General features: G+C 45.4%; 2 long non-coding RNA genes across 2 annotated transcripts; one reads left to right on the top strand and one right to left on the bottom strand.

The window, feature by feature from the left end:
* Nucleotides 1-33,071: 33,071 nt before the first annotated feature.
* Nucleotides 33,072-35,342, top strand: LOC307204603. Its single transcript, XR_013833750.1, has 3 exons — nt 33,072-33,235; nt 34,543-34,770; nt 34,801-35,342. It is a non-coding gene; the product is annotated as an uncharacterized lncRNA (long non-coding RNA).
* Nucleotides 35,343-41,284: 5,942 nt separating this feature from the next.
* LOC307205889 lies at nt 41,285-66,457 on the bottom strand. The gene is made up of 2 exons (XR_013834157.1): nt 66,269-66,457; nt 41,285-41,868 (listed from the first exon to the last, which is right to left on the bottom strand). It is a non-coding gene; the product is annotated as an uncharacterized lncRNA (long non-coding RNA).
* Between the last annotated feature and the right edge of the window lie 5,632 nt (nt 66,458-72,089).

The raw sequence follows: 72,089 nt of genomic DNA, 5'->3' as shown, positions 1-72,089 counted from the left end.
ATCCTCCAAAACCTTAGCTTTTACCAAGAGATCCTTAACTTTCCCTTTCAGTTCCCCTACCACTTCCTCTAATTTTTTGTCTAGAGTATCTTGTACCTCCATCAATTTTCTCTCAATATACTGTTCATTATTTTTAAATTCTTTTCTTATTTCGACCAACAAGCTGTCATAATCTCTAATATCTCTTGCCTCCTTCCCCTCTTCTTGTTTTGAAGGCCTCCTTTCCGCTGGTGTTGCCACCCCCTTCTTAGAACCGTTCGGCATTTGTATATTTAAGTTTAGTTCTTCCTAGTATACTGTATAATGTAATATACTATGTGGGTAAGATATAGAGGTAACAAGGTTAACAAGGTTAACGTCTCTCAGATATTGCAACAAGAGTCCAAAATTGACTAAATTGGTACAGCACAAAAATTAACCCTTAATTAAGATCAGATATTAATAATACAGTTTTAACTGTACCTAAATTCAGACACGTATTTAAATCCTCAGAGTCTTATAATTAAATGTAGTGAACCTCCTGAACCTCCAGAAACACTTCCAGATTCAGGGGGTTCTCAAACTCATGAGCAAGGTCCTGCGAAAACATATTCTTTAACTTTGCATCCCGGGGTGTATGTCTCTTTAAATCCCGAAGAATCAAGAGAATCACAGCTGTCTCTGAAGCTCAAGAACGTATCCGGTTGGGGATGAAGAAGGCGGGTCCCCTTTAACTCACTCAATATGGCAGTCCTTTCACAGTCTCACCACCTTTAAGCAAACTTTAAACAAACTTTAAACACAGTCTCACAGTCCCTGTCTTTAAACACAGAGCGCTGCTAAGGCACCTATATTCCACACTCCGTTTAAGTCCCAATTCTCCCCAATCCTGAGGTTTAAAAGCAAAAGTCCTCCACCGAAACCCGTGCTGGTTAAGGCGCTCTCTGTCCCGATGAAACAGAAAAGTCTTTTTCCCCTCTCCCTAGTCGATATAGCAGTTCAACTGTTACCTTGCCTCTGACACTTTATACTTTGTGTCTGAGGTCTTTCCACCACACACTCACTGGCAGCTTGTTTCCTCTTTTCCTCTTTTGTTTCCTCTCTGCCAGCGTCTCGCTATACTTTCTTTTCACCTTACCGCCAGGAATGGACTCCTCCTCCTTTTCACCAATTATTTCTTCTCCGCTGGGTTCTTATCAAAACGTTCCTTTAATCTTATCTAAGTAATTTCCAGTATTTCTTTATCCCCACTGCTTTTTCCACAGTGATTTATAGCTACTTCCCAGCTTCTCCGCTGTTGTTGGAGGTCCGCCGCTTTCCCTCGGAGTTTGAGGCTTCACAGCATGGAGTCTGTTGCCTCCCCTTTACACTGCAGCTCCAGCCTTGTTAAACGCCGGCAACACAGGCGAGCACAGGCAGCGTCGCAGGGTACCTTGTCCCGCAGGATTCCCTCCTGTGGTTTCAGGGTTCACGTAGCCTTCGCGACCCCTCTAAATCTCCATGCTGTTCGAGACTCCCCCAGAGGAGTTATCTCACACTCCTTTTCAGCGGCCGCGGCGTCCCGGAAGTCCCAAGTATCGTTCTCAGAGGAAAAGCATGCCTGCATTTTCAGAGCTGGATGTCTGATTCAGTGAGAGGGACAGGGTGTGAACTCTCTACCAGGCTAGCTCAAGGCTGAGCTTTTCCTGTACAAACTTTCTTAACACATTCTAATATAGACTCAGAGTAAACAGATTCCCAAACAACATCCTTTCACACATTATTTTTTTACGTTGCTTCACGTGTAGGCAATCTATCCCAGCATATACTATAATTCCCACTGCACCTGCTGAAGGTTCCCCCACCTTAAGGTAACCAGTAGGGCTGCCGTCATCCAGCATTTTGCTTTAACATGCAGCTCATGTCAGTCCTGAGGTTGATGAAAAGCATGTCCTGAAGCAGGACAGGTTATAATTCATATGACTCATCTACGGAACAAAGATAGCATCAGCTTCTCTCTCTCTCTCTCTCTGCATCTGTCAGGAGTGTATGCAGGAGCCAGGCCCTGTGACTGGTAGAGCCTCATAGGACTGGGGCCTTTCTGAGTTTGCCCTTTGACGTGCTTTCGAATTGCTAGGTTGGCAGGAGCAGGGACTGAGCAACAGGAGCTCACCCCGTTGCGGAGATTCGAACCGCTGACCTTCTGATCGGCAAGCTTTAGAGGCTCATTGGTTTAGACTATAGCGCCACCTGCGTCCCCATAGGAATGGTCAAATCTGTTTATTTCCGGTTCTCTCTTTTTTTTTTTTTTTAAAAAAAAAATATTTATTAAAGTTTTAAAGGTTACAAAAGGAAAAAAGAAAAAAAACCAAATTAAGCAAAAAAAGAAGACAATACATAATAATAGATAAAAACAGAAAAATACAGAAAAATACAATTAAGAAACAAATCAAACCTTCCCATAACTTATCTTTCATTTGCTTGTTTCCTTGACCTCCTTAAACCTCCCTTTTTTGTATTCTAGTTAAGTTATTTCAGCAAATCCTTTCCATCTTTGTTTTTATCCTAATACTTTATCTTAATATACTGTAATTTTACATTCTCTTCTTTCACCAATTAACAATCCATTTTTACTTAGTCCTTTATAACATTTCTGCTAAAACCACATAACTTCATTCCAGCATCCTTCTAACATTCCTTAATTTTACAATGTTTCTGTAAGTAAACTTTAAATTTCTTCCAATCTTCTTCCACCGACTCTTCTCCCTGGTCTCGGATTCTGCCAGTCATTTCCGCCAGTTCCATGTAGTCCATCACCTTCATCTGCCATTCTTCCCGGGTGGGTAGATCTTGTGTCTTCCAGTACTTTGCAATCAGTATTCTTGCTGCTGTTGTAGCATATATAAAAAAAGTTCTATCCTTCTTAGGCACCAATTGGCTGACCATGCCCGGGAGAAAGGCCCCTGGTTTCTTCAGGAAGGTATATTTAAATACCTTTTTCATTTCATTATAGATCATCTCCCAGAAAGTCTTAATCCTTGGGCATGTCCACCAAAGGTGAAAGAATGTACCTTCCGTCTCTTTGCATTTCCAACATTTATTATCGGGCAAATGATAAATTTTTGCAAGCTTGACTGGTGTCATGTGCCACCTGTATATCATTTTCATAATATTCTCTCTTAAGGCATTACATGCCGTGAACTTCATACCTGTGGTCCATAACTGTTCCCAGTCAGCCATCATAATGTTATGTCCAACATCTTGTGCCCATTTAATCATAGCAGATTTCACCGTTTCATCCTGAGTGTTCCATTTCAACAGCAAGTTATACATTCTTGACAAGTTCTTAATTTTGGGATCTAACAGTTCGGTTTCCAATTTTGATTTTTCCACCTGGAAGCCAATTTTCTTGTCCAAATTGTAAGCCTCCATTATTTGATAATAATGAAGCCAATCTCACACTTCATTTTTTAGTTTTTCAAAACTCTGCAGTTTTAATCTGTCTCCTCTTGTTCCAAAATATCCCAATATTTCGGCCATTTGGCCTCCATATTGAGCTTTTTCTGAGCCTTCGCTTCCATTGGTGATAGCCACCTTGGAGTTTTGTTTTCAAGCAAGTCCTTATATCTTATCCAGACATTAAACAGTGCTTTCCTGACAATATGGTTTTTAAACGCTTTATGTGCTTTGACCTTATCATACCACAAATATGCATGCCACCCAAATACATTATTAAAACCTTCTAAGTCCAGAATGTCCGTCTTTTCAAGAAGCAGCCATTCTTTCAGCCAGCAAAAAGCGGCTGATTCATAATAAAGCTTAAGGTCTGGCAGGGCAATTCCACCTCTTTCTTTAGCATCAGTTAATATCTTGAATTTTATTCGAGGCTTCTTGCCCTGCCAGACAAATCTAGAAATGTCTCTCTGCCACTTCTTGAAACAATCCATTTTATCCAAAATTTGCAATGTTTGAAACAAAAATATCATCCTTGGCAATACATTCATTTTTATCACAGCAATTCGGCCTAGCAATGATAACTTCAAATTTGACCATATTTCTAAATCCTTTTTCACTTCCATCCAGCATTTTTCATAATTGTCTTTAAATAAATTCACATTCTTGGCAGTCATATTAACCCCTAGGTATTTCACTTTCCTAACCAGTGTTAATCCTGTCTCCTTCTGAAACCTCTCTCTCTCAATCACTGTTAGGTTTTTCTCTAACACCTTCATTTTCATCTTATTCAACTTAAATCCCGCTACCTGACCAAATTCTTGAATCAGTTCCAATACTCTTTTGGTACTAGATTCTGGCTCCTGTAATGTCAATACCAGATCATCGGCAAATGCTTTCAATTTGCACTGTTTAGCTCCGACTTGTAAAACATTAACCAGTGGATCCCTTCTAATCATATTTAAAAGGACCTCCAGGACCGATATAAAAAGCAAAGGGGAGACTGGGCAACCTTAAATTCTTCCGTCACCACATTGTTGACAATTAATTTAGCCTTTTGTTCTGAATAGATTGCACCTATACCATTTCCAAAACCTTGGCCAATCCCCATCCCCTGTAAATTCTTCTCATTTCCGGTTCTCAAGTTGGTGTTGTGGATAGAGTGTCAGGCTGAGACCAGGGAGGGACCAGGGTTCAACTTCCCAATCGACCCCCTTGCTGGGTAGTTTTAGGGATTAAATGAGAAAGAGGAGAGCCATGTACCTCACCTTCAGCTCCTTGGAGAGGAAAGATGCAATAAGTATTGAAATTCCATGATTCAGCTGTTCTTGCTAGGCTGTTGCAGTACTCATGCTCCCCTCTGCTTTGTAGACTATGTTGCAACCGCCAAACTTCATTTACAGCAGCCACCCAAGAATGTAGGGATATGTACAATTTTATAACATGCAGAGAATAATATGAGCAGAGAAATGAGAGAGTGGAGCTGAGGGAATTCCCTGGTGGTGGGGGGAAGTGAGGGATGGAAGGGGGTGGGAAAAGGGGGGGAATAATGTATTTGATTATTGATTTGATAATTTGTTATGTTGAAATTGCTGAATAATTTTTTTTTTTTAAAGGACACAAGGAGGGGACCAGACCAGATTAAACTGTAATTAAAATATGCAATAAAACAATCCAATTAAACATTAAAAAGAAAGAATGTCAGATGTTTCCAGTTGCTAGTAGGCACCAGCCATCAAGGTCATTGAGCCTTCATCAAATAAAACTGCAAGGCCCTTCTGCGTGTCCAGAGAGGGTGATTGTGACATCACATGAAATTAAAGGGTCCTACAAGGGGAGAAGTGCCTCTAATTTGGAAATAATGGCAGACCCAGCGGCAAAGCAAGCTCGTTGTCACCTAGCAATTATAACCCCAAGATCAGAGTTTACAGCCAACAAATCTTGGCTGGTAAATAATTGCATAAACTCTAGAGAGCATTCCTGCGCTGGCTTCCTCACAGTATAAAAAGGGCTCCCATCAAGCAGTCCCTCCATCAGTTGCTTTCCCAGCATTCAACCACATCATCTCTCGTCTTCTGCTGCTCAGAGAACAGGTGAGCTGGAATTATTTCCTTTTAATTAAATATAAAAACAAGTTCAAATGGGTTCAGAAAAGTGCAAGGGGGATCACCAAGGTTCTGGAGAACCATGAGGAAAGGTTGAAGTGACTGGGTTTGTTTCACTGGAAGAGGAGAACAGGAGGGTGGTAGGTGGAACATGGTAACATCTGAAGGGTTGTCACATAGACAGCACTGAACATTTGTTCTCTGCTGGCCCACAAGATGGGTCTGGATGTCATGAGTTGTCCTACTCAGAGGTGACCCATTTAAACAATGGACACAGCTAACTACTCAGAAGGTAGTAGATTTTGCTTCACTGGAGGTCCATTGGTCTCAGTGGGCCTACTCAGAGAAGAAATTATTTTTATACAACCCTTGGATTCTAGCTATTGTTTAGACCAGTTTCAACTTCATTGCTTCTGCTCTGAAGTCAAAACTGAAGAGTCTTCCACCCAGGCTGAGTTCGTAGGTTCCCTTCATTCAGCCTCAAATCTAATGATGTGAGAACATTGTGCATCTAGTCTCTGTTGTGTTCCTTGCCTTTTGGTTAACCGGACTCCCTCGCTTGCTCTTTCAGACCCCGACTCATTGCAGAAAGATGACTTTCGGCTACGGACACTGCGGCTTCACTTGCGAATCGCAATGCCCCCCACACCACGTGTTCATCCAGCCTCCCCCCTTCTGCATCACTGTCCCGGGACCCATCATAAACTGTGCTGATGATTCATGCGCCGTGTCAACTGATGCACCTTGCTGTGGCTATGGAAGCTATGGGGCCTATGGCAGCTATGGTGGCTGGGGAGGCCATGGGGGCTGGGGTGGTTTTGGGGGCTGGGGTGGCCGTGGATGTTGTGGCGGCTATGGCGGCTATGGCAGCTGGGGCGGCCGTGGGGGCTGGGGTGGATACGGAGGCTGGGGTGGCCGTGGGTGCTGTTGGTAAGATCCTGCCCCGACCGAGGCCAGACGGAGCCCATAGAAACCCAAGAAATGACCCGGCAATGAATTTTTGACAAAGTTCTGCAGCTGAGCTTCTGAGCCTGGTTCTCAGAGACAATGAGCATGCATGATCTCCAAATGTGGTTGATCGTCGCTTCTCTGAGCACCTCTGAAATCCAGGTCTCCACACTCCATTACCCTCCATTTTTATTTTGAAAATTCTCTTTACTATGCTGTTCTTCAGATACAAACCATGGTTGCATCTAGATCTTCCTTTATGTCTCAACATGTTCTGACACTCTGCGCATATGCTTTCAATATCATTAAAAAAAAATGTGCTTCATATCACCTGTGTTCTGGTTTTGATTTTGATGGTGTATGGGGTAATTGCGAAATAGTAGCAAGAAGTGCTGCAAAGCAAACAAACCCACAACCACATTTATCAATAGAATTGTAAGATTTGGGAGGGATTGCATAGGCCATGTCATTGAGTCTTGTTCCTGTGACTAGTTCTTGTTCCTTTCCTTAAGGTGCCTTGTGTTGATTCCTTAGCATGCAAATAGGTCTGAGAGGTTGATGAGGGTTGATGGAATGGTTTATGATTTCAATATCATTTAAAACTGAGCTTTGTATTTATTACCTTAGTTAAAAAAACACCAAAACTGGTATAGGAGCTGCTATTAAGGTAGTAGCAATTTGCACTCCAAGATCACATATATTCTTATAATCACAGAACTGGAAATGATCTGAGAGTTCATCTCCACTGACTCCATAGACATGACTCTGTACAACATGCTAGTCCTTTCTTGTTTCCTTTAGTGTGCAACATGTGGGTTGCTGGGCATGCATTCCAATGGGGACAAATGTCAGGTTCTGCACTTAGGCAGGGAGAACCAGATGCACCAGATGGGGGACACCTGGCTTACCAGCAGGGCATGTGAAAAGGATCTAGGGGTCTGGGTGGACCACAAACTGAACATGAGCCAAAAGTGTCATGAAACAGCAAAACAACAACAACAACAACAACAACTAATGGTATTCTAGGCTGCATCAGCAGAACTATAGTGTCCGGATCAAGGGAAGTCATGGTACCACTCTATTCTGCCTTGGTCAGACGATATCTGGAATACTGTGTCCAGTTCTGGGTGTCACAATTTAAGAAGGACGTTGACAAGCTGGAAGGTGTGCAAAGGAGGGCAACCAAGATGATAAATGAAACCAAGCCTGATAAGGAATGGTTGAAGGAGCTAAGTATATTTAGCCTGGAAAAGAGGAGACTGAGAGGAAATATGAGAGCCATCTTCAAATATCTCAAGGTCTGTCCCATGGAAGAAGGAGAAAGCTTGTTTTCTCCTGCTCTGGAGGGCAGAACTTGAACCAGCCACTTCAAGTTACAAGGAAGAAGATTCTGACTAAACATCAGAAAGAACTTTCTGATGGTAAGATCTGTCTGACAGTGGAACTCGGGAGATTGTGGACTCTCCTTGCTTGGAAGTTTTTAAGCAGAAGTTAAATGGCTATTTGTCATGAACGCTTTAGCTGAGATTCCTGCATTGCAGGAGGTTGGAGTAGAAAATCCAGCTTTAAGATTCTACGATTCTATAATAAGTCTAAGAGGTCAGTGGGAATTTGTACAATGGCTGCTGGTGTCTTGATGGCACCGGTGGCTGCTAAAAAGTAGAGGGGAAGTAATATTTCTCTGTAATGGAAGTGCCAGTTGTGTTTGTCCTAATCTCCTCACTGTGAGACAGGGAGTGTGGGGCTGAAGGCTGGTGAAGAAACTCCTGAAGAAGTGATCAAAGTGGTTAAGATCTGGGACCACAGAAGTTGATCAAAAGAGAGATGTGAAGGTTCTTCACATGAAAACGTCCATTAGACAGAGTGAGGTGTGGTGGATATCCTCAATAAACATGTCAGTGTAATGTCTGAGGAGACTTTATTTGGTCAGAACAACAGTGGTTTCAGACAAACTCACAAAAGTGGAGTCTACAGGCCTATAAACTACACAGGTTTATATGAAGGCATTCTTCAGCTCAGCTTTGCACATGCATAGAAATTAAGTCACGTTCTCAGAGGAAAAGCATGCCTGCATTTTCAGAGCTGGATGTCTGATTCAGTGAGAGGGACAGGGTGTGAACTCTCTACCAGGCTAGCTCAAGGCTGAGCTTTTCCTGTACAAACTTTCTTAACACATTCTAATATAGACTCAGAGTAAGCAGATTCCCAAACAACATCCTTTCACACATTATTTTTTTACGTTGCTTCACGTGTAGGCAATCTATCCCAGCATATACTATAATTCCCACTGCACCTGCTGAAGGTTCCCCCACCTTAAGGTAACCAGTAGGGCTGCCGTCATCCAGCATTTTGCTTTAACATGCAGCTCATGTCAGTCCTGAGGTTGATGAAAAGCATGTCCTGAAGCAGGACAGGTTATTATTCATATGACTCATCAACAGAACAAAGATAGCATCAGCTTCTCTCTCTCTCTCTCTCTGCGTCTGTCAGGAGTGTATGCAGGAGCCAGGCCCTGTGACTGGTAGGGCCTCACAGGACTGGGGCCTTCCTGAGGTTGGCCTGGAAGGGCAAGGCGTGGCTGCACAGATGAGGCTTGACAGAAAACTTGTAGCACCTGGTGGCAAGGCCTGGGAGGGGTATATAAGACCAGCATTTCCCTCTGTGTCTTTGCCACAGCAACACACTACCCACTTAGCTGTGCTTTGGCTTCCTGACTCCTGATTTCCCGACCCTCAGACTCTTGGCTTCCTGACTCCTGATTTCCCGACCCTCAGACTCCTGGCTTCCTGGCTCCTGGTTTCCTGACCCTTGGACTCTTGGCTTCCAGACTCCTGGTTTTCTGATTCATGGACTCTTGGCTTGCTGACCCTGGACTGCTGATTCCTGCTTCCCGACCTCTACCCCAGTCCCGACGTACCAAGCTGGGACTCCAACTGCCTGTAACCTGGACCATGACAGCATCTCTTAAGAAGAATCAGGGGCGGCCCATCCCATTTCACCACCTGAGAGGAAAGAGGAAGGTGCCACTCTGTGCATGTGTCATGCACCAGCCACCAACCCGCCTTGCCCCCACCCCACCAAAGCATCACTTACTGGGTCACACTGCTGAGGGTTCCTGCAAGATCTCGCAAGAGCCCTATGAGATCTTGTGAGAGCAAGCAGAGGCCTCTGAAGGTTTCATGCAACCTTCCCGGTAAACATGACATCTCCCTCACTTCTGCCTAGCTTACCAGGGTCTCAGGAAGGTCACATGAGACCTCTGGAGGCCTCAGCACAATTTTGTGGGCCTCTCACAAGATCTCACCAGAAGCTGCTGCTTCTTTGTTTTTCTGGCAGTGGCAAGAGGCCTCTATCTGTCTCATGGGTGAGTTGGCCCTGAGAAGACTACGATCCCACCTCCCTTTATAAAATGCAGAAAACAGAAGCACAATGAGCTCACCATGCTGAAAGATACCCTGGAGGCAGTTATGGCAGAGAAGTCAACTTTGCAGCTGGCTTGGAAGAACATGAGCCTGGTGGTGTCCTGGCTGTTCTGACATTCTCATGATTGATTGATTCATCCATCCATAACACTGACATGTCATGAATGGATGAATCATAAGAATGTTAGCTGCAGGGGAGAGTTGATGGGAAGCCATTGATTTTAGTTTCCCTAAGTTCCCCCTTTTCCCTACATTAAATTCAGCTAACATCATTTTCACATCTTTGCTAATATGGCCTACATAGATTATCCTCTTTTAATCCCTACAAAAAACACACAACCCTGTTAGGCTGAGAGGCATTGATCTTTTCGTGGCCATGTGAGGATCAAAGTGGTCAAGAAAATTCAGCAGCAGCTTAGTGCAAATTTAACAAGCATTTCTTTTTGGATTTAATTTTGCACAATATGCACAATTCTCACAAGGTACAGTCTTCAGATAGGGCTGGAAGAGACTTCCTGGCTGAAATCATGGAGAGCCACTGCCACTCAGTGCAGACTATGCTGGGATAGATGGATCTAGGTTTTTGTTTGTTTGTTTGTCAGACAAAGCCACTTGAATAGAGCACGAAGCAGAGTATTGATAGGCATAGCCTGGCAAGAGACACAAGGGCCAGCTGGAGGGTCTGGAAGACCAGATCTAGCATCTCAGTCTGTGTTTCCCCACTTCTGTTCAGAGTGGTTATTTGCCCCCTTCCCTGACTGTGGGGCTTTGATCCCAGGGTGCATCACTGGGAATAGGATATGGGGCTGAGGAAGATAGAGGGACAATAGGGACACACACACACACACACACACACACACACACACACACAAACAAACACACACACACTCATCTAATAGACAACACCACAGCATGGTTGTTAACTGGGTCTAATTGTATGGTCTATGCCTCACCCATCATGGTCAAACTGCTCTGACTGCCATTTTGCTTCCAGGCTCAATTTGTGACTCAGATTCTTGTCTATAAACCAGAGGTGTAGAACTGGATCGGACTAGTGGACCAGATTGTTATCTCCCCCACCCACCGCAGGGCTAATTTGACAGATGAGTGGCGTCATCCTCCTGTCCACCACCTGACATCACAGTGACACCAGGTGACTCTTTTTGGCCCATGTGGCTTGAGATCAAACCATGTGGACAAATGCACACATGACCCACAAAGCACCATTCAAAATGCTCAGTGTGACAGTCAGCTGATTTTCAGGAAGCCTTCGGAAAGACTCAGCAATAAGCTGGTTGCCAGGTCCTGTGTAGCCCATTTCAAAGCTCTCCACAAGACCTGGCAACCAGCTGATAAATTTCCAAGTACTCTGAGCCCTGTGTATCCTGCCTTGTCCTGCAAGATTTTCCATGGCATGAGGTCTCGCTCTAATTGCCTTGCCCACAGTTGTCTGACCCCTGGGCCAACTGAAGGCAATCCTGTATAGGGAAGGTTTTTTTTTAAATGTTTTATTGTGTTTTTATATATGTTGGAAGCTGCCCAGAGGAGCTGGGACAACCCAGTAAGAAGTGTGGGGTACAAATTGTAAAATTATCATTATGGAATGGGATGTCCCTATTTTCATCAGAGAAATGTTGGAGGGGATGAGATAGGATCAGAACATCACAGAGTTTGACCTGAAGTTTGAGGGTTTTATCCTGTCATGTGGAAGGAGTAAAATCTCAGAGTGAAGGAGACAAATAATAGGAGGCAGTTATGCACATAGCATTTGGGAGGGGGGTTTTCTGAGGGTCAGAGGCCCTATCATTACTGACTCTTGTTCTGAACTGCTTTGCCCACCCTGTATTTGGGTCCTGGTACTACAAAATAGTAGTGCTGGATATCTAGTAAGCTGCCATTTAAAACTGCCTTCAATTCCCTGGAGTGATGCCACCAGCAGTGGTGTGAAGCTTTTCTGAGCTCTCCGGGAGACCTTGGGGAGAGCAGAGGAATGCTGTCCAAGGACTGTGAATCTGTTAACCCTTTCTCTTCCAGTCAGGGCCGGATTTAGGTTTGATGAGGCCCTAAGCTACTGAAGGTAATGGGGCCCTTTATATGTCCAGCTGTCCTTTGTCAACAACAAATTGTCACTGTTTTTTGTGTTGAATATATGCTATATGGTAATTGATGGACCTAATAGGTATCTAAGGCATTTGCATATAACAAAATATGTATTTTATCAAAGTAATTGTTGAAAAGTCCATGCAGAATGCCAAGTCCATGCAGAATGTAAGCATCCTATATATAGGTAAAGGTAAAGGTACCCCTGCCCGTACGGGCCAGTCTTGACAGACTCTGGGATTGTGCGCCCATCTCACTTAAGAGGCCAGGGGCCAGCGCTGTCTGGAGACACTTCCGGGTCACGTGGCCAGCGTGACATCGCTGCTCTGGCGAGCCAGAGCCGCACACGGAAACGCCGTTTACCTTCCCGCTGGTAAGCGGTCCCTATTTATCTACTTGCACCCGGAGGTGCTTTTGAACTGCTAAGTTGGCAGGCGCTGGGACCGAGCAGCGGGAGCGCACCCCGCCGCAGGGATTCGAACCGCTGACCTTTCGATCGGCAAGTCCTAGGCGCTGAGGCTTTAGCCCACAGCGCCACCTGCGTCCCTTATATATCCTATATATAGAAATGAGCAAACCAGTGATATCTGAGGGGGCAGGCTAGCAGGAGGGGGCCTTTACTTACATCATAGGACCCTACACAACACAAACCACTGTTACTGCATGTAGGTTTTATTTTATTTGTTTTTCATCTTATATTTTGGAAATGTACATCCAGGTTTTTTTTTTCCTTTAATTTTTTTTTTGGAGCCCCCAAGAGAGTGGGGCCCTAAGCTATAGCTTCTTTAGTTTATTCGTAAATCCAGCACTGCTTCCAGTGTTTCTTCTTCTAGCTGTTCCCCATCCGGTATTTCCCAGCTTCTGCATTCTGAACTATGCCCCTCTGCAAACCACTGTTCCAAAGTTATACTGTCTTCCTGCTCCTGGGAAGATTTGGGAGTAGGAGCAGGGGGAGGCTCCCACTGCTCCTCCTTAGTGCAGCCCTCCTCAGCACGGTCCCTGACAGTTCTCCCCTCTGACCAGCCTGGGGATCTCATCTCTCCAAGGTAAGCACTCTATCTCACCAGGCTCCAATATGCTTCCTACAGATGCCCCACCCCATAGCTCATAGGATCCACTTCTGAACCTCACAGGAGGTGTGGCATCTTCTAGCCAGAGATGTTTTCTTTCATGTCTACTCCAGAACAAGGCCTCTGAACCGCTACAGGTTACATAAGCTTCAGGTTACAGACTCCGCTAACCCAGAAATATTACCTCAGGTTAAGAACTTTGCTTCAGGATGAGAACAGAAATTGTGCTCCGGAGGCGTGGTGGCAACAGGAGGCCCCATTAGCTAGAGTGGTGCTTCAGGTTAAGAACAGTTTCAGGTTAAGAATGGACCTCCAGAAAGAATTAAGTACTTAACCCAAAACACCACTGTATACCATGGGAACCAAAACAACAAAGAAATGGACAAAAGCAAGAGACAGCTGCTACATGAATGCCATGACAAGTTTTATTGCAGAAGGGTGGGGAGGAGAGAAAATAAGTTCACAGACAGAACAAAAAGGTATACATTTGGAAAGGTATCACTCATTCAAGGGAGGTTGAACTACCCTGTGTCTATGCAATTCATTCATGCTGATCAAACAAGGATAAGTCCCCAGAGGTGTATCTATACATAAGCATTTGCAGGGAATAAAATATGGGCTGCTGGGAATATGAGCCACACAACCACCATGGTACATAGGCACGGCCACTCATAGAAACCTTTGGAAAGCTTCTACAGCACACCAAGGAAATTCTGGGTGACACAGACAATGCAACAACCTTTGGCTGTGATATCCCACAAGTCTGAATTTGCATGCATGGAACAAGGAGCCTGGGGAATTCCCTAGGAAACGGCACACAAATCGAGCCCATGGACTTGTTGGTATCTTACGCACACAGCTGAGGGTGCATTACCACCAACTGGTAACACATTCCCTCACCCCCAGGGAATTCTGGGAAGCCCGGTTCAGTGAGGGAAGGGCCCTTGTCAAATGAGAGTTCCCAGAATCCTTTGCAAGAAACCATGCCATGCAATAATACTTGAGACGGTAGAAGAGGAGCTTAAAAATGTATAGAAAAAGCACTGCTCAGGAAAGAAGCATTTGTGAGCCTGGCCTTCAAAGAAGATCTGAAGGCCCACAACAACTTTCATATAGGTCGCTGGATCGAATCAGATGTAACTTGGCAGAGTTCTTTGTTGGTGAGGTCGTTTCTTTATCCATTGATGTTCCTTCTGTCGTGGTCAAAGCTCTCACCAGCAGCCACCGTAGCCACCCCATCCACGGCCAAAGCCACCCCAACCACCGCCATAGCCACCACGGCCCGCACCGTAGCCATAGCTGTAGCCACATGGTGACGTGCAGGAAACCGCACACGAATCATTGGCACACGACATGATGGGTCCTGGGACTGTGATGCAGCAGGGAGGGGGCTGGATTGGCACGTGGTGTGGGGGGCACTGGGATTCGCAGGTGAAGCCACAGTTTCCAAAAGCCATCCTTCTAAAATATCTGAAACGATAACATTTGAAAGTGTGGTTAATGGGTTGCTATAGGTAAAAATGGGATGGATTGAGAGCGACCAAGCTGATGTTGGATGAACACTGATGAAACATAACACAGGAATGCATTGAGGTTCTATAGGTCTAAAAGGACATTGGGAGAGGGCCTGGCCAATATTTACTAGGCAGGGAGTTCCAGAGGATAGAGATGTTGCTGCAGTGAAAGCGTTGTTCCTTGCAGGTGTGGAGAGAAAATCAGGTTAGATGTAGGGGACAAGGCTATCCTTCAAATAAACTAGTTCCAACCTGTCAACGGCTTTATAAAGCTTGAACCTGGTTGCAAATGCTTAACCAATGCTTTTGAAATATCATGCAATTTGCTGTTCTGTGCTCAACATTTTTGCCCTGAATTCCTTAAAAATGGGGCTTTCCTCCTCCCTAAGACAAGCTCAACAACTTTGACCTGAACCCCCCAAAAGGGGGCAGATCACTGCCAATCTACCCCCTGAGTAGATTGCAGTCTCTTGTGAGATGGCCACCCCTGGTATGTATTATAGAATGCACGAAGATTCTTTCTCTCTCCTCCCATCAATACGTGCATTGTGATGGGTTATCACAGGAACAAAGGAAGGTGCCCTATACTGAGTCAGACCATTGGTCTATCTAGTATTGTCTGCACTGACTGGCAGGGGCTGTCTGGGGTTTCAGGCCAGATTCTCTCCCAAAGCTACCTGGAGAAGCTGCAGTCTGAACCTAGGACTTTCTCTATGCAAAGTAGAAGATCTACCACTGAGCTATGGTCCTTAGGTCCATGTAGGTCAATACAGTCTATTTGGATTCTCAGGGGCTCTGCAGGCCTTCAGAAATGGAGTCTCTCCCAGCTCTCCCAGGAGATTCCAGGATTTGAACCTCAAACCTTCTGTGTGCAAAGTGCCCAGCCGCTTGACTACCAAACCAACATTGCCACCAGAAAGATGCTCATGGAGGTGATAGCAGCCCCTAGTGCATAGATCAGATTTCACCAATGCATTGCCTTGCAGATGTTTTCGACTGGCTGAAGCTGAGGGAAGCTGGAGTCAAAACACACGGATAAGAGAAAGAACAAGAAACCATCACACACGTACCTGGTGTTCCGGAGATGGAAATCTCAAGAAGTGATGTAGAAGTGAGGAAAGTTACCGTTTGAAGACTTCTGAGCCTGCCACCCCTTTTATACCATCTCAGGGTGACATGCAGATGTGGTAGGGAGTCCCCTCCCCACAATGCAAGGATATAATTAGCAGCTGATCTCTGGTAAAAGGTAAAGGTAAAGGTACCCCTGCCCGTACGGGCCAGTCTTGACAGACTCTGGGGTTGTGCGCCCATCTCACTTAAGAGGCCAGGGGCCAGCGCTGTCCGAAGACACTTCCGGGTCACGTGGCCAGCGTGACATCGCTGCTCTGGCGAGCCAGAGCCGCACACGGAAACGCCGTTTACCTTCCCGCTGGTAAGCGGTCCCTATTTATCTACTTGCACCCGGAGGTGCTTTCGAACTGCTAGGTTGGCAGGCGCTGGGACCGAGCAGCGGGAGCGCACCCCGCCGCAGGGATTCGAACCGCCGACCTTTCGATCGGCAAGTCCTAGGCGCTGAGGCTTTAACCCACAGCGCCACCTCCGTCCCAGCTGATCTCTGGTAGCTGATCTCTGGTACCCCTCTTCAAAGAAAGCACCCTATAAATGCTGCATCTCTGTTTGTGATAATTAGGCGATTATCTGCCCACCTGTGATTCTCTCTCCAACCAAATAAATGCCTATGGTTTACAGTTCAAAAGTCTGATATTTAATGCAGGTTGGTGGAGACCAAAGCCAGAGCAGTGCTTGCCCACATCAGAGGACCCTAAACAAAAAGATACGAGCGAAGCAGTACTTGTAAAAGAAGAAGAAGAAGAAGAAGAAGAAGAAGAAGAAGAAGAAGAAGAAGAAGAAGAAGAAGAAGAAGAAGAAGAAGCAGCAGCAGCAGCAGCAGCAGCGTTGGGAAAGGAATTCTGGGAGAGTAGCAGTTAGTTGCACTTACGACATCGTCTTGGCTGAAAGACCACGCCAAATCTGGGTTGCCAAACTTAGCATAGGAGTCTCCTTTCCTTTTTTGTGAGGGGTGGAGCAAGTAATATAAAGCATTTGTTTTTTTAAAAAAATATATTAAAATGAAAAATAAGATTGGAAGGGTTCTGATTAGGGGTGGTGGCGGCGATTAATTGATTGATCGGCTTCTACATCACCATCTCAAGGTGATTTATATATAATATTTCTTTTATTTATCACATTTATAGCACACCTTTTTCTCCAAGGAGCTCAAGGTGGTATGTACATTGTTCTCATTTAATCCATACAGCAACCATGTAAGGTAAACTAAGCTGAGAGGCAGTGACTGGCCCAAGGTTAAACACTGAGCTTCATGGCTGGTTGGGGATTTGAACCCAGGTCCTGGTCTAACGCTTTAACCACTATGCCACACTGGCTTTCAGATGAGGCAAGACTAAAACACTAGAAAGGGGCACTCATGCTAAAGACCCATTTGTCCACCTGGGAAAGCCTGTTGGAACCAAAATGTCTTCAACCAAGATTTTTTCCAGTCGGAATGTGCTGGAACTCAGTTTCCACATTTCTCAGGCAGGTGCCATTGCCATTATAAGAGAACAAGGGAGGTGTTCATGGTGAGTTCCAGCACCTCTTTTCCTAGAAAAATAGCTCTGTCTTCGACCATTTATGGAAAATGTACATCCAGTGGGCATCTGTTGTTATCTCGACAGGGTTGCTGTTCCACGGAACAGTGGCAGCCACAATCCAACTCGAGGTGACCCAAATGGTTGTGCTCCTCTAGATCTGCCTTTTTCATATGCTGGTGGTAGTTTGTTCTGGAACAGAGCTTTGACTATCCATTCAGCAATGAATGGATCAGACTGCTGACCGATGGATCAGTCTATTTAAAGGCTTCATGGATTCATTTGTAGCACTGTTCCACAGTTTTTTCTCCATTGATCTGCAAGAAACCCACATGAAGATTCCTATTACTGAAGTTTGCTCTATGTGGGACCACCCTTGAGGTTGGTCTGGGGGCTGTTGCTGGTGTAGAACCTGGCAAATGACTTACTTGAGGTCACTGAGGTCCAGCTCCGAGGATCTTCTGGTGGTTTCCTCCCTGTGGGAAGTGAGGTTACAGGGAATCAGGCAGAGGGCCTTCTCAGTAGTGGCGCCTGTCCTGTGGAACGCCCTCCCACCAGATGTCAAGGAAATAAACAACTATCTGACTTTTAGAAGACATCTGAAGGCAGCCCTCTTCAGGGAAGTTTTTAATGTTTGATGTTTTATTGTGTTTTTAATGTTTTGTTGGGAGCCACCCAGAGTAGCTGGGGAAACCCAACCAGATGGGCGGGGTATAAATAATAAGTTGTTGTTGTTGCTCTTCTTCTTCCTCTTCTTCTTCTTCTTCTTCTTCTTCTTCTTCTTCTTCTTCTTCTTCCTCCTCCTCCTCCTCCTCCTCCTCCTCGTCCTCCTCTTCCTCTTCCTCTTCCTCTTCCTCTTCCTCTTCCTCACCACTACCACCACCAGCAGCATATAACACCTTGCTTGTGGGATTTGCGCTACCTGCTAATCTTCTACTGGGTCAGTTTCAAGGATTTGGTGGTAGTGTTCTTGGAAGAAAAGTGATGATAAGCCTAGACAGCATCTCAAAAAGCAGAGATATCACCTTGCCAACAAAGGTCCATATAGTTATAGCTCTGGTTTTCCCAGTAGTGATGTATGGAAGTGAGAGCTGGACCATAAAGAAGGCTGATCGCCGAAGAATGGATGTGCTTTTGAATTGTGGTGCTGGAGGAGACTCTTGAGAGTCCCATGGACTGCATGATGATCAAACGTATCCATTCTTAAGGAAATCAGCCCTGAGTGCTCACTGGAAGGACAGATCCTGAAGCTGAGGCTCCAAGACTTTGGCCACCCTAGGCTTGGCACCCAGTACAGTGGAACCAGTTGTGCTGCCCTAAATCTGCTTCTGCTCTGCTGCTGAGCAGTGACACTCTTCAGAATTATTTGTTTGCTTACCAATGCTTTACAGAAAGACAATAACTCATTTTACCAAGTGGCACAATGGGAGTGGGGAGTGCAGAAAGAGGCTGAAGGGCTGCAAGGCTTCCTCTAAATGAAAGCTTTCAACCAGCTTCATAAACAGTCATCAAACATTTATATGATCTCAAATGCTTGGATTGTTTCATGGTTTGTTTATGGGAGATTTCTATACTCTCTGGCAGCATCTTTAAGGCGGGGAAAGTAAACGCAACATTATTTTTTTATGCATCTGCTAATTGGGTCACTGTTTATAGGCGCCTTATCTGGGTATATATTTATCCTGAAATATTCCTCTGTAATAATTGCATTGCTATTGTTGTTTCCACTTGTTTACAGGACCCATCTTCCACTGGTCTGAGTTGATGCAACTGAGTTGAATGGGAGATAAACTGAATTCAGTTTGCACTGAAAGGTGAATGTAACCTAATTTGAATGAAACAATGAACAGACCGAAAGCGCAACGATTTTTGAAATTTGCATTTCTTTGAATTTTTCAATGCAGTTCTCCAACTGAGTTATCTGTCCTAAAACTAGGCCCATTCCAGCATAAAAATGAGTATCTTAGTGAAAATAGCATACACAAATACATATTGTTAGGGGAAGCGGATTTGCAAAAATGTGTACACGAAGCAAAATTGCATGCAAAAATTTGTATATCTGAACAATTTTGCACTCAAATTCTGAAGAATTTTCATGAAAATTGTTATTATTATTGCAATTTTTCTCCATTGACGTTACGGTGACACATGCAATTTCCCCTCTCCTCATTTAATCCCTGCAACAACCCTGTGTGGTTAGGATAGGCTGAGATTCGTTGACCAGCCCCAGGTTACCCAGTGAGCTTCATAGCTGAGTGGGGATGTGAACCCTGGTCCCCCAGATGATAGTCTGACACTCTAACCACTACACCACACTAGCTCTCCAAAATTGTTTGTGGAAATGTAGAGAACTGAACTGAACTGATACTGGCAGAACTTTACTGCAAGATTCAGGAAAGCTAAAAGAAATGAATTCTTCATGCAGCACATAGCTAAACTATAGAACACACTCCCATAAGAAGCAGTGAGGACCACCAACTTGGATAACTTTAAAAGAGGAGTGGATAAATTCATGGAGGTTGCCAGGGAACTGCTATCAGCTCAGAGGCGAGAGGTGGAAGGGCAGTTGTGTTACAGGGAGCAAGATCTTGCAAAGCAGTTCTTCCTCTGGCGAGGAGGGAAGCCCTGCCTCCAGTGGGGAGGGGGCACAGGGATCAGAAGGGGAGGGGAGACAAGTCCCCCTTTGCCGGCGCCCACGTTGTGCAGTAGATTTGCACACAGAGAGAGGAGGAGAAGGATGGGGGTCACACGACTGTTATGTTGGGGAAGGTATAAGCACCCCCCACTCCCAGATTCTGCTAGCGACTGAGCAGACATGGACTTGCGATGCTCTGCAATGTGAAATAGTTTGTACAGATAATAAAGCCTGGAAAAGGCAGGTTGGAGTCTTGCCTGTTTGCTCTCGAGCAACCACATCACCACCTGACAGAGGTGAAGGCTATTGGTGGCTACTAAGATGACTATGTTCTGCCTCTTCTGTCAGGGACAAGATGCTTCTGAATACTAGTTGCTGGGAATCTCAGGTGGACAGTGTGCTGATTGCAGGTTTCCAACAGTCACCTGGCTGGCCACTGTGAGAACAAGATGCTGGACTAGAAGGGTGATCAATCTTATGTCCTGATCCTCTTAATGCTATAAAAATACTAAGATACTAAGAGAAACCCAAATTCATATGTTCACTCATCCCTAGCTGTATTGCACCCACTATGTGAGACTAATCTGGCTCTTTCTTCCAAAGGTAGTATCCAGAAATGGTATAGATTAGAGGTAGAGTACATGAACCCGGGTTCGATCCCTAGCCTCTGCATTTTGGCCCAGGACATGCTTATTGCTTGAAATCCTGAAGAACAGCTGTAGATAATACTGGGCTTGATGGACCAATGATCTGACTCTGATAAGGCATCTTCCTATTTAAATCAGCCCTTTATCCGCACCTTGAGAACCTTGGGAAATCATATTTAGAGAAAGCACCAAAGTGGTCAAGCAGCTTTTGTGTCATGCAGAAAGAACCAGGTTCAATCCCTGACATTTCTAGATAGGTTTGGGAGTGCCTGAAACCCAGGAGAGTTGCTGCCAGAAAATGGTTCTAGATTCAGGCAGGTAGCCGTGTTGGTCTGATGCTGTCAAAATGAATAAATAAAATTAAAAATTGTCCAGTAGCACCAGTGGATCAGAAGAAGTGCGCATGCACGCAAAAGCTTATACCCACAACAAACTTAGTTGGTCTCCAAGGTGCTACTGGACATTTAAAAATTTTTATTTATTTATTTCGACTGCCAGAAAATGAGTGGACAATACTGATCTGTAAGGATAACGTATATGATTTAGAACAAGTCAATTTCTGGTGTCTATGTTCAGGTTACAGCTGCCCAGCCAAACTCTTTGTAGAAAATACTTGGATGTCCTAGCCAATCAGGGATTCCTTAAATTCAGTTTCAGTAACAAGACTGATCCATAAAATGCAGCCCTGCTAAATCTTAAAATAAAGAAAATCTTGTCATGGCACAGAGAAAGAGGTGGTGTATTGGTTTCGATGTCAGAATAGGACCTGGAAGCTCCTGGGCTCAAATACTCCATTTAGCCATGAAGCTCAATGGGATGGAATTTGGGCCAGCCTCCCTGTCTAGCCTACCTCACAGGATCGTTGTGAACATAAAAAGGGGAGGGGGGAAATGTGCGTGCCACCATGAGCTCCTTGGAGGAAAGATGGGATATAAATGTAAAGAAAAATGAATCAAATGGCATCCTTCCAGGAATAGGAGACAGACCCACAAACCCGACAAGAGGCCCCCATTGAACTATTTGTGTCTCCAGCAACTTCCATCCTGTGAGCAATCTAGCTAAGCCTTTTGAGTCAATCCTAGAGCACAAGGAGTAAATCTAGGGAGTGGGGGTTGCAGATAGGGGGAAAGAAAGAAAGGTACAGCTCATAAAAGACTTGGAAATTAAAGGATGGTGCAGGGCGGAATCCGCTTGCATTGGTTAAGTCATGCCACCAAATAATTAGCACAAACAAACAGGGTAACAATTACATTTGTTTGGGGCGACAGGAGGGATACAGCCTCTGGATGGATCAACCACGGTGGCTTTGCCTGCCCATTTGGCCACCTCAAATTCAGTATAAAAAGCTCCACCGATGCTCAGATTTTCCAACAGTTCTTTTGAGGAAAAACCTCCAGATTCCTTCTCCTTTGAGGAAGTAAGTCTAACTGAGCCTCTGCAGTGAAGTTAAAGTCTTTGCTTTGTTTTGAAGCAGGTTTTGGTAAGAATGGGATATTTAGGAAGCAAAGTTTGAAGCAAGAGGTGTAGGGTGGGTGAAAGGACAGGACTTGATTGAATTGGCTTAATTTCTGCAGGGGGTGTTCTAGCACTGACTTTCTAGCCATGAAAAGGGAGTTGACTCGATGACCCTGATATTGACAGAATCACCCATTCCATTTCAGACCTTCCTATCTCCAGGAAAGATGACCTACGGACACTGCGGCTTCACCTGCGAGTCTCAATGCCCCCCTCACCATGTGGGGATCCAGACGCCCCCTATCTGCATCACCATGCCAGGACCCATCATGAGCTGCGCCCGTGACTCCTGTGCTGTGTGCTGTGATTCACCCTGTTGCGGTGGCTATGGTGGTGGCTATGGAGGTGGCTGGGGAGGCTATGGTGGTGGCTGGGGTGGCTACGGAGGAGGCTGGGGTGGCTATGGAGGTGGCTGCTGTGGAGGCAGAGGATGGGGCTGGTGAGGGCCTTAGCCAAGGGCATTCCCACATGGTCATTTTTGGAAAGTAGAACCATCCGGCAATGGAAACCCACCTTGAGGATTTGTGCCTGAGCCTCTGAGTCAAGGTGTCCAAAATCTCATTTGTTGAACTAAGGTTCTTCATTGAGTTCCCTTGGGAAACCTGGGTCCTGGGCCTTGTATTTTCTTTTCCCTGTTACTCTGTTGTATTCCCTTCCCCTCCTCTGAGATCTTCCTCCCCCAACTCCTCTTCATGTGAAAGAACCATCTTGAATTCCCAGCAAGACTTCTGGAAATTTCTAAGCAGAGTACAAGCCGAGTATCTAAAACCAGAGTCATGCTCACTGCACTATGAGATGTGATTTGTTTATTTTTGATTTCTCAATTGGTTCTGTTGACTCCATCTGCCCTGGTAGTGTTCCAAGCAAGCAGCAAGGAGCAGGGCAGATGAGGACGGTGGAAATGTTGGTTTGAAAATCACACCCTGTAACTCAGCAGAACAACTGTGTCCTTCTCCCATCAGATGCTTTCATGATCTCTCTCTCTGCTACTGTTGTGATTTTGCCTGTGAACCTTTGCATTTTCTCCTCTTCAAAACAGAATTCATTCATTGTAAAATCTTGTTTCTCAATAAACTGATGTTGCATCTTACTTTTGGCCTCTCAGTTTTTGTTTTGCAATCTGTTTCCCTCACAGACATGACAATCACACATGCACACAGCAAAAGGTTGTTTCCAAACCTAGTCCTTCTCTGATTGGACCCCTGCGAGTGTTCCTGCGGGGTTTTTTTCCTCCCCCCCCTTTTTCTAAGCCGCTAAGCCGCTTATCTGCTTATCCGCTAAGCCGCTAAGCCGCTAAAAGCCGCTAATAGCCCTAATAGCGCTAATCCACTAAGCCGTCAATGGGCTTGCTTCGCACGACGAAAAAACCGCTAGACGAAGAGACTCGCAGAACGGATTAATTTCGTCTTGCGAGGCACCACTGTATTATGAAATTTCAGGAAGCAGGAAAAGATATCTGCCAGACACCCTGAGGACCAGCTGCTGGTGCGTGCAATTCAGGGATGTTTAATCTCAGGCCTGGGATTCTCTCATGCCATAAAACCTCATCAAAACATTCAGAAAAAAATACACAAGGAAGGAGCAGGATGGAACAGGTCCACATACTCTGGTCATGTTTCTTCTTGTGTAGATGGTGGATAGAGAGAGTGTGAAGAAGGAAGCCTTAATTCACAAATGTGCAGTGGCGTAGCATGGGGGTGCAGGGGGGGCCAGCTGCACCGGGCGCAACATCTGGGGGGGCACTCACCGCCTCCGGAGTCGCCGAAGAGCCTTGGGCGCAGGCTGTAGCAGAGCCCCATGTCTCGCGGAACCGACGAGCTGTGCGCGCGTCCAGGCTGAAGGCGTCCGGCAGGCAGCGGCTCTCAGCGCTCACCGTGGTCCCCACGGGTCAGGGCCGTGGAGGGCACGCCAGGCAGCCGCTCCTCACAGCCCCGCCGCCGCCGCTGCTGCTGCAGCTGCTGGGCCATGTTGCATTTTCCTCGACTCTCTGCCCTCCTCCTCCGGGCAAGCGGCGTCGTTTGGGCGGGAGCGCCAGCGGCAACTCGCCTCAGATCACCTGACACAGACCCGCCGCCGCCGCCGTGGCTACCTTACCGTAAATACCCCAGCCCAGGCAGCAGCAAGAAGAAGCTGGCAGCGGCGGCAGGTTAGGGGTTAGGGGCGCAAATTACTTGCCTTGCCCCGGGTTAGGAGGCGCAAATTACTTGCCTTGCCCTGGGTGCTGAAAACCCACGCTACGCCGCTGCAAATGTGACATTCATCTTTGCTGTTCTACCCTGTTTTGCCTCCTGCCAATGCCCTCCCAATGAGAGTTGTCCAGAAGGGAATATGGCATTCAAGCTGAAAAAGGTTCTCCACTCGTGGGGAGTGGCAGGGGCTGGTGGCTGTGGCGAAGGGGCGATGAGTGGCACGCAAAAGGGCTCCGGAGAGGGGCTGCTTAAAATGGCGGCCACTCAAGCACTGCTGCTGCTGCTGCTGGCACCAGCAAAGCCCAGCCCCCTTCCTCCTCTAGGCAGGGTGGGGAGAAAGGAGGCGCTGCCGCCGTGTGAGGGGAGAGGGAAAGAACGTGCATGCTGGTGATCCATGTGGCGATTCCCAGACCGTCCATGGACCAGATCCAGAATGCAATTGGGCCTGATCTGGCCTGCGGGCCTTACTTTGCCTACCCATGATTTAAGGCTTCCACATAAAACCAAGACATTTGCCGGTATGGTATTGTTTGCGACTCCTCTTGGTAACATCCGTCGGGGCAGCTCGGCCAGCCCTGCCCTATTCCTGCATTCCATTGTCAGTGTGCAAATACTGGAGGCAGGGGTCACTGATGTAGAATAGAATGTTCTTATTTTCATCTGAGGAATTTTGGAGGGTATCCAGTTGCTCACCAGGTGTCAGCTTCGCTCCGGAGCTGACAGAGGCTGGGAATGAGGACAGAAGAAGAAGAAGAAGAAGAAGAAGAAGAAGAAGAAGAAGAAGAAGAAGAAGAAGAGGAGGAGGAGGAGGAGGAAGAGGAGGAGGAGGAGGAGGAGTTGTTGTTGCTTGGATTTGATATCCCACTTTATCACTACCCGAAGGAGTCTCAAAGCGGCTAACATTCTCCTTTCCCTTCCTCCCCCACAACAAACACTCTGTGAGGTGAGTGGGGCTGAGAGACTTCAGAGAAGTGTGACTGGCCCAAGGTCACCCAGCAGCTGCAGGTGGAGGAGCAAGGAAGTGAACCCAGTTCACCAGATTACGAGTCTATGGCTCTTAACCACTACACCACACTGGCTCTCAAAGAGAGATAAGAATACTGGAATGTGAGGGGGAAGGAGGGAGAGCCTAGCTGCCTGACTTCAGAGAACAGAGAGCAGGCAGCAGATGGCAACGGTAACCTGATCCCTGAGCATAGTGGGTGAGGAAAGCGGGGCCTGAGCAAATATACACAGACTGGCAGTTTGAGCTTGGACACAGGGGAGGGGAAGCCAGGAATAGCTTGCCCCCAAACTCAAAGGCATGAAAGGGTATGTGAGAGGCAGGGAAAAGAACAAAAGCGAAAGGGCTTTTTGCCCTGTTGGAGGAAGAGGAAGGGGCGGAGTTTAGACTCGGCAACTGCGGACTTGGAGTCAGACATGGAGGGATGGAGCTCCGGAATGATTTGTGTGTTTAAGCAATAAACCTGAGATAATTACTGCCGGTGTCTCGCTTCTGTGGGAGAGCCAAGCCATTACACCAGGGTGGGATGGCTTGAACATATTACACTGTCAAGGACAGGACAGAAGAGGAGGAATGGTGGAGACCACCTCCCTCTCCTCCTGGGCCTTCCAGAGAAGAGGAAGACAGTGGAGCTTTACAACAGTGATTTGTGGGAGGTCATGGCCCCGAGGCTGAAGAGGGGGAAAGCTGGGAAATAATGGGAGAGGAGCAGGAAGAAGAAGAAGTACCAGTTTTGTATAACTGAAGATGAAGAAGCACCAGTTTTGTATAACTCCTGTTATACAAAAATCTCTAAATGGGTCTGAACTCCAATGTCTAAAACTCCTGGTAGAGATCAAGGATCTAGAGATCACGCTAAGGGTGGCCAAATTCTGTGCGACTGCCATAAAACTTAGGGAACAAGCTGTACTACCAAAATGATTAAGGTTTTAAATGACAATTTTAGGTTATATTTTAGTGATCAAGCTTTAATGTATATTTTGAACTGCTGTTAAATCTGAATTGTCTCTGTTAAACCCAGTTGCAACTCAATGTATTCCTGTTGTGTTTTATGATTTTTCTGATATTGTAAGTGAGCCGGAACTGGTCTGTGACTGTAATAATAAAATTCAAATTCACCAGGGGAGAGACAAGTGACAGACTCAGTGTCTTTAGAAAGTAGGAGAGCAGAGAGCTCAGGGGCAGAAGGCACAGATCAACCATCGTAGGGATGATATATAATTTGATTTCACTCTGAGCAACACCATTGCTACAAGAGGCAGCTTTTCTTAGCCTCTCTGTGAATATTGAATAAAAGACCTTGGTAAGAACTCTCTTTGTTTATCTATTCCTGGCAGCCTCCTGGGGTGGGGATGGGGAATCGGATTCCCTGACGCCTGACATACACTGATCCTGGCTCAACTGCACTGGCCAGTTAGTTTCCAGGCCCAATTCAAAGCACTGGTTTTGACCTTAAATGGCTCAGGAGTGCAATATCTCAAGCACCACCTCTCCCCGAATAAAACAACCCAGACTCTACAATCATCAGCTGAGGCCTTTCTTTGTATCCCTCCTTCACAAGAGGTCTGGAGGGCAACAACATGATAATTTGCCTTGTCTGCAGTGGCTCCCTGTTTGTGGAATGCTCTTACCACAGAGGTCCATTGGGCACCTTCATCATAGGTCTTTAGGCACCAGATGAAAACTTTCCTCTTCATCCGGGCTTTGGGCTAACTGCCACCCTAGAGTATATCCTTTTAAATGTCTCTGTGAGAAGTGGGGGGGGGGAGTGAGATTATTGGTAGGTCCCCCCCCCCATTTTTATGTTGCGCTTTGTGGTTTTCTTCTGCATTTTATGCCATGGACCTCACTGAGATCTTTGGATGAAGGGCAGTATACTTTTGAGAGCCAGTCTGGTGTAGTGGTTAAGAGCGGTGGACTCGTAATCTGGGGAATCGGGTTTGCTTCCCTGCTCCTCCACATGCAGCTGCTGGGTGACCTTGGGCTAGTCACACTTCTTTGAAGTCTTTCAGCTCCACTCACCTCACAGAGTGTTTGTTGTGGGGGAGGAAGGGAAAGAGATTGTTAGCCACTTGGAGACTCCTTAAGTGGATTGAAAGGCGGGATATCAAGTCCAAACACTCCTCCTCCTCCTCCTCCTCTTTCTTCTCCATCTTCTGCTACCACTGCCCTAATAAATGTAACTTGGGGCTTGCATCATGGGTTGCTCCTCTGACCTTTGAAAGCTGGGGGGATGGCTGTGACCCAGATACCACACAGGGAGAGCCAAAGGTTCCCACACCCATGATTCACATGAAGATGGGACCTGAGTGCTTCAACGTGGAAAACATGGGTTACCCATCAACCTATGGCTGCTCCTCAGTGTTCAGAATGAAAGTGGGGCAAGGGTCCTGAACCAAATACTAGAGAAATGGAGCTAAAGCAGCCACCAACTCCAGCTGTCCTGAGTAAGGGTAACCTCCAAGTTGGATTGCTTAAATGTGCTTTATGTGGTGCTGCCCTTGAGGTTGGTACAAAAGCATCAGATATGTTGGTCTGGAAGCACCGTTGAGGCATTAAAATGGAAATAATAGGTAGTCCCACCAAGCTATGTGTCCTTCCCAAGATATGATGTGGAGAATAAAGAGTGAGGGGATGGCTGTGACCCAAATACTATGGGCAGACAACAGCAGGAGAGGGCTGTGCCCTCCATGACCTCCTTATGGGATTCCTGGGGGCATCTGATGTGCAACATGGTGTTGAAGGCAAGATGTGCTTATGCACCAATCCAGCTACTCACAGATGCATTCTTAGCCTTGTACTGAGGGCAAACCCATTTAAAGCAATGGACCTAAGTTAATCATGACCATTAGCTTCAAGGGGTCCACTCGGAGTAGGACTAGATTTGGAAACAACCTTTTGCTTGTGTGCATGTGTGATTGTCATGTCTGTGAGGGTCAGATTGCAAAACAAAAACTGAGAGGCCAAAAGTAAGATGTAACATCAGTTTATTGAGAAAGAAGAGTTTCCAATGGAAGAATTCTGATTCAAAGAGGAGAAAATGCAAAGGTTCACAGGCAAAATCACAACAATAGCAGAGAGAGATCATGAAAGCATCTGATGGGAGAAGGATGCAGCAGTTGTTGTTGTTCTGCTGAGTTACAGAGTTGAAACCCTCATTTCCACCTTCTGCATCTGCCCTGCTCCTTGCTGCTTGCTTGGAACACTACCAGGGCAGATGGAGTCAACAGAACCAATTGAGAAATCAAAAATAAACAAATTACATCTCAGTGAGCAGTGAGCGTGACTCTGGTTTTAGATACTCAGCTTGTACTCTGCTTAGAAATTTCCAGAAGTCTTGCTGGGAATTCAAGATGGTTCTTTCACATGAAGAGGAGTTGGGGGAGGAAGATCTCAGAGGAGGGGAAGGGAATACAACAGAGTAATAGGGAAAAGAAAATACAAGGCCCAGGACCCAGGTTTCCCAAGGGGACTCAATGAAGAACCTTAGTTCAACAAATGAGATTTTGGACACCCTGACTCAGAGGCTCAGGCACAAATCCTCAAGGTGGGTTTCCATTGCCGGATGGTTCTACTTTCCAAAAATGACCATGTGGGAATGCCCTTGGCTAAGGACATCACCAGCCCCATCCTCTGCCTCCACAGCAGCCACCTCCATAGCCACCCCAGCCTCCTCCGTAGCCACCCCAGCCACCACCATAGCTTCCCCAGCCACCTCCATAGCCACCACCATAGCCACCGCAACAGGGTGAATCACAGCACACAGCACAGGAGTCACGGGCGCAGCTCATGATGGGTCCTGGCATGGTGATGCAGATAGGGGGCGTCTGGATCCCCACATGGTGAGGGGGGCACTGAGACTCGCAGGTGAAGCAGCAGTTTCCGTAGGTCATCTTTCCTGGAGATAGGAAGGTCTGAAATGGAATGGGTGATTCTGTCAATATCAGGGTCATTCAATTTCTGATTGTTTAAGGTTTCCAGTGCCCCACATTCCTTTATCAGTTTATGGGTTTATTTTATCTTTTTTTCAAAATAATAATATTAATAATTCCACACACCCTTATGAAAATGTATCTGCATTCTAGTGCTAATTGCATCTAATATTCACATTCTTGCAAACCCATTTTCCCTAAAAAATAATATATGTATATGGTTCTTATAGTCACCAATATATGCATTTCTTCTATAAAGGCTTTAATTCTTTGTATATACATTTGTGTATTCAGTAATTGACTGGAGAAGAGCATTGCAAGATTTGGAGCACTCTAAATTTCAAACATTGGATGTGTTTTAGTTCACATCCCCCCCCCCCCTGAAAATGATAATTGAGTAGGTTTGCCTTTGAATATGGACTGTATTGGATTTCTCCACCATTCCTAATCTGAGACCATCAAAGTGAGCATGTCATTCAAGAGATGGCACCATTGCTAGTTATAACAGACGACTGGAAAACAGTGAACACTAAAGTTGTCTCTTTCCCCTACCCTCCCAAAATGCAAATAAGATAGTTGATTGGGTGCTAAAGAACTGAAATATGCCCAATGCACTAAATCCAGAACTGCAGAACAAACACCCAACCAGCCATAGGGAAGTAGAAGGACCTTGTAAGGTCATCGAGCCCAGGTATCTTCAACATTCTCAGACCCAGGATTCACTTTTAAACCCAAGATGCATTTGGGAATACATTTCTTAATTTGTTACTATATACAGTGGTACCTCGGGTTACATATGCTTCAGGTTACAGACGCTTCAGGTTACAGACTCCGCTAACCCAGAAATAGTACTTCAGGTTAAGAACTTTGCTTCAGAATGAGAACAGAAATCGTGCTCCTGCGGCGCAGCGGCAGTGGGAGGCCCCATTAGCTAAAGTGGTGCTTCAGGTTAAGAACAGTTTCAGGTTAAGAACAGACCTCTGGAATGAATTAAGTACTTAACCTGAGGTTAAGTACCACTGTATTTGTACAATGCTGATGGGGTGAGCTCGCGTTGCTCGGTCCCTGCTCCTGCCAACCTAGCAGTTCAAAAGCACGTCAAAGTGCAAGTAGATAAATAGGTACCACTCCGGTGGGAAGGTAAATGGTGTTTCCGTGCACTGCTCTGGTTTTGCCAGAAGCGGCTTAGTCATGCTGGCCACATGACCTGGAAAAACTGTCTGTGGACAAACGTCAGCTCCCTTGGCCAGTAAAGCGAGATGAGTGCCTCAACCCCAGAGTCATTCACAACTGGCCCTAACTGTCAGGGGTCCTTTCCCTTTAGTGTTCCTATTGCAATCCAGCTTGCAACAGGTCAGAAGCCACTAGTGGGCCCTGACCCGCCAGTTAATCACCAGTGATCTAGTCAATGCCTGATCTCTCTGCAAGGGATCCAGTGTTTGAACAGCCCCTGCAGACATCTATCCCAACCTCCATTTAAATCCCCCCACTGTGGGACCAGCCATCCACACTCGAGGTATATCTGGTTCCACTGTCAAATCACTCTTTCCTTCAAGAGGGGTTCACCCACCAATGCTCAAGCCAAGTCTACCCTCATGTCACTTAAGCCCACACTACACCTCCTACTTCAAACATTGCTTCCTAAATGCCCAATTCTTACCAAAGCCCACTCCAAATCAAAGCAAAGGCTTTAGCTTCACCGCAGAGGCTCAGTTAGACTTACTTCCTCAAAGGAGAAGGAATCTGGAGAGGCTGTTCCTCAAGGGAGCTGTTGGAAAATTTGAGCATCAGTGGAGCTTTTTATACTGAATTTGAGGCAGCCGAATGGGCAGGCAAAGCCACCGCAGTTGACCCATTCAAGGGCTGTATACCTTGTGTCATGCTTGACAAATGTAATTGTCACCCTATTTGTTTGTTTGTGCTAATTATTTGGTGGCATGACATAACAAATGCAAGCGGATTCCGCCCTGCACCATCCTTTAATTTTCAAGTCCTTTATGAGCTCTTCTTTTCCCTCTTCCCTTCCTCCCCATTTATGATTATTTTCATAATGTCCTACTGTGCTCTGGGATTAACCCAAAAGATTTGGCTAGATTCCTAACACTATGGATAGCTCTGGAGACACAACTGCTTCACTGGGATCATCTTTTGGTGGGATTGTCTAACTGTCTAATGGTCAGGTTGTGTGATTTTGCACCACCAACCAGGTATAGGCACCAACTTTTGAAGCTTTAAAAGAGAATTAGAGAAATTCGTAGAAATTCATATCAGTGGCTGCTAGCGATGATGGAACCTATGCTCTGTCTTCATGGACCATAGAGATGATGAATGGCCTTGGTCCAGTATATCTGAAGGAGTGTCTCCACCGCCATCGTTTTACCCGGACACTGAGGTCCAGCTCCGAGGGGCTTCTGGTGGTTCCCTCGCTGCGAGAAGTGAGGTTACAGGGAACCAGTCAGAGGCCCTTCTCGTGGTGGCACCCGCCCTGTGGAATGCCCTCCTATCAGATGTCAAGGAAATAAACAACTATCTGACTTTTAAAAGAAATCTGAAGGCAGCCCTGTTCAGGGAAGTTTTTAATATTTGAGGTTTTATTGTGTTTTTGATATTCTGTTGGCAGCTGCCCAAAGGGGCTGAGGAAAACCCAGCCAGATGGGCGGGGTATAAATAAATTATTATTATTATTATTATTATTATTATTATTATTATTATTATTATTATTACTGCATTTGTGCATCTCTCCTCCGGTCAGGTTCAGAATCTGAGCTGGTGTGTTGGATCAGGTCGAATCCAGTCCGGGATAACACAGACCTGAGCAGAGCTGGGGGCTTTGCCGAACCTTAAGAATTTTAAATCCCCATTAAACATGGGTTTTGCATTATTATTATTATTAATAATAATAATAATAATAATAATAATAATAATAATAATTTATATCCTGCCCATCTGGCTGGGTTTCCGCAGACACTCAGGGCAGCTTGCAGCACATATAAAAACACAGCAAACGTCAAACATTAACAGCTTCCTGATACAGGGCTGCCTTCAGATGTCTTCTAAAAGTTATGTAGTTCTATATCTGCTTGTCATCTGATGGGAAGGTGTTCTACTGGGTGGGAGCCATAGCTGAGAAGGTCCTCTCCCTGATTTCCTGTACCCTCACTCCGAGAAGGCCCTTGGAGCTGGACCTCTGTGTCTGGGCTGAGTGATGGAGGTGGAGACGCTCCTTCTGGTACCCAGGGCCGAGGCCATTTAGGGCTTTAAAGGTCAGCACCAACACTTTGAATTGTGCCCAATTCCCCTCCCAGAACTGCAATTCCCAGATTTCCCTGGGAAGAGGGATTGGTTGTTAAACCTCTCTGCCATTCCCCTAAAACAGTGTTTCCCAACCTTGGGCCTCCAGCTGTTTTTGGACTACAACTCCCATCATCCCTAGCTAGCAAGACCAGTGGTCAGGGATGATGGTAATTGTAGTTCAAAAGCAGCTGGAGGCCCAAGGCTGGGAAACGCTGCCCTAAAAAACAAAACTCCGGTTTTCATGGTTCTGAATTAAAGCTCAATTTACGTAGAGTCGGAGTCGTTACGGAGTTAGTCCATTTGTCTATCTAGGCCTGCAGTTCTCCATTCAAATCATATGCTCTGCAAAATATTCCACCCAAAGATGATCCCACTGTCTCCTATGCCTTTCATCATGTTAACAAACCAAGCTAAGGCTTCCAGATTAATACCAGAATAGGAGATTCTGAAATAATAATAATAATAATAATAATAATAATAATAATAATAATAATAATAATTGGGGAGAGGGAGAGAGAAAGCAACAGCTCATAAAACAGCTGAAAATTAAAGGATGGTGCAGGGCGGAATCTGCTTGCATTGGTTATGTTATGCCACCAAATAATTAGCACAAACAAACAGGGTAACAATTACATTTGTTTGGAGTGACAGAAGGTAGACAGCCTCTGGATGGATCAACCACGGTGGCTTTGCTTGCCCATTTGGCCGCCTCAAATTCAGTATAAAAAGCTCCACCGATGCTCAGATTCTCCAACAGTTCTTTTGAGAAACAACCTCTCCAGACTCCTTCTCCTTTGAGAAAGTAAGTCTAATTGAATCTTTGCAGTGAAGCTAAAGACTCTTTGTTGATTTGAAGTGGACCTTGGTAAGAACTGAATATTTGGGAAGCAATGTTTGCAGTAAAAGGTTGTGTCTGTCTGTCTGTGTCTATGTGCATTGGGAGGGCAGAACTCAATCCAATGGGTTTACGTGACAGGAGATAGATTGTGGTTGAACATGGAGCAGGAACATGCTTTTGATGCCAGTAGGAATTTAACAGTGGAACCAAGTATAAACCAAGTATATACCTAGAAGGGTGGTGGACTCTCTCTTCGCACTGGGGGTTCTCAAGCAGAGGCTGAACAGACTTTTGCAGGGGACATTCTGCTGCTGCATGACCTGCAGTGTGGAGAAGGATGGACTAGATTTACCTTACAAGGATGATACTTCATCTCTGAATTTACTATGCTAAGTATAGCTTGCATTTTCTGAGCACATTATCTTTAGCACATGTTAAACTTTCTAGTTAGTCCATTGATTTTTTTGAAGTTGGGAATACGTCTAGGGACAGGTGAATCTGTCCATGTTGGTTTCTCTCATTGTCTTAGCTTATCAATCTTTCTTCAGTTTTCTACATCACAAACACACACACACAAACACAAACACAGAGAGAGAGGGGGGGAGGGAGGGAGGGAGGGAGGGAGAGTGGAAGGAAGGAAGGAAGGAAGGAAGGAAGGAAGGAAGGAAGGAAGGAAGGAAATTAAAAAATTGTCCAGTAGCACCTTAGAGATTAACTAAGTTTGTTCTGGGTATAAGCTTTTGTGTGCATGCACACTTCTTCAGATATGAGAGAGAGAGAATGCGAGAGAATGCGAGAGAGAGAGAGAGAGAGAGAGAGAGAGAGAGAGAGAGAGAGAGGCAGACAGACAGAGAGATTCATCAGCATTTTAGTAGGGAACCTCCCAACATCTGCATGCAATTTTGCCTAATATGCACATTTTTGCAAAGCTCCTCCCCTTTACACAACACATTGTTGTATGTTATTTTAGGAAATATATACATTCATAAGCACACATTACCTTAGTACATGTATTCTTGTACACAATACTTTGCTGCAGCAATGCCTTGCAAAATTCAGGCAAGTGAGAATTGTAAAGGACAGCTGCATTTTCATGCACCTATTGATTAAGAAACTGCAAATTAAGTAGGTCTTCCTTTAAATGTGAACTGAATTGAATTTCTCCCCCAACCCTATAAAATAATAATTACTCCAGGATTGCTGTTCACCAGTCATCCATACCAACGCCAAATGGTGTCTCTAGACTTATTCACACACCCTTTCCATTTCAGACCTTCCTATCTCCTGGAAAGATGACCTACGGACACTGCGGCTTCACCTGCGAGTCTCAATGCCCCCCTCACCATGTGGGGATCCTGCCGCCCCCTTTCTGCATCACCATCCCAGGACCATCATGAGCTGCGCCCGTGACTCCTGTGCTGTGTCCTGTGATGCACCCTGTTGCGGTGGTTACGGAGGAGGCTGGGGCAGCTATGGAGGTGGCTGGGGTGGCTACGGAGGTGGCTGGGGTGGCTACGGTGGCTACGGAGCTGGTTGCTATGGAGGCAGAGGATGGGGCTGGTGAGGTCCTTGGCCGAGGGCATCCCCACATGGTCATTTTCAGAAAGTAGAGCTATCCAGCAATGGAAACCCACCATGACAACTTGTGCCTGAGCCTCTGGGCCAAAGTTTCCAGGAACTCACATACTGAACCATTTTAAGTTCCTCACTGAGTTCCCTTAGGAAAGTTGGGTCTTTGGTCTTTCAAGATATTGCATTTTCTTCTTGTGTTCTCTTCCCTTCCTCTCCTCTGAGATCTTCCTCCCTTACCTTCTCACTCATGGGCTGCTCTATGCTTGATCAATTTTCGTTTGGTTCTTTTGTCCCAATCTGTCTTGGTAGTCCTACCAACATGCAGGTAGGAACAGGGTCAGATGAAGGTAAAGGAACGATAGACTCCGGTATCAAGCTCTAAAGCTGAGCAGAAGAAGGAGAAGTGTGTCCCTCCCTCATTTGAAGCTTTTGTGATGTCTCTCTGCTATTATTGATGTGATCGTGGCTATTCATTTTCTCCCTGAAAGCAAGAGCTTTCATTGGAAACTCATCTTTTATTTCTCAATAAAGTGTTATTGCATCTAAGCTTCACCCTCTCGTGTTTTACTTTTCTTCCTCAATTGCATGAAATCCACACGTGCACTCAAGGTTAGAATACATAGGAGATTGTTGGATCAGAGCAAAAGTTCAGTTGAGTTCAACGTCTTGCTCACCCTGATGGCCAACCAGATGGAGCCAGGATGTCCACGAACAGATCGTGGAGGCTAGAACTGTCTTCCCATCTTGCTTGCCCCTAACGTTTATTTACTTATTATTTATTTGTAGCATCTGCACCCTGCTCTTCAGCCAAAAAGGCTCCCAGAGCAGTTTACACACAATCTGAACAAGACAGTCCCTGCCCAGAGGCTTACGATCTAAAAACAAAGTACCACAGAGAAGGGGGAAATGACAGGGAGGGGAGAGGAAAATCAAAATCAAAACCCAATTTCTAATCAATTGTTCCCTGTAATGAGAAACTGGCATATTTCAAGTTCCTGATGGAGCTAGGCTTTTGGAACAGCTGATGAATTGAGAAGGGTATGGAATCAATGCTCCTAGAAGATGGTTGAGGGCAGTGCTATTTTTCTAGAAAAAGAGGTTCCAGAACTCACCATGAATGCCTCCCTTGTTTTCTTATAATGTCAATGGAGCCCACCTGAGAGGTGCCAGAACTGAGTTCCAACGAGTTCCAGCTGAAAAAAACACACCCTAGTTGATGGGAGAGGAAGTCTGGTGGAGCCTGATTTGGATCACAGACCTTCCCTCACTTGCCATTATCCCCATCCCAACTGAAAGGAGATCCATAGATGGATGGTATGGCCCATGATTTGCGTGGACAGACAGAGTCCCCCACAACCCCAGGCAAGCCCCGGGTGGAATAATGACTCAAGACACTATGTTGTGGGATTAAAATTGGCCACAACTTTATTAAAACTTCAGATTCAGGGAATGGGCATTTATCCCTCCCAGTCCCCGGCCAGAGATCTTGGGAACATCAGGGTTATCTAGAATGTGTGGGGATTGGGCTGGCTCTGGAGAACGTCTGTTCAAGCAGAGAGCCTGCCCCACATCTCGCCGCCATCGTAGGGGAGAGCAATGACAACCTCTCGGCGTATGGCCAATGCCTCCCCTCAAAACAACCCCTTTAAACGGGGAACCCTGGGATTGCTGCTGCAGGGGGAAGGTGTGGGTAACCCCTTCATGCCCCCCCCCATTTAGGGAAGATATACTAAAGGATTCTGCCCATGGCCTGAAACCGCCAAAGTTGTGACATTTTGCTAAGGGGAAGGCAAGACCTGCCAATGCAGGGTGTTGAATGGTTACTTTAAATGTAAAGGTTCATCATTGTTCCACCCAATGTGTATGTCTTTAAGGGGCCAGAGCAAGGGCCAGAGCAAGATAACGAGACCCAGCTTTACAGCTGTGAAACATAGCAGGTGCTGCCGAGTTGCATTGATTAAGGTGTGTCAGCATTTGCATGTAGTATATAAGGAGCAGCACCTAGCTCTCCCATTACCCTGGGGGTTGGGTTGGTGGTTGGGTCTGGTTTGTTGTTAATGTATTTAGTGTATAAGGAGTTTTTGTTTTTTCATAATTAAAACCTTAAGTTATTTTTGAGTCCCTTTCTTTTTAATGCATGATCTCCCCAGCAAGCTCTCTGCAGCGCTACCATACTGCAAATAGCCAACACAGGGAAATTCATTGCCGGCCCTTCAACACCAACCGTGACACAGCAGCACCCACATACCTGTGAGGAAGAGGTTAACCTGCAAAAAAAGGCTTAACTAAGGGAGGGCAGGGTGGGAGAAACTGTGAAGCGGACTGAGAACTCCCAGGTAAGTACCGCCCACTACTGTGTGGGCAGGACGGTCCCTCCCCTTACCTGGCCAAATCTCCTGGCAACGCCTCCTCAGCTGGGATTAGGTAACTGGCAGAGGTAGGTGGAGACCTCCAGGTGTCCGGCTTGGGGGGGGGGCAAAGCCAGGCTGTACTGCTAGGAGCCGCATAGGTCCAGGGGAGCTGCATGCGACCATGCAAAAGGCACCCCCCCATTTGATGGGGGGAGCAGTCATTCCCTGATGAAGCCCCCAGGTAACACCCTCCATATAAAGCATGGAGAAGGGAGTATGTGGACCCCAGATGCTGTTTGACTACAACTCCCATCATTTATTGATTCATTCAATTTATACCCTCCCCTTCTTCCCTAATAATAATAATAATAATATTTTATTTATACCCCGCCCTCCCCAGCCGAAGCTGGGGTCAGAGCGGCTAACAACAATAAACATAACACAGCATTCTAATATCAATTCATTCTAAAATCAATTCAAAATCAAATTAATGGCAACCACTGGGGTAGAGTTCTGTGAGGATTACCAAAGGAGGGGGTCAGGCTGTGCCCTGGCCAAAGGCCTGGTGGAACAGCTCCATCTTGCAGGCCCTGCGGAAAGATGTCAAGTCCCTCAGGGCCCTAGTCTCTTGGGACAGAGCGTTCCACCAGATCGGGCCATGGCCAAAAAAGCCCTGGCTCTAGTTGAGGCCAGCCTAATCTCCCTGTGGCCCGGGACCTCCAAGATGCTTTTATTTGAAGACCATAAGGTCCTCTGTGGGACATACCAGGAGAGGTGGTCCCATAGGTATGAGGTTCCTAGGCCATATAGGGCCTTAAAGGTTAAAACCAGCACCTTAAACCTGATCCTGTACTCCACTGGGAGCCAGTGCAGCTGGTATAGCACTGGGTGAATGTGATCCCATGGCAAGGACCCCATAAGGAGTCTCACCGCGGCATTCTGCACCCGCTAGAGCCCAGGGTGGCAAACACACAAGCTGAGAAACCACTGAAATATCTAAATAGATTTACAAACAATTCCAATACAGGTGGAGGCTGGGGAAGATATTTACTCAAAAGGCTTGTTAAAAGAGAAAGGTCTTCAGTAGGTGCTGGAAAGGCAACAGTCAGCCTCTGGCTATTACTTCACAGAAACAAATTCCCGTGTGTAGGTGGTGCAACACTAAAGGAAAGATTTCAGTTGTGTGCAAAACAGACCCTTCAAAAGAAGTGGAAGGCTCTCTCTGCTGCATAACACAGGGACCAATGTGGTATATAAGGGATGAGATGATATTGTTATAAAAAATTCAAGACACACACACATGCAATGGCAGAAACACACGCCACAGAAAACCAATCCTTCACCCTTCAAAAATTAGGAAATATTCCCTGAGGGGAAAATAACTGCTTTAGTTGAGTAAGCAGATCAATATCAAGGAAATCTTGGCTCTCTTAATGATACCAAATATTCTCTCCACACCATGCTTAATTTTAGATACCTCTATATCATATTCACCTTTCCTCTAAACCAGGGATGGCCAACTCCCAAGAGACTGCGATCTACTTACAGAATTAAAAAATTGCAGTGATCTACCCTCGATTTTTTGGGACGCGGGTGGCGCTGTGGGTTAAACCACAGAGCCTAGGACTTGCTGGTCAGAAGGTCGGCAGTTCGAGCTCCTGTTGCTCAGTCCCTGCTCCTGCCCACCTAGCAGTTCGAAAGCACGTCAAAGTGCAAGTAGATAAATAGGTACCACTCCGGCGGGAAGATAAACGGCGTTTCCATGCGCTGCTCTGGTTCACCAGAAGCGGCATAGTCATGCTGGCCACATGACCCGGAAGCTTTACGCCGGCTCCCTCAGCCAGTAAAGAGAGATGAGCGCCACAACTCCAGAGTCGGTCATGACTGGACTTAATGGTCAGGGGTCCCTTTACCTTTACCCCCCATTTTTGGGGGGTTCAGGTCAGACTTGTTGAGCTTTTTCTACAGAGGAGGAGAGCCCCGTTTTAATGGGTTTTGGGGGAAGAAGAGGAACAGCAGAAGCACTGAATCATGACCCGTGTGTGAGCAGACTGAAGGTTGCAAACGCTGCGGGTTGCGAACATGCCTCCTGCACGGATTACGTTCGCAACCCGAGCATCCACTGTAATGGCATTTGGATTTGAGGAGACAATGTTTGTTTATAGAAAGGGGTTTTGCAGGGTATTATATTGGAGTGGATGAAGTGAATATTGTTTATATACAGCGGTCAGACGAAGAATCAAAAGTTCTTTAATTTCTGAACTTTATTTTTCTCTCTCTCTCTAAATCTCTTGTCTGCTTCTTCTTTATTTCTCTCTCTTTGAGTTTTTCCTGGCTTCTCTCTCTCTCTTCCTATGTTTTTATTGTATTTAGATCAATATTTCAGTTTTGGACAAAAAAGAAAGAAAGAGAGATTTGATATTAAGCTTTGAATTTCTCTTTATAAATCCTAATAAAACTTTTCTTTTAACAGCTTCAGTTAGGGCTGGGAGAGACTCCCTGTCCGAAACCCCTGAGTGTGACTTCCAGTAAGCATATAGACAAATACAGAACTAGATGGAGCAATGGACAGATTCTTTATATGAGAGCTCCCCATGATATTTATATATTATGAAGTAGTTCATTTCGTTGTCAAGCAGCTCTTAGAGAGAACTTTCTGATGACAAGAGCTGTTTGACAGCAGAACAGGGGGCTGGACGAGATGATTCCCGGAGGTTTCTTCCAACTCTACAATTGGATTCTATGAGTTGTATGTGATTCTATGAATTCCATGCAATTCCGTGAGTTCTAGCATAGCCACGTCTGCCCTATGGATGAGGTGGGGTTGTGGGCTTCATGGCCCCTCCATGTGCGCGGAGGCTGAAGCCCAGCCCCCATGCGATTGGGGGGATCCCCGGCCGTGTCACCCCCTGGTCGGCCAATCGGCTGGCTCAGGGGGTGTGGCCTGCCCTATTTAAGGCAGGACATGGCTGAGAATCACCCTCTTTCCCGCCTGCCAGCTGTTCCTGCTTTTCCCACTATCAGGGAACTGCCATCAGCTCAGAGGCGAGGGACAGAAGGGCAGTTGTGTTACAGGGAGCCTCTGAAAATCTTCCGGGGAGGAAGAATGTCCCACCTCTAGTGGGGAAGAGGTGCAAGGACCAGAGAATGCTTGTGGGAGCCTTAACACTGCTCCTGGGCAAGGCGGACAGGAGGGAAACACGCCCTTGCCATCGCCCATCCTACGCAATAGCCTAAGGTGCAAAGAGGGAAGGAGAAGGTTGGGGGTAATGAAACTCTTATGTTGGGGGAGGTCCAAGAAAAAACCACTCCTGGATTCTGCTAGCATTTGAGCCAGCTTTGGGGCTCTTCACTGTAAATAGTTTGCACCAAAATAAAAACCTGTAAAACACAGGTTTGGAGTCCTGCCTGGTTACTCTTGAGCAACCGCAACAGCCATCTGACACCCACCCTCCCACCCTATAAGGTTTTCATTCCTTGACCTTGCTATGGACCTTGGTTGGTCACCGTTGAGGTGCCTGGTAGGAATTTTCCCACTTGGCAAATTGGCACCAGTCACTTGGTTTTCACCTACTTTGTAGCAAATCACCACAACTTTCTTGGTATTGGCGGTTAGGCATTGGTATTGTTCTGTAGATGGAAGAGGGGAGGAAGCGCCATCCCCTGCCCCAAATATTGAAGGGTAGTCCATTAAAGGACTCCGGGGGGCGTGGCCCTGTCCGAAGCCTATGGAGGTGAGGGCCTAAGGCACGCCCCCTATCAGTGACCCCGGGGGAGTTCCTAGTTGATGTGCATCAGCAGGACTCACCCAATGGTAGTTAACCCTTCCCAGACTTCTAGCAGATGGGCTGAAGTCAGATATAGTCGGTTAGGACCAATGCCTAAGCCAATACCACTCATCACCTGTAACCAATAAAGTTGGGGCCTTTTTTAGCCCATTAACATTAATAATTGTGTCACGTGTCATTATTTCTGCTGGGGGGGGGGCGGGAACTCACCACACAAGTGGCTATGCAGGAACGTCCTTAGGGTTAGCCCCTCCTCTGCAAAGTTGCAGGTCAAAACTACTCAGACAAGGAATGAGAAACCATCATTTTCAAATGTACCTTTTATTGTTTTGATAACTCAAGCACATTCATGTACAAAATCAAAAGACCCCTGGCTTGTTTGCCAAGGTTTGCTTTTAAGAGAGGTTGGGGATATCTCCTACATATTTAAACCTGACTGCTGCTTACAATTTGTCAGAAGGAATCTGGAAATGAGTGAATGGCTTAAATTCCGTCCATCGCTGATGAACCGCATCTACTCCCAGGAGCCTTGGGAAGATTTCAGTTTCCCCAGGGGGAAGAAGCGCAGGGCCTTGGGTTGCCCCATCCACCGTAGCTCCCTTGGCCGCCACATCCGCCGAAACTAGCGAAACTGCCGAAACCGCTATGGCCACCCATCCGGCCAGAGCCACCATAGCCACCTCCACAGCTTCCACAACCTCCGAAGCCACCAGAGCTGGCATACGATCCATAGCTGCTCGGCTCATAGCATCTGGGCCGAGACGTCGTCGAACCAAACCAATGGCCGGAGCCTTGGCTAGATGGTTCCCGGCCTGATTGGTTGCCGCTGCATGATGACAGTCCGTACGTCCCGTAGTTACTCATCCCTGGGAGAGCAAACAAAGGCCTGGAACAGACAAAGCAGAGACAAATCTAATGCAGGGAAAGTGATATGAGGCAGGCAGAGAGAGACAGAGAAAGAGACATACACAGAAAGAAGCATAATAGGAGACAGGTGTGAAAAGAATTAGAGGAAAATGGGGCAAGAAGGTCGGAAAAACGTGTCCTTAATTCACTTGGACCAGGGGTGCAAGTGCCAACTTGAATAAAATATAGACAATACTGAGGACTCAGCTATACATCTGCAAATAAAATGTTTTAATTGTGTTGTAAAGTGCAGTATACAAATTCGACACTAGATGGCAGGAGTGAGCTATGGTAAATTCCATATAGTTTTCAAAATGTTTAAAAAACAAAACAAATACCAATTAAAGAACCATGGCAAGAGAAGTTGATGAACAATGCAGAACTGGCAAAAATGACAGACAAAGAAAAAGACAACAGCAACTTTGAAGAAGAATGGGAACCATTTATATTATGTTTGCAGAAACAAAGAAAGTCAATAGACTTGATGGCAGGAATTAAATAAACATTCACAGTATTAGTATTAGAAAATGTTTAGAAGATAGAGAAATACGACAGTGTGTTTACTTCTATGTTTTTAGGTTGAATGTTATGTTATTAATAACTTTTTCTGTTAGGAGGTAGCAAAGTGGGTGAAAGGAGAAAACAAATCCAGAAGCGGAAGTTGGGGGAAGTCTTGGAGGGGAGGGAGGAAGGAATACAGAGGTACCTCGGGTTACATACGCTTCAGGTTACAGACACTTCAGGTTACAGACTCCGCACTCCGCTAACCCAGAAATAGTACCTTGGGCTAAGAACTTTGCTTCAGGATAAGAACAGAAATTGCGTGGCAGCAGCGGGAGGCCCCATTAGCTAAAGTGGTGCTTCAGGTTAAGAACAGTTTCAGGTTAAGAACAGACCTCTGGAACAAATTAAGTACTTAACCCGAGGTACCACTGTACATAATAAATGTTAAGAATCTGAAATGTATATAATGAATTAAAAAGAAAAATGAATATTTTTTTTCTAAAACAAAACAAAACATTCCAACAGCATTTTTTAATATGTGTGTAGATTCCCCCTGAGCTGGATGGACCAATGTTCTGGTTTGGTACAATTTCTTGCCAAACCAGAGAAGGCCCTATAGCTTCTTGGCAATGTAAACATCTCAATGCCTCATAAAGTTTCTCTTTTTTGCTCTGGTGGCCAAAAAGATGAGAAAGAAGACCCTGGATCTTATAGCATTGAACTGTAAGGGAGACACAGAGATCTAAGCAGAGAGTATGATTTGAGTCACAGCAGATCTTTACTTGTATTTGTTTTTTATTTGGTTTTGTCATGGCCAAAGGTCAGCACAATAAAGATATTTGGATTGGGTTTGCTACGAGACCACTTCCCAACTCCCTGTTTAAATTGCCTCTTTAATTGGAAACGCAAGGACTACAACCTTGCCATTATTATCTTTAAGGAAAAGGTCAGTGGCAGAGCGGCTGCCTTGCATGCAGAAGTCCCCAGCTTCAACCTCCAATAGCATCTGCAGGTTCAGCTGGAACCTATATTCCCTGAAAATCCCTGAAACAAGAAGTAATTGACTAGAAATATTATCTTGTGGAAATAAACTACATAATATAAAACAAAAAGTTGAAGGAAAAAATTAGAAAAACCTAAAATTGAACAGCTCACTGGAAGGACAGATCGTGAAGCTGAGGCTCCAAGACTTTGGCCACCTCATGAGAAGAGAAGACTCCCTGGAAAAGACCCTGATGTTGGGAAAGATGGAGGGCACAAGGAGAAGGGGACGACAGAGGACGAGATGGTGGGACAGTGTTCTCGAAGCTACCAACTTGAGTTTGACCAAACTGCGGGAGGCAGTGGAAGACAGGAGTGCTCTGGTCCAGGGGGTCGCAAAGAGGCGGACACGACTAAATGACTAAACAACAACAACAAAATTGAACAAAGCCTTAACGGGATGCCAGCTACAAACCTCGTTTCACTGAACTGTTTCCTCAGAAGGAAATAGAAAAATCATAAACCTTAAATGACCGGAATTCAAAAAAAGGGGGCAGAACTCCCAAAAAGTCTGAAGTATTATAATCCTAGCTCGACCTAGGTGAAGCAAAGCTCAGTAATAAAAGATTGAGTAATCAAAGGTACAGTTTCTAATACTGAATTTACAAAAAAGGGTTTGAAAACCTAAATGGCAAGTTTTAGACAAAGCCCGACTTAAAGAAAGCAAAGAACAGTAATAAAGAGTTGAGGAGTCAGCTGTGAAAATTCTAGCGCTGCCTTTACAAAAAGGTTTAAAAAACCTAAATGGCACAAATTAAAAGAAAGGAACACAAGATAAGCTGTTTTAGATTTTAAAGAAACTCAAGAACAGGGCTGAAATGCTCCTATGGTCTAGATGCTACTGCTGATGTTAAAGACTGTTCAATTTTAGGTTTTTCTAATTTTTTCCTTAAACGTTTTGATTTTTATTATTTAGTTTATTTCCACAAGATAATATTTCTAGTCGATTACTTCTCGTTTCAGGGATTTTCATGGTATTTCATTTGTTTTGTGCAATTTCTTGGTTCCGCAACAGTCTTTTTTCTACTGGGATATACCGAACTTTTCGCTCTATAGCACGCACTTTTCCCCCTCCAAAAATTAAGCAGAAATGTGTTTGTGTCCTATGGAGCGAATGCAGGCTCCTTGGCTTCAGCGAAAGCAACACGAAGCCTCCAAAGCGCAGATGGAGCGCTCCCTCCATGCTCCTTGGCTTCGCGTTGCTTTCGCTGAAGCCTCGAGAGTGAGAGGGGTCAGTGCGCACCGACCCCTCTTGCTCTCCAGGCTTCAGGGATAGCCGCCTGAAACCTTCGGAGTGCAGCGCGAGTTCTCGCTGGGCTCCGCAGGCTTTGAGTTCCTTTTGCTGAAGCCGGGAGAGCAAGACTCTCCTGGCTTCAGCAGAGAGGGAGAGCTGCGCAGCGCCCCTTCAGCGAAGTGGGAGGAGAAATGGAAGGGGCTCCTTTCTCCTGCTGCTTCAGTGAAGGGGTACTGAGCAGAGAGGGGGAGATTTTTTTCTTGTTCTCCCCCTCTAAAACAAGGTGCATCCTATAGAGCGAAAAATACGGTATTCCCTGCCTGAATCCCTGAAGAGCCACTGCCTGTCAGTGTAGACAAAACTAAGGTAGATAGATTGATGGTCTGACTCAGTACAAGACAGCATCCTACGTATCTCTCTCTCTCTCTGCGTAATGCTCAGCTGAAAAATCAAATAGCTCAAGCAAACACTCTTAGGGTTTAAAAGGCAGATTTAGTCAAGCTGGACTCACCCAAGTCTTCCTCAGAATGCAAAACGAGAGAAGCCAAGAAAATGCGTTTAGCAAATGCCTGGATTCTTGGACACTTTTATACTCTTGCCACGGACAGCTGCGTCTTTACAAAACACCTCCGTTGCACAACTTTCAGGGTAATTATAGGCCCAGGATTGTTGAAGGCTTCGCAGCCAGAAGTATCTCGTTGTCGCGCCCCCCCCCCTTGTCGCATCAATGTTTGTATGTGCTTATTAGCTTTTGAACTTTCTTGCTTTGTAGACTTAGCAGACTGCATTCAACATGCATTTTCTTTACACATTGAGGGGGAGAGAGGAGAGTCCCTTTACGAGCATACCCTGGAATAATGAACTGATGCTCGAGTGAACTTGGGCTACGGTTTATTAGCTCCCACAAGATGTGCAATTCAAGACATGCGGGCTGCAACGCCAACTCTCCGTTGCCCCTTCAAATGCAAAAACGAAAAGAGCAGTGAGATGTTCAGACCATGTTCAGGACTTCTTATGTGGGAAGCTGCTGAGAGTCGTTAGGAAATCCCCATCCCTCTTCACAGAACGACAATTCCCAAATCTGTTTATCAGTCAACCCCAGAAACTCTGAGATTTGTAGCCCTGTGAGAGGAAGAGCAGGGTCTCCTCTTAACAAGTCCCAGCACCCTTAAGAAATTACAATTCCCATGATTCTTTGTAGGAAGCCATGACTGTTGAAGGCATGAAAGACACACTTCACTGGGGGTCAGCAAACTTTTTCAGCAGGGGGCCGGTCCACTGTTCCTCAGATCTTGTGGGGGGCCGGACTATACAGTGGTACCTCGGATTACATACGCTTCAGGTTACAGACTCCGCTAACCCAGAAATAGTACCTCGGATTAAGAACTTTGCTTCAGGAGGAGAACAGAAATCGTGCGGTGGCAGCAGGAGGCCCCATTAGCTAAAGTGGTACCTCAGGTTAAGAACAGTTTCAGGTTAAGAACGGACCTCCAGAACGAACTAAGTTCTTAACCTGTGGTACCACTGTATTTTGAAGAAGAAAAAAATGAACAAATTCCTATGTCCCACAAATAACCCAGAGATGCATTTTAAATAAAAGCGCACATTCTACTCATGTAAAAACACGTGGATTCCCGGACCGTGCGAGGGCCGGATTTAGAAGATGATTGGGCTGGATCCAGCCCCCGGGTCTTAGTTTGCCTACCCATGATTTAGATGTTGCAGCAGGTGAGCTTCATGCTATCTTCACCTGCAGATGACATGTTTCTCAGTAGTGAAAGTATCCTGTCATGAGGACTAGATTGCACGGCTGAAAACGATCAGCCTCTGACCCGGAAGTGGGCAGCCACGCAGCGCTGGTAAGAGTGGGCAGCAGCAGCGGGCGGCGGGGGTCGCCGCCGGCTGGATAAATGAGTTCCTCGGGCCTTATCTGGTCCGCGGGCCTTAGTTTGGGTACCCCTGGTTTATGGCTTCATGCTCCACTGACTTGGAGGACTTTTATACAGAGGATTGGACAAATTCATGCAGGAGAAGACTATTGGTGGCTGCTAGTCAGCATCTTATAAAGCAGAGATATCACCTTGCCAACAAAGGTCTGTATAGTTAAAGCTCTGGTTTTCCCAGTAGTGATGAATGGAAGTGAGAGCTGGACCATCAAGAAGGCTGATCGCCGAAGAATGGATGCTTTTGAATTCTGGTGCTGGAGGAGACTCTTGAGAGTCCCATGGACTGCAAGAAGATCAAACCTCTCAGTCGGAAATCAGCCCTGAGTGCTCGCTGGAAGGACAGATCCTGAAGCTGAGACTCCAATACTTTGGCCACCTCATGAGAAGAGAAGACTCCCTGGAAAAGACCCTGATGTTGGGAAAGATGGAGGGCGCAAGGAGAAGGGGACGACAGAGGACGAGATGGTGGGACAGTGTTCTCGAAGCTACCAGCATGAGTTTGACCAAACGGCGGGAGGCAGTGGAAGACAGGAGGGCCTGGCGTGCTCTGGTCCATGGGGTCACGGAGAGGCGGACATGACTAAGCGACTAAACAACAACAACAAAGTCACAATGGCTCGGCTCTGCTTCCTCTACTGGGGCAGTGATGCTTCTGAACACTGCAGGAGGAGAGAGATGCTCATGTTCTTGGGTCTTGCTTGTGGGTTTCCCACAGGCATCTGGTTTTGCCTTGTGAGAGCATGACCCAGGACTGGGTGAGCCACTGGTCTGATACAGCAACTGGGCTTTTCTTAGGCTCTTAGGCACGGCATTCAAACAAAACACACCACAGGCACAGCCAAGCTCTTAAGTGTCTTTCATGGTAGGTTTCGGGATCTCAGCTATGATGTACATATATTTATCCACCTATAAAACCGAAACATTAACAATGGGGAGAGAGCGGGAGATTTCCTCTGAAGAGAGTCTGTTGAAGAAAGCTTCCAGACTTACTGTAATTAGCTCTTCAGATGTGGGTAGGGTTGTGAAATGTGGGTTTTCCTACAAAACGAAAGTTATACGCTTGGGAAACAAAGAGTGAGGCTGGATCTCTAGACACATCAAAGAAGCATTTCAGTTTCAGCTTTGTCAATGTAAACAGGGAAAACAGGTAAAGAAAAACGCGAATCCGCATCGCCATCTGGCGGCACAATGTTACATCGCACATACAACGCATATAAATCTGTGTTTGAATTTATAACGCTTTAAATTGAAATGCTTCTTTGACGGGTCCAGATCCAGCCTAGCTGAATCCTAGGGTTGTTGTTTTTTAAAAAGCAAAGCAAAACAAAACAAAAACAAGTCAGTTAGGGAGATCCCTTCCCCATCAACTAATCAAGCAGAGAATTTATCACCCTGATTATTCCACAAGAGGGAGGTGAAAGGTCTGTGAGTGCCCCCTGCTGGCATTTAAAGGAACATAAATGAGTCCAATAGATGCCCTCTCAGATTCTGGCATCTGTCCTCCACTGCCTCATATGTAGCCTCCCTCCCTCTGTCATTTGCTCCTGCTTTTAGCTAGGATTTAAAAATATATATATATATATATTGGAATTTTATTTACAACATAACATAAACCCCCACCCCCCAATACACAAATCCACCCTCATTAAACGTGAACATAACATACAGTGAGCATAACATACAACAACACAAACAACCAAATAAAAGATTCCTTCATCCTGTATCTGGTCTCCTTATTTACTTCTTATAAGCTGTTTCCTTTATGAATAATTATTAAGATTTTTCTAATTATAACTTAAATTTCCACAAAGTCTCCTGCAGACATTAATCAAAACAAGTCCAGGTGTGTATTTTAGGGCACTGTTTTGTGAAGTATTCTCTGCATTTCCCCCCATGCTTTTTGAAACTCCTGTCTAGTGTGATCTCTAATTGCCTCTGTTAATCTAGCCAGTTCTATATACTCTAACACTTTGTCTTGCCATTCCTTTTTTGTTGGCACAGTTTCTTTTCCCCCAGTTTTTAGCAATTAGGATCCTTGCTGCTCCTGTGACATAGAGGAATATTTTATGATCTTCTCTTGCTATACCTGTGTCTGTTATCCCTAGTAGAAAAGCTTCTATATTTTTCATAAAGTTATACTATATATAGGATTGTTTAAAAAGAATGAAAGAATGAATGAAAGAAAGAAAGAAAGAAAGAAAGAAAGAAAGAAAGAAAGAAAGAAAAGAAAATAGAGAATTCAGTCTGTTCCAGTGTTTTGTGGTCTTTCCCTTTAAAATAAAGTAGAGCTTCTAGTTCCACAAGGTTCTGCATAAAGGGCTGATTTAAACAGGAAGATGCCTTCTATTGAATCAGGCCACTGGTCCATTAAGCGCAGTACTGCTGGCACTGACTGGCAGAAGCTCACTAAGGGAAAAAAATGCCCAGGAAAACCTGGACGTAAGGCAACCCATGTCGGGAGTGCTGATTTTTTTTATCAAGTTTCCTTTAAAATACAGTGGTACCTTGGTTCTCAAACTTAATCCATTCCAGAAGTCCGTTCCAAAACCAAAGCGTTCCAAAACCAAGGCACACTTTCCCATAGGAAGTAATGCAAAACATGATTCTAAAATTTTGTCTAAAATGTATAAACTGCTGCTTGAATGGCATTTGAAGGACAAGGAGGTTAAGTCGGTTATGATTCACTGAGCCAAAGATTTTGGGTATAATATACATCTGAGTGATTAGGTAAAATTATGGAAAGAAGGTTTAAAATTTACTGCATGCAATGCCCTAAAAGAAAATGTGATGAAAATGATGTATAGATGGTATATTACACCTGTCAAGTTAGCGAAAATGTATAAAGTCAGTAATAAATGTTGGAAATGTAAAGAAAAAGAGGGAACATTTTATCACATGTGGTGGGAATGTAAAAAGGTGAAATGCTTCTGGGAGATGATATATAATGAGATAAAAAATGTTGAAATATACATTTATAAAGAAACCAGAAGTATTTTTACTTGGCATTGTTGGGAGTGATATAAATATAAAGGAATGTAAGCTCTTTTTATATGCAATAAAAGCAGCAAGAATATTATTGGCCCAAAAATGGAAGCAAGAAGAATTACCAACGTTTGAAGAATGGAGAATGAAGTTGATGGACTATGCAGAACTAGATTAACTAACAGGAAGGATTTGAAACCGGCGGGACCAGAAATTCACGAAAGACTGGAGTAAATTTACGGACTATTTGAAAAGTATTTGTGAAGATCAGATGACGTTTGTAGGTTTGCAAGAAGTTTTGTGAGGAATAATATTAGAAATATTGCAAAAATGGAGAAGGGGAAGGATGATTTGTTAAGAGATGTAAAGGCAATATAAAATTAAGTAATATAAAGTTAAGAAATGCATGAGAAGTGGTTAAAACGGTTGATCATCAGAGGTGCTGATGGAAGTCTAAAAAGATTGTATAAGTGATAAGTTTTGTGGCACATTTTATAATTTATTTGTTAAAATCAATAAAAATTATTATTATTTTTTTAAAAAAAGAAAGTATTGCAAAACAGATTAATCCAATCCAGACTTTTAAAAACAACCCCCAAAACAGCAATTTAGCATGAATTTTACTATCTGACGAGACCACTGATCCATAAAAGGAAAGCAATAAACAATGTACTTCAGTCACACAATCATTCAATCAATCAGTAGCTGAACTGCGTTCCACACAGTCACAAAAACAAAACAAAGAGAGCATGCACATCCGGGAGTGTGGTGCGCTGCCTGCAAGGGCGTGGCACTCATTCTGGGGGCAGGGCGTGCAGCCTGTGGAGTAGTGGCACCCAGCACACCCAGGGGTGCGCGCAGAGCGTGTCCGGAGTGGCCACTGCGATGGCACGCTACCGGAATAGTGGTGCTGGGAGCGGTCCACTCCCTCCGCACTCCCGTTCCTCCGCCAGTGCTTGTTGTTCCAACCGGTGCAGCAAAATCAACTTTTCCGCCACAGTGTGCAGTACTGGTCTGCACTGAGATGTTCTCACTGAAGCCTTAAATACTATCCAGGAGTGCTGAGAACCAGTCATCACCTGTGGTTGGGGTCACCTCCCCATGGCCTTGTCTATGTTATAACAGAGGTCATAGCAAATGTCAGGCTGCAAACGGATGGGGCAGCCTTAATATTCCCATGCTGCTCTGCTGTCTTATGACTCACATGGGTCTGAGGATACATGACCCCACGTCTTCACTCCTTTTGTCATGTGGCCTTTCTATAATAAGCGCTGATTCCAGCAAGCTGTGATTAACTCTTGTTGTTGTTTAGTCGTTTAGTCGTGTCCGACTCTTCGTGACCCCATGGACCAGAGAACGCCAGGCACTCCTGTCCTCCACTGCCCCCCGCAGCTTGGTCAGACTCATGCTGGTAACCTCGAAAACACTATCCAACCATCTCGTCCTCTGTCGCCCCCTTCTCCTTGTGCCCTCCATCTTTCCCAACATCAGGGTCTTCTCCAGGGAGTCTTCTCTTCTCATGAGGTGGCCAAAGTACTGGAGCCTCAGCTTCACAATCTGTCCTTCCAGTCTGTTGTTACGCTAACTTTTCAAAAGTCTTAAATTACTGTTGTTAATTTTTATGGGTGGGAATTTTATTGCTTTATCTTTTTTTGTAAACTGCTTTGAGTTTTTGTTTTTGTTTTTTTTTAAAAAATCAATTGGTGTATAAAATTTTATGAATTTAAATAAATAGATAACCCACATGGTCCTTTGCCCGTTTTCCAGACTGTTTTCTCCCTTCCCTTTAACAATTTAAATACTGTTTTTATTTATTTTCATGGTACAGAAGATAAATTTTGAGAAAGCAGTTGTTACAAAAGTAAACACCAAATAACTTGTCTCGGTAAAATTACAGAAATTTTATCATGCCATGTGTTAAAGCTTCATTTGATTAGTTGAAGAGATCAGGCCACATTTTCCCGTGAGTCCTGGGTGGATTCCTGCCACAGTCTGAACAATTTATGTATTCAATAATAAGTTTGCCATGCATTATAAAAGGAATATGCATTATGTTTGCTCTTTGCTACTCTCACCTGGCATGTTCATTTCTCAGCCAATGCTGAAGAATCAATACTTAGCCAAACACTGGTTTTGCAACATCTGGCTAGCTCCATATGGACAGCAGTCAATAGAAAGGTTAAGAGGTCATCTTTAGGATAATCCTGAGCAGATGGGATCCTAAGCCCAAGTAGGGTGCAGAGTTCACCTCCCCATTGCACTAGGACCCTCCTTGAGTCACTCAGCACCAATTTACCAACGGCACTGGCTCCTGGTTGAGTACAGGGTCAGGTTTAAGGTGCTGGTTTTGACCTTTAAAGCCCTATGCAGCCTAGGACCCACATACCCATGGGACCGCCTCTCCTGGTATGCCCCACGGAGGACCTTAAGGTCCACAAATGACAACATTTTGGAGGTCCCAAGCCGCAAGGTGGTTAGATTAGTCTCAACTAGGGCCAGGGCCTTTTCAGTACTGGCCCCAACTTGGTGGAACACTCTGTCAAAAGAGACCAGGGCCCTGAGGGACTTGACGTCTTTCCACAGGGCCTGCAAGACAGAGCTGTTCCACCTGGCCTTCGGTTTAGACTCAGTCTGACCCTTATGTTTCCCTCCCCTTATGGTTTTGATCTATTGGCTACTTTTAAAATGAGGCTGCATTTTAAATTGCATTTTAACCTGTATTTTAAATTGTGTTTTTTTTTTCTCTTTACCATAATTTTACTGGTGTTAGCTGCCCTGAGCCCAGCTCTGGCCAGGGAGGGTGGGATATAAATAAAAATTATTATTATTATTATTATTATTATTATTATTATTATTATTATTCCCCCAACTCCTCCCATTCCTCTTCGGGATTTGACCATCCCCTTTCTGACCACACCATGGGGCTCAGGATGACATGGTCAGCAAACTGATGACATCTATTTGCGTCTTCATTCGGTGGTGGTGCTGGGAAGCTGGGAAGCAGACAATAGGCTTCCAGATCTCTCCACAAACAGTCATTAGTGTTTTATATGCTTGAAATATGTTGCTGTTATTATTATTATTATTGCCTCTATGGCTTGACACCCAATCTTAATGGGCTCTGATGTTATTTTGGTATAATAGCCTCGCAAGAGGTCATCAACCACAGCGGAATGTCTCACAAGTCTCCCCAGTTTACGTCGTGATGGGTTGAAGGTTGTGGGAAGCTGGAAGGTGGACTTCTTCTGCTCTAGTTTTCCCGATTTATCTGTGACAGACCTAGCTGGCTAGTAAAAAATGCTAATTTTGTGTGGCAGTTGGGAGGTCCATTTTTTTTTTAAAAAAAAAAAACCCCAAAACCAAAAGGTATTAGCATCTCCACTCCATGTCCATTTCAAGTCCGTTCCTGTGTGTTGTCTGAAAGTTGATCCTTCGTTTGTGGGGAGAGGGACACCTAGCCTCCAGCGCGTAGTCATGTCAATGAACGCCCATTGCCACCAGGGACAGGCTCCAGACAATTTCAGGGGTCAGCAAACTTTTTCAGCAGGGGGCCGGTCCACCGTCCCTCGGACCTTGTGGGGGGCCGGACTATATTTTGGAACAAAATAATGAACGAATTCCTACTCCCCACAAATACAGTGGTGCCCCGCAAGACAAATGCCTCGCAAGACGAACAACCCGCTAGACAAAAGAGTTTTCCATTTTGGAGGTGCTTCGCAAGACGAATTTCCCTATGGGCTTGCTTCGCAAGACGAAAATGCCTTGCGAGTTTTTCTGACTTCCCCCCTTCCCCCCCTTTCTCTAAGCCACTAAGCCGCTTATCCGCTTATCCGCTAAGCCGCTAAAAGCCGCTAAAAGCCACTATGAGTAGAATGTGTGCTTTTATTTAAAATGCATCTCTGGGTTATTTGTGGGGCATAGCAATTCGTTCATTCCTTTTCTTCCAAAATATAGTCTGGCCCCCCTCAAGGTCGGAGGGACGGTGGACCAGCCCCCTGCTGAAAAAGTTTGCTGACCCCTGATTTAAAACGAAAAGAGAATGGAGGTCTTGTATGTGTTTAGCTTCTACAGTGGTACCTCGGAATGCGAACAGAATCCGTTCCGGAGCCCCGTTCACATCCCAAATGGAATGCAAGTTGCGACGGTGGGTCTGCACATGTGTGGGTCGTGTTTCGCCACTTCCGTGCATGCCCTGACATTATTTTGAGCGTCTGCGCATGCGCGAGCGGCGAAACACAGAAGTAACACGTTCCATTACTTCCGGGTTGCCGCGGAGCACAACTCGAACGCGCTCAACCTGAAGCACATTCAACTTGAGGTATGACTATATATGCTTTGGAGTTCATACCTTCCAACATTTCTCCAATGAAAACAGGGACGTCCTAAGGAAAAGCGGGGCATTCTGGGATCAAATCAGAAACCAGGACGGCTTCTGTAGATCTAGGACTGTCCCTGGAAAATAGGGACACTGGGAGATTCTTGGATTCTCTGGTTTTGTTAACACTTCTCTCCCACCTCCACTGGAACACAATTGTTTTCCATTCAAACCACTCTGAGGTGACGGTTTGGTTGTTAGTTAGTTTTTTTAAAGTTAGGCAGTATATAATTTTAGCAACCAAGGGGGTGCAAAGGAAAAGGCTTGGCAAGGGTTGGGGCTGAGATGTGAATACATTTCTAAGCTTCATACCCCATGAGGACTGGAATCTTGTTCTGAAATGAAACAAAAATGGGGAACCTCTTGCCAGCCCACCGCACATTTCTAGCTCTGTGCGCATATGCTTCTCAAATCTGCTAATTTGCAAGCCAGTTGGTTCTTTCTGCTGGGTTTATGGCTTGGTGATGTTTCTTTCAAATCATCACTGATGTTTTGGCCTTCGCAGTTTGAAACATCACAAAAGCAGCATTTGAACAACTTCAGCAGGAGTTTTAAATCTGATGGAAAACCTAGGATAGAATAAATAACATTAAAGCCAAAATATGGTAAAATATGGCAGTGAATAATGGATGAGAAGTAGAAGTAAGGAGTAGACGTGAAGTCAGCTATATAGGAAAAAGTCATTTTTATGTTAAATGCATTGTGAGTAATATTTAATGTATTGGTGTTGTTATTGTTTATTTTTCTTTTCTTCTTCTTTTTAGTTTTTAGGAGGTGACGGATATTTGTGTATCTTCATATTTTCTTTTTGTATGTGGTGTATTTTTTTGTTGTTGTTGTTGTTGTTTAGTCGTTTAGTCGTGACTAGAAACTGTACCTTTGAGTACTCAATCTTTTATTACTGAGCTTTGCTTCACCTAGGTCGAGCTAGGATTATAATACCTCAGACTTTTTGGGAGTTCGGCCCCCCTTTTTTTGAATTCCGGTCATTTAAGGTTTATGATTTTTCTATTTCTTTCTGAGGAAACTGAACAGTTCAGTGAAACGAGGTTTGTAGCCGGCATCCCATTAAGGCTTTGTTCAATTTTGTTGTTGTTGTTTAGTCATTTAGTCGTGTCCGCCTCTTCGCGACCCCCTGGACCAGAGCACTCCTGTCTTCCACTGCCTCCCACAGTTTGGTCAAACTCATGCTGGTAGCTTCCAGAACACTGTCCCACCATCTCATCCCCTGCCGTCCCCTTCTCCTTGTGCCCTCCATCTTTCCCAACATCAGGGTCCTTTCCAGGGAGTCTTCTCTTCTCATGAGGTGGCCAAAGTACTGGAGCCTCAGCTTCAGGATCTGACCTTCCAGTGAGCACTCAGGGCTGGTTTCCTTCAGAATGGAGAGGTTGGATCTTCTTGCAGTCCATGGGACTCTCAATAGTCTCCCCCAGCACCAGAATTCAAAAGCATCAATTCTTCGGCGATCAGCCTTCTTGATGGTCCAGCTCTCACTTCCATACATCACTAATGTGGTGTATTAAAATGAAATAAAAACTTTATAAAAGAAAGAAAAGAAACACCACAAAATCAGAACACACACACACACAAACACACACACGTGGAATCTGGCCTAGACTTCAGCATCTTGAGCATATTTTTTCTACATTTGGATACTAAGCACGTGCCTTTGCCATGTTTTGCTTGTCCCTCAGTGGTGGACCATTTGGGCAGGCGCTTCGGAAGCAAACCAGTCCAACTGCCTGCACTCCCGGTTTGAGTCCGATGGAAACAGTTGATTAAATGGGAAGGAATGAGGCCCATAAATTTATGGAGCAACCGGAACCATTGGGAACGGACGAGGACGTCCTCATTTTTATTTTTATTTTTAACTCTGGTGTTCCTAAACAGGAGCGCTGTTCCCATACAGCAATTTGAGCGGTGATGCATGTGTGAGTTAAGTATGAGTTAGCTGCTAACAGGTGTCATGCCACGCACATTCCTACCCATGAGGTGGCTCGGGAAACGGGTATAAAAGCCCTCAACTCTCGGGGTTCCTCCAAACACTCTTCTGGACTTCAGCTCCTCAGAGATCAAGGTAACGTAGTTCTGCTTGGAAACAGTTTTAAAAATGTGTTCGCTAGGAGAAAAATAGTTCTAGGAGAAGGGGCATAGGTCATAGAGCAGCTTGGGCAACCCAACCAGATGAGCGGAGTATAAATAATACTGTTCTTATTCTTATTCTTAACAGAGTACCTCCACTGTTAGAGACAATATGCTTCTGAATACCAGTAGCAGGAAACTGTAGGGAGTCTTGCTTGCAGTTTTCTCACTGGCAACTGGTTGTCCACTGTGAGGACACAATGCTGAACTAAATGGGGCCCCTTTGGCCTAATCCAACTGGCTCTTCTCATGTTCTTATGCATAAGGCTCCAGGTTCAACTCCCAGTATGAGGACTAGAATCTTACTCTTAGGGGATGGGACATGGTGTGTGCTTTTTCATGCAGAAGGCATCCCCAGTAGGGCTGGGAAACCCCCCTATCTGAAGCTCTGGAGAACCATCATCAGCCAGTAGAGACAACGCTGAGCTGGATGGACCAAAGTTCTGACTCAGTCTAAGATCTTATGTCAAAGGCTGGGGATAAACAATTAGTGAGCACCATGCGTTCATTTCATTACTTCAGGAACTAATGATGGCCATCAACTTGGATGGCTTGAAAAGGGGAGTCAGCAAATTGGTGGGAAATAAGGCTATCAGAGGCTATTAGTCATGGTGGCTATGTTCTGCCTTCACCATCAGAAGCAGCGTTTCAGGACTCACAAGATGCCACAATTCTAATCAGGCTCCTTTTGCTTCCCAGTACTTTGCTTTCCAAATCCACCAGCACTACCTGCACGATGACTTGTGGCTACGGAAACTGCTGCAACCCCTGTGGCTCCGGAGGATGGGGCTATGGAGGCTACGGCGGCAACTGCAGTGGTAACAGATGTTGCAGCGGCTATGGAGGCTATGGAAGCTACGGAGGCTACGGAGGTTATGGTGGCAACTGCTGCGGCAACAGATGTGGCGGCTACGGAGGTTACGGTGGCTACGGCGGCTATGGCGGCAACTGCTGTGGTAACAGATGTTGTGGCAGCTACGGAGGCTACGGAAGCTACGGAGGTTATGGTGGCAACTGCTGCGGCAACAGATGTGGTGGCTATGGAGGCTACGGAGGTTACAGCGGCTACGGTGGCAACTGCTGCAGCAGCAGATGTTGTGGCAGCTGGGGATGGTAATTCTTCCTCACCTACGCAAGAAGCATCTGAGCCAAGGACTTGCCTCCAACACTAGCCCTACTCAGAGTAAGCCCAATGAAGTGAATGGACACGGCCAACTTAGGCTCATTCATGCCAGTGGGTCTACTTTGAGCAGGACTTGGTTGGACACAACAGAAGGGTTTCCTCCAAGTTGAGTTTCCTGGAAGCTCCCTGAATAGGGTCTTCAAGGGTCTCAGTCTCCAGCTCAGATGCCTGCTTTCCCTCTGCTGTTCCTCACCGTTGCTTCCTCATCACCTGTATGGTTTGGTCTTCTCCACAAGAGGACATCCATCCTCTTCCTCATCCCCATTGTACCTTCCTTCCTACCTCTTCCAAATTAAATACCATACTGCATCAGAACCAATGTCTACTGAGTTTTCATTTCCATTCTGTTTTCCTTTGAATCTAGCTGAAATTCCCAATTTTCAGCAGTTGGGTTTCATGGAATTCTATTTAGTATTGATCCCGAGCAGATTCCAGTGTGTTGTTAGCAGAGTAATAACTTAAACACATTGCAGGATTCCCCCCAAAATAGACCAGAGGCAATTATTATTTCATCCAGCAGAGCTTTACTGCGACTGAAGGCAAATGAGCATACTGATCACAAATCCATACACATTCTGGATTGGCACTGTCCACAAGAAATCCAGCTGCAGCAGACTTCACTTAAACTTACAATAAGTTATAATAAGTCTAAACCTTAACAATAAGCATACTATGTACTATGTACAGGACACCACAATACAGTGGTACCTGCAAGACGAATGCCTCGTAAGACAAAAAACGCGCAAGACGAAAGGGTTTTTCGATTTTTGAGTTGCTTCGCAAGATGATTTTCCCTATGGGCTTGCTTCGCAAGACGAAAACATCTTGCATGTTTGTTTCCTTTTACTTACGTCCCAGGGCCGGACGGTCGCGCGGATGGGTCGGCGCTGGCGGGAGCCTCGTTTGTGGGTGCCGCCGCTGCCTCTCCCTTCCAAATCCTGTGCGCAGCGCCCGTACAGGATAGCCAGCACCAGCAGCGCCAACAGCAGCGCGACCAAGAGCAGCGCCAGCAGCGCGGCGGACTTTTTGCCCACGTAGAAGCCCGAGCGCAACTTGACGGTCATGGTGGCCGGTTGAAAGCGAGGGGGGAGCCTGAGCAACTGAGGAAGAAATTCAGCACAGGATCCGTGCTTCGCAAGACGAAAGAAATCGCAAGATGAAACAACTTGCGGAACAAATTAATTTCGTCTTGCGAGGCACCACAATAGAAGGAAAAGAGATAGAAAGAGAGAGTGAAAACCAGGCTCCTTCTAACCCTACTTTTATAGGCAGCATGACCTTGACAGAAAAGATAATGTAGCAAACCAGCATTGGCTGAAAGAAAGAACTCCACGCCGCTATGGAGAAACTCAGAAAGTTGATTGTCAAGTACGGTACTTGCTAGCAAGTTGACTCAGAGGAATCATTTCCAAAGTCTGAGCCCTGAACTCAGGGCTCAGCAAATATTTATAGGACTTTTTATGTCATAACATGTAAGAGAACATTCAGCAAATTAGAATCTAACAGCACCCTTCTTTACCTGGATAAAAACGATAAGGCACATGCTGAATAACGTTAACTCCTTTTATGGCTCATCCTGTACCGTGGTTGACTATGCAAGCAATTCAATGAATTGGCAGGGTGTTGATCTATGCAAGAAATACTAAGAAATGGCAGGGTGTTGCCCTTATCACAAAAATGCATGCCATGAGTCTAATTTAGATGCCTCAATAAGAGAACCAGTCTAAGCCAGCTGTACTCAGCTTCTCTGAAGGAATAACCCAAACATCAGGAACCTTCTGCTTGCTTCTTTCACATAGAGAAGCTTCCAGAACCCTCTTGAATTAAGTAGAATAGAAAAGATCTCCACACATCTTATCAATACTTTCTGCACTAAGAAATGCAAACTGACAAGATGGGGCTTGAGATCCCTTCCAACTCTACATTTCTGTAATTCACATGACATAAAAGCTACTTCTGGAAATAGAATGAAATATAGCAGTCATGGACCGTGGGGTCTTAAATTTTAGCGACGCCCCATGGAGGCCACAATTTGCCCTTATAACTCTCATCTTTCACTATATATCATAGTTGTGGTCCCCCCTGCAGCATCCCTGTGCCCAGTGCAATCAAACTGGCCAGGCTCCGTTAAATCCACCTCTGAATACAACACACATGACAGCTCCAGCTATGAAGGAACCATCATGGCCAGCCTTCAAGCTTGATGAGTGTTGCAGTGCAGAAACATCTGCAGGGCGCCAGATTTCCTTCTCTTCTGCTCTGACAGGCAGCGGTTGCATTGGGTTTTTAGGCAGGGATTGAACCTGGGAACTTCTACATGCAAGGCAGATTCTCCACCACTGAGCTGCAACCTCTCTCTTTCACCAGATGACAAAAAGTCACCAAGCGATGAGGGAAGTGACTATCCCAGACCACAGCAGTTCATTAATAGAATCATAGAATTGTAGAGTTGGAAGGTTCCCCAAGGTTCATCTAGTCCAGCCTTTCTCCACCTGTGGGTCCCCAGATGTTGTTGAACTACAACTCCCATCACCCCTAGCTAGCAAGGCCAGAGCTCAGGGATGATGGGAGTTGTAGTCCAACAACATCTGGGGACCCACAGGTTGAGAACCACTGATCTAGTCCAACCCCCTGCAATGCAGAAATCTCAGCTAAAGCCTCCATGACAGATGGCCATCCAACCTCTGCTTAATACCCTCCAAGGAGAGAGAGTCCACCACCTTCCACTGTCAAAGTTTTTCCTGATGTTTACTCAGAATCTCCTTTCTTGCAACATGAAGCCATTGCCTTAAGTCCTACACTCCAGAGCAGTTCCCTCTTCCATGTGACAGCCTTTGAGATATTTGAAGATGACTATCCTATCTCCTCTCAGTCTCCTCTTTCCCAGGCTAAACATACCCAGCTTCTTCAACCGTTCCTCATCAGGCTTGGTTTCCAGACCCTAGATCATCTTGGTCACCCTCCTCTGCACACGATCCAGATTGTCAACATCCTTCCTAAATTGTAGCGCTCAGAACTGGACACAGAATTCCAATTGTGGTCTGACCATCCCACTATTCCATCCCACAATTTCCCAAACTGTTGATTTCTATCTTCTATTTATTTGAAACAAAATTAAAAAAATCCTTCCAGTAGCACCTTAGAGACCAACTAAGATTGTTATTGGTATGAGCTTTCATGTCCATGCACACTTCTTCAGATATTTATTTGTTTGTTCATTAAAACTATTAGTCACTTGCTACCTGATGAGCTCTAGGTTTAGGGTTGCCATACGTCTGGTTTTTCAACCTCAACTTTGATGTTGATTTCCTAAACCTTTTGTGTCTGGACTTTTACTTCTTGAAATATGGCAACCCTATCTAAACAAAACCTCTATCCCTTGCCTAGACACCAAAAACCTTTCACACTGAACCAACAATTTCCCACCCCACTCAAAAGTCTGACATCGGGCCAGCTGCTGAAAATCAGTGCCAGATGGGTCCAGCATTCTCTTCCATGGATGGTCTGGCATCTTGCCTCTCCCTTCAAGGAGGAACAAGAGCAAAGAAATGGTGTCAGAAGTTTTACCTGACGTGCAATTGTCCTGGTTACGGCTTCTCTCCTGCAGCTGAGAACTGCTTGTGAGGATCCTGAGGCCTTCAAAGCTGCGTCCGCCATAAGATGGGAATAAGTGCCTCTATCAGAAAACTGTATCCAGACCTAATTAAAGTGCCTCACTTGCTCAAATCTAGGAGCCATTTGTGTTTATAAGGACTTGCTCCAAACACTACAACTTTTCTATTGGCATGATTTACGCTCAAACATTCATTGTGGCAAATCATCGCCCCCAAATTTTAATAATTGCCTTATATCCACTTGTGATTGTGATAATGAAACCATATAGTCAGCATGCAGGGGTGTCCAGACTTTTTTCAAAGAGGCCCAGATTTGATGAAGTGAACATGCATGAGGGCCAACCAAAGGGCCGGCCAAAGTTGTTGACTTTTTAAAGGACTGAAGTTGTTGATTAGGCCCCCAAAACGGACTTTGGACATGCCTGCCATATAACAAAATGGGTACAGTGGTACCTCAGGTTACATACACTTCAGGTTACAGACTCCGCTAACCCAGATATAGTGCTTCAGGTTAAGAACTTTGCTTCAGGATGAGAACAGAAATCGTGCTCCGGCAGCGGGAGGCCCCATTAGCTAAAGTGGTGCTTCAGGTTAAGAACAGTTTCAGGTTAAGTACAGACCTCCGGAATGAATTAAGTACTTAACCCAAGGTACCACTGTACTTTATGGAATAAAACCAAGGAAGGAAAGTATTTTGATACGTTTAAGTTCAAGTATGACATCATTTACATATATATTATACAAAAAGGGAGCTAATACACAGACTTGTCATACTCTCTTTGATGTTAGAATTTGAACTTAGAATACCTGTTCTAGCTAATGACTTACTATTTAAACAATGGCCAAAAATATTTATCCAGGTTTTTATGGTAAGGGGTGGGAGAAACTACGTGTTAAACAAATTAGTACAAGATGCAAAGGAAAGGGGGAGATTGGGTGTACCAAATCTGAAATTGCAATTTGTAGCCTGTTGTTTAATGTGGAAGAAGGACTGGTTGACACTGAGAAATGAGAAGTTCTAAAGTATGAGGATTGCGGAGGGGGCGGGGGGAAGTCAAAAAAATTGTCTATTATTTTGAATATGAGTGTGTTTATATAATTTGTAAAAGAAAAATTCTTTTAAAAAAATTAATAAAAAAAAGAGAGAAATGAGAAGTTCTTGGAGATAGGAAAGGACCTAATGTTTGGATAGCATAGTTTTTGTGGTATGATAAAGTTAAAGTTCATGCGGACTTTAAAAAATCACTTTAATAGAAGTGCCATATTAAGAATCTGGAATAAATACAGACCTAGGCTGTGACAAAGGAGACCTCTATGGATTTCACAGCAAGCATATTTCTGCAAAAAAAAGATGACAGGCAAAGAGAAATGGAAAACATACCAAGAACTGAGAGAATTCTATCAAGGAGATTAGAAAATTAAAACAAGGGAGCAATTAACAAGGGAATCTCATAATAATAATAATAATAATAATAATAATAATAATAATAATTTATTATTTGTACCCCGCCCATCTGGCTGGGTTTCCCCAGCTACTCTGGGCAGGTTCCAACAAAGATGAAAAATGTCACATACACTAAAATGTCACATATTAAAAACTTCCCTGAACAGGGCTGCCTTCAGATGTCTTCTGAATGTCAGGTAGTTGTTTATCGCTTTGACATCTGATGGGAGGACGTTCCACAGGGCGGGCGCCACTACCGAGAAGGCCCTCTGCCTGGTTCCCTGTAGCTTTGCTTCTCACAATGAGGGAACCGCCAGAAGGCCCTCGGCGCTGGACCTCAGCGTCCGGGCAGAATGATGGGGGTGGAGACGCTCCTTCAGGTATACTGAACCGAGGCCGTTTAGGGTTTTAAAGGTCAGCACCAATACTTTCATTATACATGATAAAGCTGTTTTTAGCCATCTCACCCCTTGCTTTTCCCTGTAACACCAATTACAGTCATTAACAGTCATCAACAGGTTTACCACACCTATCAGCCAATCACCCATTCCCCCCCCCCCCTTCTGAGTAATACCCCTCCCCACCCTCTCACTATATATAAGGGTCTGGTGACTTCTGTTTCAGCGTATCTGAAGAAGTGTGCATGCACATGAAAGCTCATGCCAATAACAAACTTTGTTGTTGTTGTTGTTTAGTCATTTAGTCGTGTCTGACTCTTCGCGACCCCCTGGACCAGAGCACGCCAGGCTCTCCTGTCTTCCACTGCCTCCCGCAGTTTGGTCAAACTTATGCTGGTAGCTTCGAGAACACTGTCCCACCATCTCGTCCTCTTTCGTCCCCTTCTCCTTGTGCCCTCCATCTTTCCCAACATCAGGGTCTTTTCCAGGGAGTCTTCTCTTCTCATGAGGTGACCAAAGTATTGGAGCCTCAGCTTCAGGATCTGTCCTTCCAGTGAGCACTCAGGGCTGGTTTCCTTCAGAATGGAGAGGTTGGATCTTCTTGCAGTCCATGGGACTCTCAAGAGTCTCCCCCAGCACCAGAATTCAAAAGCATCCATTCTTCAGCGATCAGCCTTCTTTATGGTCCAGCTCTCACTTCCATACATCACTAATGTGGTGTATTAAAATGAAATAAAAACTTTATAAAAGAAAGAAAAGAAACACCACAAAATCAGAACACACACACACACAAACACACACACGTGGCATCTGGCCTAGACTTCAGCGACTTGAGCATATTTTTTCTACATTTGGATGCTAAGCACGTGCCTTTGCCATGTTTTGCTTGTCCCTCAGTGGTGGACCATTTGGGCAGGCGCTTCGGAAGCAAACCAGTCCAACTGCCTGCACTCCCGGTTTGAGTCCGATGGAAACAGTTGATTAAATGGGAAGGAATGAGGCCCATAAATTTATGGAGCAACCGGAACCATTGGGAACGGACGAGGACGTCCTCATTTTTATTTTTATTTTTAACTCTGGTGTTCCTAAACAGGAGCGCTGTTCCCATACAGCAATTTGAGCCGTGATGCATGTGTGAGTTAAGTATGAGTTAGCTGCTAACAGGTGTCATGCCACGCACATTCCTACCCATGAGGTGGCTCGGGAAATGGGTATAAAAGCCCTCAACTCTCGGGGTTCCTCCAAACACTCTTCTGGACTTCAGCTCCTCAGAGATCAAGGTAACGTAGTCCTGCTTGGAAACATTCTGAATCTGGATCTGTGCTGTTAGAATTGCAGTTTTAAAAATGTGTTCGCTAGGAGAAAAATAGTTCTAGGAGAAGGGGCATAGGTCATAGAGCAGCTTGGGCAACGCAACCAGATGAGCGGAGTATAAATAATACTGTTCTTATTCTTATTCTTAACAGAGTACCTCCACTGTTAGAGACAATATGCTTCTGAATACCAGTAGCAGGAAACTGTAGGGAGTCTTGCTTGCAGTTTTCTCACTGGCAACTGGTTGTCCACTGTGAGGACACAATGCTGAACTAAATGGGGCCCCTTTGGCCTAATCCAACTGGCTCTTCTCATGTTCTTATGCATAAGGCTCCAGGTTCAACTCCCAGTATTAGGACTAGAATCTTACTCTTAGGGGATGGGACATGGTGTGCGCTTTTTCATGCAGAAAGCCCCAGGTTGAATCCCCAGTAGGGCTGGGAACCCCCCCCCCCCCATTGAAGCTCTGGAGAACCACCGTCAGCCAGTACAGTGGTACCTCGGGTTACATATGCTTCAGGTTACAGATGCTTCAGGTTACAGACTCCGCTAACCCAGAAATAGTACCTCAGGTTAAGAACTTACCTCAGGTTAAGAACTTTGCTTCAGGATGAGAACAGAAATTGTACTTTGATGACGTGTAAGCAGTGGGAGGCCCCATTAGCTAAAGTGGTGCTCCAGGTTAAGAACAGTTTCGGGTTAAGAACAGACCTCCAGAACGATATGAGTTCTTAACCCGAGGTACCACTGTATAGGCAACGCTGAGCTGGATGGACCAAAGTTCTGACTCAGTCGAAGATCTTATGTCAAAGGCTGGGGATAAACAATTAGTGAGCACCATGAGTTCATTTCATTACTTCAAGAAGTAATGATGACCACCAACTTGGATGGCTTGAGAAGGGGATTCAGCAGATCGGTGAGAAATCAGACTATCAGGGGCTATTAGCCAGGGTGGCTATGTTCTGCCTTCACCATCAGAAGCAGCATTTCAGGACTCACAAGATGCCACAATTCTAATCAGGCTCCTTTTGCTTCCCAGTACTTTGCTTTCCAAATCCACCACAAGAGGGAAGGGTGATGTTGCGCTGAGACTCTGCTTGTGGGCTCCCCGCTGGAACCAGGTTGTCCCTTGTGAGAGCACGATGCCGAACTAGACAGGGCTCTTTTCATGTCCTAGTGGTGGAAGTTTTAGGCTTTGTGGGTGTTTACTTGGCTTCTCAAGCCATGCCTTGTTTAGCTTTTGCTCCCAGCCTGCCCTGCTTATAAAGCAGAACTAATGACAAGGCATCTCTGGGATTTATAGCCATGCACATCAAGATGAAAGCACAAAAACTGGTTCCTTAAATGTCAGCCTAGGCTTTCATGAGTGTTTGAGGAGTGGGTAGGAGGTTGGTGTAAGAACTTCCTCTTTGGGATGAGAGGGAACTCAATTGGTTGATGATAATTCAAGGACAGAGATGGTGCAGAGGTCTGGCAGTGAACGACTAAAGCCTCGCATACCCAAACACAGCTTCCTACCAGAAACATCCTCTCAGGGGATGTGATTGGCAGAGAGGGTCCTCTTGATAGTTCCTCCACCCCAGAGGCTCAGAGGGTGGCAGCCCAGGAGAGGGCTTTTTCTGTGGTGGCCCCTAAGCTGTGGAACTCCCTCACCACAGAGGTGTGTCTTGCATCTCCATGAAACAACTTTTGCAGAAGGCTGAAGATGTGCCTCTTTACCCTGGCTTGTGACACTCGAGGTGCACATTTTTAGGACACACCTTATTTTTTTGTTGAAAATCATTCCTAATATTATGTTTTAATGTTGTAACCTGCCCTGGGATCTTAATGTGGAGGGCAGATAAATCATCATAATCACCATGGATTTTCTAGAAAGGGTCAGGAGCTTTCCATGGGTTCCTTTTAAGCAGATAGCCACTTCCATGAGGACTAGAAGAATTATTTATCAGTTTGTTTCCTGAAGTGGCTGAGATACTTTACGATCCCTGAACTTTTTATGTGCTCCTTTCAGAATGCTCACAAAACCAAAACCCTGTGCCTTAGACACCCATAACCACTGGGAGCTGGAAGGCCACAATCTCATTCTCCCCTTAGGCCTGAGGTTCTCCACTGTGGCGTTTGCCCGTTCGTTTGAAAATGTCTGTACAGGGGGAGAGAAAGGGTTAATATGTAGACCAATAGGAAAGCCGGAGGCGGAGCCTACCTGTTTATAAAAGGGCTTAGCCCGAGGTTTGGGTAGTGGGTAGCTGGTTGGTTTTAGTGGGTTGGTTGGTTGGGAAAGGCAGTTGGAAAAGCAGTTGGCAGGCAGCTGGAATTAGAGAGACAGTGCAGTTGGTTCTTGTTTGAGGGGAGGTAGAAGAGTTTGAGACAGGATAAAAATAAGACTAAGAAGGTAAAGAGTAACAATATTTTGAATGCAGTTAAAGCAATAAACTACACTCTTCTTTGTTAACTTAAAAACCTGACTGAGACTAAGTGATTTACTGGGGAGGACCTGGCTGGTGGCAGCGGATTAGTGGTGAGACAATAGTCCGTGAGACAACCGGGGGCTCCGTACGAATGCCACACCCACCCTTTGTTGAGACCCTGCATTGAGCCAGAAGATTGGTCTACTTGGCCTTTGAAATCCCTTGCAATGCCACCATTCTCATCAGACTCCTTTTGCTTCCCAGTACTTTGCTTTCCAAATCCACCACCACTACCTGCACGATGACTTGTGGCTACGGAAACTGCTGCAGCCCCTGTGGCTATGGAGGATGGGGCTATGGAGGCTATGGCAGCAACTGCTGTGGTAACAGATGTTGCGGCGGCTACGGAGGCTATGGAGGCTATGGAGGTTACGGCGGCAACTGCTGCGGCAACAGATGTGGCGGTTATGGAGGTTACGGAGGTTACGGCAGCTACGGTGGCAACTGCTGTGGTAACAGATGTTGTGGTGGCTACGGAGGCTACGGAGGCTATGGAGGTTACGGCAGCAACTGCTACGGCAACATATGTGGTGGTTACGGAGGCTACGGAGGTTACGGCGGCTACGGTGGCAACTGCTGCAGCAGCAGATGTTGCGGCAGCTGGGGTTGGTAATTCTCCCTCACCTACGCAAGAAGCATCTGAGCCAAGGACTTGCCTCCAACACTAGCCCTACTCAGAGTAAGCCCAATAAAGTGAATGGACACGGCCAACTTAGGCTCATTCATGCCAGTGGGTCTACTATGAGCAGGACTTGGTTGGATACATCACAAGGTTTTCCTCCAAGTTGAGTTTCCTGGAAGGTCCCTGATTAGGGTCTTCAAGGGTCTCAGTCTCCAGCTCAGATCTCTGCCTTTCCCCTGATGTTCCTCACTGTTGCTTCCTCATCACTCCACCCTGTATGGTTTGGTCTTCTCCACAAGAGGACATCCATCCCCTTCCTCATCCCCTTTGTACCTTCCTTCCTACGTCTTCCAAATTAAATACCATATTGCATCAGAACCAATGTCTATTGAGTTTTCATTTCCACTCTGTTTTCCTTTGAATCTAACTGAAATTCCCATTTTGCAATTGTTGGGTTTCATGGAATTCTACTTAGTGCTGGGGTGTTAAATTTCAGCGACGCCCCATGCAGTGCCAAAATCTGCCCTTATGACTCTCCACTATACATCATAGTTGTGGTCCCCCCTGCAGCATCCCTGTGCCCAGTGCAATCAAACTGGCCAGGCTCCGCTAAATCTACCTCTGAATATAACACATACAACAACTCCAGCCATGAAGGAAGCATCATAGCCAGTGTTCAAGCCTGATGAGTGTTGCAGTGCAGAAACATCTGCAGGGTGCCAGATTCCCTTCTTCTTTTCTGCTCTGACAGGCAGTGGTTTCATTGGGTTTTTAGGCAGGGGTCAAACCTGGGAACTTCTACATGCAAGGCAGATTCTCCACCACTGAGCTGCAACCTCTCTCTTCCACCAGATGACAAAAAGTCACCAAGCGATGAGTGAAGTGACTGTCCCAGACCACAGCAGTTCATTAATAGAATCATAGAATTGTAGAGTTGGAAGGTTCCCCAAGGTTCATCTAGTCCAGCCTTTCTCAACCTGTGGGTCCCCAGATGTTGTTGAACTACAACTCCCATCACCCCTAGCTAGCAAGGCCAGAGCTCAGGAATGATGGGAGTTGTAGTCCAACAACATCTGGGGACCCACAGGTTGGGAAACACTGATCTAGTCCAACCCCCTGCAATGCAGAAATCTCAGCTAAAGCCTCCATGACAGATGGCCATCCAACCTCTGCTTAATACCCTCCAAGGAAGGAGAGACCACCACCTTCAACAGTCAAAGTTCTTCCTGTTGTTTACTTAGAATCTCCTTTCTTGCAACATGAAGCCATTGCCTTACGTCCTACACTCCAGAGCAGTTCCCTCTTCCATGTGACTGCGTTGAGATATTTGAAGATGACTATCCTATCTCCTCTCAGTCTCCTCTTTCCCAGGCTAAACATACCCAGCTTCTTCAACTGTTCCTCATCAGGCTTGGTTTCCAGACCCTGGATCATCTTGGTCGCCCTCCTCTGCACACGATCCAGATTGTCAACATCATTCCTAAATCGATTGTCAATAATCGATTGTCAACATCATTCCTAAATCGTAGCACCCAGAATTGAACACAGAATTCCAGTTGTGGTCTGACCACCTCACTATTCCATCCCAACATTTCCCAAACTGTTGATTTCTATCTTTTACTCATTTGTTTGTTTATTAAAACTATTACTTATTACTTGTTTATTAAAACTATCACTTACCATCTGAAGAGCTCTAGGTTAGGGTTGCCATACACCTGGTTTTTCAACCTCAACTTTGATCTTGATTTCCCAAACCTTTTGTGTCTGGACTTTTACTTCTTGAAATATGGCAACCATATCTAAGTGACTTGTATTAAATAAAAATATATGCACATGCATAATAACATAGGAGGGAGAGCTGGGGATCATATAATACATTAGCATTTCATATACAAGACTGTGGTGGTGTTTTTCCATAAGCTGTATTTCAGCTTATGGAAAAACAACACCACAGCCTTGTAAACAGTAAGGTAAAAGGTAAAGGTACCCCTGCCCGTACGGGCCAGTCATGTCCGACTCTAGGGTTGTGCGCCCATCTCACTTAAGAGGCCGGGGGCCAGCGCTGTCTGTAGACACTTCCGGGTCACGTGGCCAGTAGCAAGCAACAATAGATATATCAAAAAAATAGAAAAAGCAATTCCACCCTCCCACTAATTAGCAAATCTCTATCTCTTACCAAGACCAAAAACCTTTCACACTAAACCAACAATTTCCCCACCCCACTCAAAAGCCTGACATCGGGCCAGATGCTGAAAATCAGGGCTAGGTGGGTCCACAGTTCTCTTCCATGGATGGTCCAGCATCTTGCCTCTTCCTTCAGGGAGGCACAACAGCAAAGTAAAGCAAGGAGATGGTGTCAGAAGTTTTACCTGATGTGCAGTTGTCCTGGTTAGTGCTTCTCTCCTGCAGCTGAGAACTGCTTGTGAGGATCCTGAGGCCTTCAAAGCTGCGGCCGCCATAAGATGGGAACAAGTACCTCTATCAGAAAACTGATAGAGGGAGATAATGCCCATCATGGGCCCCATGTCACCTCCGGACGATCCATCGATCTCCCGTAGATACAGTATCAGCAATTAGCGACACAAGCTCCAGAAAATAGCTTGCCACATTCCAGAGCTGATGCATGCTCTATCAGCAGAATTCGCACAGCGAAAGATGCACGCAGGAGAGCATTATTTAGAAGTTTATTCAGCGTTGGTCAGAACAAAAGAAAAAACATGACTGCCTGCTTGCGTGTTCAGGCACAGAGAGAGAGACAACAGCTCTATCAAAACAGAAACATCCTGTGAACAGGAAATACGCAGACTCTGTGACTCACAAAGCCTGCTCCCTTTTAAGGTGGAATGGAAATATCCTAACATCCTCCCCCTTTCCGTGTAACCTGTAGTACCTGTGGTTCAACCCAATTGCAACCTCTGTACATAAACCTTAAGATGCTCTCTGTTAACAACCTTAGACAACAGATCAGCAGGAATTTCATTTCCTGCCATGTAGGACACTTGAATGAGTCCTTTCTGAATACACTCTCTTGCACGATGTAGCTTAATCTGCAAGTACTTGGTTCTTTGCTTGCAACTCTCTGAGTTCAACAAAGCCAAACAGGATCTATTATCTTGATACACTTGTATAGGACATTTCACAGAAACTCCGATGTCCTTAAACAGTTGCATCAACCACTCACAATCCATGAGTGAAAATGACAGAGCATTGAGTTCTGCTTCACAGGAACTTAGGCTAACTGTCGTTTGCTTCTTGCACAACCAGTCAAACAGACAGTGGTTGTACATGTAGCATACTCCAGAAGTGCTTGTACCATCTGTGGTGTCACTTCCAAAACTAGCATCTGCAAAGATTTCAAGACCTCCAGTCTTCTGACTGGTGAACCTCAGCCTGTAGCGCAAAGTCCCTTTCATATAGCAGGCTATGTGCTTCCAAGCTTTCCAATCCTGAACAGTAGGATTGTTAGCATGTCTGCCAAGCAGGTTAGTGCTTACAGCTATGTCAGGTCTTGAACATCTAGCAATGAAATTCAACTTGCCTAGAATGCATCTGTACAGCGTAGTGGCAGAAAACGCTTCAGCAGTACTATTTACCTGGTAACCTGTCACCATCGGTGTGCCTGCTGGGTTTGCATCAACCAAATTCAACCTGGTTAATACATCAACAATTTTCTGTGTTTGGTGTACCAGAAAATTACCTGCTTGGTCCCTCTCCACCTGCAGAGAAAGATAGTTGGATACCTCACCAAGATCCTTCATGTCAAAGTGCTCCTTCAGTTGAGCTAGGGTGCTTTGGTAAAAAGCCTGATTCTTCCAAAACATCAGAAGATCATCAACAAAACATAAACGATACAGTTTGTTTTGCCCCTCCTCCTTGACAAACACACATGGATCAGCTTTGCCCTGGTGAAAACCTAGAGAAAGCAATGTCTCAGTGAGTTTTGCGTTCCACCACCTGGCACTCTGCTTGAGACCATATAAGGACTTCCGCAGTTTACAGACCATTCCCTTCTGTCTCTGCATCCCGTCAGGTGGAAGCATAAACAGCTCCTCCCCCAAAACCCCGTACAAAAAAGCTGTATTAATGTCATGATGGGAAACATGCAGTTTCTCCTTTGCAGCTATCTTGAGCATCAGCCGAATGCTCTCATACTTGACGGTGGGTGAGTAGGTCTCGTGGTAATCCTGTCCTGGTACCTGTGAAAAACCTCTGGCAACCAATCTGGCTTTGTGTCTGACAACCTTGCCATTCTGGTCTGTCTTGGCCTTGAAGACCCATTTGCTGCCAACCAGTCTCATTCCTGGGACTACCGGTACCAGCTCCCAAGTTTGGTTCCTGTTCAAGGAATCAACTTCAGCCTTCATGGCATTAAACCAAGGCTCAGCATCTTTAGAGGTTAACTCCTGAACCTCTTTGAAGCTTGAAGGTTCCCACACCTTCTCTGAGCTACTAAGAACAGCAGTTGCTGTCTTAGCAAACTCATCAGCAAATCTCTTTGGAGGTTTGCCTCTTGTCGCCCTTTCAGATCTGCGTACTATACGCAAGTCTTCTTTACTCATCTCCTCCTTCTTAGGAGAAAAGTGACCAATGGTGAACAGTGGTTCTTCCAGTTCATTGTCAGACGCATCAGATGGTCTGACTGAGGCCTTTGCGCTCTTGTAGTCTGCTGTGTCATCACTGTCGCTGACACCACCAGCAGCGCCGCCCACTGAACTGGAATCCGAACTCTGATCATCATCATCATCCTCAGCTTCCTCAACATTATCTGCTTTTTTCACATCATCTTCATCTTCCTCTGGGTAACTCTGGAAAATTCCCACATTTTCCCCCCACTTAGGATTGTACTCAACACTCTTTGTGAACTTAATGGACTTAGAATCAGTCATCCATACTCTGTATGCACCTTTTTCGTACCCCATGAACAAACCATGTGC

Source organism: Podarcis cretensis (genome assembly GCF_951804945.1).
Source record: "Podarcis cretensis genome assembly, chromosome: 16".
Taxonomy (NCBI): Eukaryota; Metazoa; Chordata; class Lepidosauria; order Squamata; family Lacertidae; genus Podarcis; species Podarcis cretensis.
Note: the sequence above shows the minus strand (reverse complement) of the source record. Positions and strands in the feature narration are given on the sequence as shown.